The sequence below is a fragment of the Ambystoma mexicanum genome, chromosome 1p (assembly GCF_040938575.1).
Source record: "Ambystoma mexicanum isolate Mex_15411 chromosome 1p, UKY_AmexF1_1, whole genome shotgun sequence".
In the NCBI taxonomy this organism is placed as follows: Eukaryota; Metazoa; Chordata; class Amphibia; order Caudata; family Ambystomatidae; genus Ambystoma; species Ambystoma mexicanum.
The window spans coordinates 6050011-6113398 of record NC_090921.1 but is presented as its reverse complement, the minus strand read 5'-3'; the positions used below and the strand labels follow the sequence as shown (position 1 = coordinate 6113398).

Below are 63388 nucleotides of genomic sequence, written 5' to 3'. Positions count from 1 at the left end.
CAAAGCTTACAAAGTTACAGAATGATAAACAGTATACATTGACAAGTGAGATACACAAAGTTAGAGCTCAGAATGTGTCGTTACAACATTTTAGCCAAATTATTTACATTGGGTTGTCGATAGTAAAGGGTAGAGAAGGGGAAAGAGGCAAGAGGTGCTATATAGGTCTATTAGGAAATGTGAGCGTAAGGAGACACGCGCTATGGGGCACTCAATATAAGGTGGGGAACAGCAGCTGTATTACTTTCTTTTCCTTCCACCATGTCCCGCTTCCTTTCCCAGTCCCTTCTCCCCCTACCCACTGGTTTGGTTTGTCCCTCTGTGATGTCACTTCCCCCCAGGGGCCCCTGTCCCATAAAGGCGCAACAGAAGGCAAATGTGTTATGTTGGTTGGCGGTATAGTGCCATTACCTCCACGTCCCGCTTCCTTGTCTCAGTACTTACCTTTGAGAGGATCTCCCTCTGCCCAGAGCCCTTTCTAAGCTCTTCTTTGTTGGCTCTGCCCCTTCTCTGGAGGTATAACCGGCCCTTATGCAGGAGGCCTCAGTTTTTCTTCGTACCACCTGGAACATGATGAGCTTCCTGGCCATGCACAGCACAAAGGGTTAAGGTTGGTAGCCCTTTGTTACAAAGTTGCCGGTCGTGCAGATATGAATACCTTCGCCCCCAAGTACCACACAGGCGATTATATGAACACTGCCTGTGCAATCCTTGAGGCCACAGGTGTGGTAGTTCGTCGAGTCTGGAGTCAGGAACTGCCGGAAGGACCCTTTGAGCGCTGTAAGGCAAGGAGGGATTAGTACAAGGCGAAATGCAATTTTACAGAGTATCTAGGAATAGAAACTAAACGTTCTTACCTATGTGTACTGTATGTGTACTGTAGGACCACCCGGAAAGGAAGGAGAGTGATTGGACCTGAGCTCGGGTTCGGATAGGTTTCCACAACCTCTGGTATGATGATGGTAAGCACTGGAGTTTGAAGTGCTTGATCAGGCGAACGCCTAGTGAGAGGTCATAGGCCCAGGTTCCAAAAATCGTGGTTCGTGGAGAAAATCCGTTAATCAGGCCGTGGTCGAGTAAACCAAGAGTTCCAGAGCTAATCAAGGCAAGTTCAGGGTTCAGAGAAAGCAATCCTTTAGGCAGACCGCTGTCGAGTGACCAAAAGTTCCTGGTAAATTCGAAGCGTAGCAATGTCCAAGAGAAAGACCAGCTGTGAAGCAAGGTTTCGGTGTTTCTGAATGCATTTAAACCATTGGAGAAAATCACGTGATGCTCAACAAGGAAACGTTGAGGCGTGGGGGTCGTCACGTGATACCGATTGCGTTTGGTCTCCTCACGTGACGATCAGGTCCACACGAGCAACGGTGATTGCGGCCAAATGGGAACCTCCAATTACATTGCCAACGGAGAGAAGGGCGATAGACACCAAGCCTGCCATGGACCCCCCTGACATGACGAGTGCAATGGTGCCGCCTTGTCTGCGCACCCAGAGGTAAGCATCGGGGGCTACGTAATGTGGGTGTGTCGAAACGTGAGTCTGTGGGAAACATAGGAGTTCGTAAGGTAGAGGACGTGGAAGATGTAACAGAGTCCCCCCTCAAAGGCCCACGACCTTGTGGGCAGGAGGGATGGTCCTTATGGAAGCGCGCAACAAGAAGCGGGGCCTGGACGCCCCGAGATGGAACCCAAGAGCGCTCCTCCGGACCGTAGCCCAACCAGTCCACGAGGTATTGGAGCCGACCTCTGTGCAGACGGGAACCCAAAATGGCACTGACCTCAAAGACATCGGGTGTGGAGACTGAAACAGGAGCAGGTGGAGTATGGACCCGGGTAGGGGCAAGGTATGGTTTAAGGAGGGAAGTATGAAAAACCGGGTGTATACGCCAAGCAGATGGAATAGCAAGGCGCAAGGCTACAGGGTTCAGGACTTTAGCAATTCTGTAGGGGCCGACAAAGTGGGGCAGAAGTTTGCGACAGCCAGGGATGTGTACATGGCGAGTTGACAACCAAACACGGTCCCCTACATGATACACAGGTGCTACTGCTCGTTTCCTGTCTGCCTTCTTCTTCATAGCTGTCTGTGCCTCACGGAGATGGATCATGGTTTGGGCATGAACCTCAGTTAGATCGCGGGCACAAGCAGTAGCAGCAGGGGTGGCAGAAGGAAAGTCCGGAAGTAGAAGGGTGCGTGGGTGTTGGCCATACATGGAATAGAAAGGAGAAAAGCCGGTGGCCGAGTGCCATGCATTATTGTAGGCAAATTCAGCGAGATGGAGCAGATCGAACCAGGAGTCTTGATACTGAAGGGTCAGGCAGCGCAAAAACTGTTCTAGAGCCTGATTCACCCTTTCCGTCTGTCCATTACTTTCCGGGTGATAGGCCGAGGAGAAGCGGGCATCAATACCCAGGAGCTTGGTCAGAGAACGCCAAAAACAGGACGTGAATTGTGCTCCACGGTCTGATATGATGACTTGTGGGAGGCCGAAAAGACAAAAGACAGACCTAAAAAACAAACGGGCCAAGGTCGGGGCTGATGGCACGCCAGTGCAGGGAATGAAACGGGCCATTTTAGTATAAGAATCAACGATGACCCAGATGGTATCATACCCCTTTCTGCGGGGTAAGTCTGTGATAAGGTCCATAGAGACCGTGTGCCATGGTTTGGGGGGAATGGGTAGAGGTTGGAGCAAACCCAAAGGACATCCCCTGCGTGATTTACATTGGGCACAGATCGCACAGGTGTTTACATAGTTCGCTACATCCCTTCCCATTCACGGCCACCAACACCAACGTCGTAATAACTCCAAGGTACGTTGTTGCCCTGGATGTCCGTTGATGGCAGCATCATGAGACCAGGCAAGTGCCTGATTGCATACATCGCTAGTGGGGAGGAATAATTTCCCTTGAATGAATGGCAGTCCCTCCTGAAGTGTAATGTCCCATTCAGTGAGTATGTGCCGGTGTTGGCAGGTCCAATCTTTAATCGTGGTAAGCATGGTTGGGGTCGGTGTACATAGGCAGATGACATGGCCCTTTCCCAATAATGTGTCCGGAAATGTGGAAAGCAATACTCCCCCAGGAGAACGTGAAAGTGCATCCGCTTTACCATGAGCGAATGCTGGCCTATGCTTTACCACAAAATCGAATGCGGCGAAGAATAAATGCCAACGCACCTGCCTACTGTTCACACATTTCAGAGAGGCAAGATCCTGCAGGTTTTTATGATCTGTGTACACCACCGTTTGATGCTTTGCCCCCATTAGATGGTGACGCCAGGTTTGAAGTGCATCCTTAATGGCTAACAGTTCCTTTTCTGTTACGGTATAATGGGACTCGGCTGTCGAGAATTTCCGTGAATGATAAGCTATAGGATGCAAAAGCCCAGTAGCAGAACAAGGTTGAGAAAGTATGGCACCTAACGCGAAAGAGGAGGCATCCGCCTCTACAACAAACGGAATCTCCGGGTAAGGGTGTTGTAGCACAGGGGCAGAAACAAACCTGGACTTGAGTGCCTCTAAGGCCCCTTGGTGGTCAGGTGTCCAGATGAAGGGGACATGAGGGCTGGTGAGGGCGGTCAGGGGAGAAACGATGGCAGAAAAGCCGGCGATGAATCGCCTGTAAAAGTTGGCAAAGCCGAGAAACGATTGGAGTTGTTTGAGTTTGACGGGGGTAGGCCACTCCGTGATTGCACGCACTTTTGTCTGATTCATGGTCAACCCACCGGGTGTAATGTGAAAACCCAGGAACTCTACTTCTTGAGAATGAAACAAACACTTTTCGGGTTTGGCGAACAAGGCGTTTCTTTTGAGGCGAGAGAGGACTTCTCTTACATGCCCGATATGGTCATCCAGAGAGGATGAGAAGATCAAGATATCATCTAAATAGACCACCACGAATACATCAAGAATGTCAGATAATACATCATTGATGAAGCGTTGGAATGTGGCAGGAGCGTTACAGAGCCCAAAGGGCATCACGGTGTACTCAAACAACCCCTGTCGAGAACAAAAGGCCGTTTTCCACTCGTCCCCACGCCGCATGCGGATCAGATTGTACGCCCCTCTCAAGTCCAAACTTGGTAAAGATAGAGGCGGCCGTTAACTTATCTAACAGCGTAGAAATGAGTGGAATAGGATACCTGTTTTTGATGGTGATGGCATTCAACCGTCTATAGTCCACGCACGGGCGTAGATCACCTTCCTTCTTTGGCACAAAGAAAATGGGGCTAGCAGCTGGGGAACAGGAGGGACAGATATGACCTAGACGCAGAGCCTGCTGTATGTAATCCTTCAGGGCTTGTTCCTCGGAAGGTGACAACGAGTAGATCCTCCCCTTTGGTATGGGGGCATCTGGAATGAGATCAATAGGACAATTGTAGGCCCTATGCGGGGGCAAACCCTCCGTGGATGCCTTATCGAAAACCATGTGGAAATCTTGGTATTCAACAGGGATGCTAACCGAGATGGCCCCTACGGTATGTAATGTGGTAGCCTCTGCTGTGTCATCAGTGAGTCGGGAGGAGGCCATGGCGCCAAGAATTGTGGCAGGAGAAACAAGGGAGTCTGGTTCTATCAGGCAAAAATGTTGACATAACTCTGACTCAAACGATACATGTCCTGTTCCCCAATTGATCAAAGGGTTATGTTGCCTCAACCAGGGGATACCTACAATGATACCGAACTGCGGTGTAGTGATGAGATCGAATGACAGGGTCTCTTTATGTGTGCCTTGTATTACCACCTCAAGAGGGGCCGTTTGATGTCTGATCGGGCCAGAAGTCAGGGACGTGCCATTGACTGCTTGTACGGGCTCAGGATGCTCCTTTTTGATTAAGTTAAGACTATGGGCTAAAGCGATGTCCATGAAGCAGCCAGTGGCCCCTGAATCGATCACAGGATAGACAGTGTGTGTGATCTCCCTGGTTGGTTTTAATAAGGCCTGCACTACTATGGGTCTGATTGGACCAAAGGCGGGTTCAGTGGGGGTCAATGAAGGGCTCGCTGGTGCCCCCTCTCTCATGGGCGAGCCTTCTGAAAAAACGGAGTCTTGTTTCTGGGACGTCGAGGGCATTCTTTCACATAGTGCCCGTTGAGTCCGCAATAAAAGCAGGTGTTATCTGTCCTCCGACGTTCCCTTTCAGTCGGTGTTATTGGACTGCGGATCCCGCCTATTTGCATGGGTTCGGGACTGGTAGATGGAGGTGCCGGGGAAGAGTGACTAGCAAATGTCGCTTCTGCCTTCTGCTCGGATCTGCGGGCGTCTAACTGCAGTGTGAGATCAACTAGATCCGAAAAAACAGAAGTCAGAGCAGGAACCACCGACAGAGCATCTTTCATGGCATTGGACAAGCCCCGGTAGAAAACGATCGCCTTTTTTTCCTCTGGCCAGGAAGTTTCTGCGGCCAATTGGTTCAAACGGGTGATATATTCTATCAATGTTTGCCTACCCTGTGTGAGATCAAGTAATTCCAGGTCCCGTGCCTGGGCCTTGTAACGGGTATTGAATACCTTAGCCATTTCTGCGACCAGCAGATCGAAATCGTATAAGGCAGGGTGATCGTTTTCCAACAATGGATTTGCCCAAGTGGCAGCTACCCCGGACAAATGAGACAGAAGGAAAGCGGCCTTAGTGACAGAGTCGGGAAAAGCTTGAGGTTTGCATAAGAAATGTAATTTACACTGATTTATGAAGGTGCGATATTTCCGGGGTTCACCCTGGAAGCGTTCTGGAGCAGCAAGAGGGGGAGTCAACGGGAGCAACACTGGAGTGGGAACGGGGGCTGAAGTCGGGGCAGGCTGGGCTGGAGAGGCAGGACCGGGTTCGTCATCATCACCGGGCAAGGGAAAACGTGTACTCTGGAGGGCATCAAGGCGGTGGTGAATGGCAGTCGTGGCAGTGGCCATGTCGGTCCTAAAGGCCTCTAGGGCCTGCATTAACGCGGTCACAGGGTCCCCGGCGGAGGGATTCATAGTCTGAACGAACCGGGAAGGCTTCACAGTCTGTTACAAAGTTGCCGGTCGTGCAGATATGAATATCTCCGTCCCCTAGTACCACACAGGCGATTATATGTGCTACAAGTGTCGCCTCCCCCCTACCGCCGCGTCCTACCAGTGAGTTGGGAAAGTAGGAACACCTGTGCTTTCAGTTTCCAAATGTATAGCTTAAACGAGACTGTGGGCACTGACGCTACTCTTTTAAGGCATGCATATGAATGGCACTGCTGGTAGTGCAGTGCTCACGATCAGAGAACCACATCTGAGACTGGATTCTTTGTAATTTGAGTGATGAGTCCTAAAGAAGAAATCTGCATAGGTAGCACAGCAGGTTAAGTGACCTTTGCAGCGATGTTATGTGTTAAGAGCTCCGTGTAAATACTGACTTCAGAGCTAAAAACAAAAACATGGATGTGATGTGTTCTTCTTTCGAGTTTTCAACCGTAGAGATATTTCAATTTAGAAAATTTAAGAAAGTATTTTAAAGTTCCACATTTCAGAGCAGCGACTGTTCACGGATGTCAGCTTTGCACAGAAAAGAAAGGCAATTCTTAATGAACTGAGAAAGTAAGTTTTAGAATAATAAATGATAAAAAGAAGGGGACACCCGGATTTGAACAAGGGACCTCTTGATCTGCAGTCAAATGCTCTACCACTGAGCTATATCCCCAGATGACAGAGGTGGGCCTCTGCTTTTTCTTAACCATTGTTTGTGCATGAAGTCAGCACAGGAGATTGTGCAAGAAAGGGCAGCAGCACGAGTATGAGAGTGACCAGAGAGATGCTTTCCCTCCTGATGGTTTTGCACTCTACTGACCAGGGAGAGGGGACTTTGGTTGTTTGTTTATTCAATTTGTAGAGCGCACCTGACCCGAAGGTAGCAGGGCGCAGCAAGGAAATGCAAAGCTTACAAAGTTACAGAATGATAAACAGTATACATTGACAAATGAGATACACAAAGTTAGAGCTCAGAATGTGTCGTTACAACATTTTAGCCAAATTATTTACATTGGGTTGTCGATAGTAAAGGGTAGAGAAGGGGAAAGAGGCAAGAGGTGCTATATAGGTCTATTAGGAAATGTGAGCGTAAGGAGACACGCGCTATGGGGCACTCAATATAAGGTGGGGAACAGCAGCTGTATTACTTTCTTTTCCTTCCACCATGTCCCGCTTCCTTTCCCAGTCCCTTCTCCCCCTACCCACTGGTTTGGTTTGTCCCTCTGTGATGTCACTTCCCCCCAGGGGCCCCTGTCCCATAAAGGCGCAACAGAAGGCAAATGTGTTATGTTGGTTGGCGGTATAGTGCCATTACCTCCACGTCCCGCTTCCTTGTCTCAGTACTTACCTTTGAGAGGATCTCCCTCTGCCCAGAGCCCTTTCTAAGCTCTTCTTTGTTGGCTCTGCCCCTTCTCTGGAGGTATAACCGGCCCTTATGCAGGAGGCCTCAGTTTTTCTTCGTACCACCTGGAACATGATGAGCTTCCTGGCCATTCACAGCACAAAGGGTTAAGGTTGGTAGCCCTTTGTTACAAAGTTGCCGGTCGTGCAGATATGAATACCTTCGCCCCCAAGTACCACACAGGCGATTATATGAACACTGCCTGTGCAATCCTTGAGGCCACAGGTGTGGTAGTTCGTCGAGTCTGGAGTCAGGAACTGCCGGAAGGACCCTTTGAGCGCTGTAAGGCAAGGAGGGATTAGTACAAGGCGAAATGCAATTTTACAGAGTATCTAGGAATAGAAACTAAACGTTCTTACCTATGTGTACTGTATGTGTACTGTAGGACCACCCGGAAAGGAAGGAGAGTGATTGGACCTGAGCTCGGGTTCGGATAGGTTTCCACAACCTCTGGTATGATGATGGTAAGCACTGGAGTTTGAAGTGCTTGATCAGGCGAACGCCTAGTGAGAGGTCATAGGCCCAGGTTCCAAAAATCGTGGTTCGTGGAGAAAATCCGTTAATCAGGCCGTGGTCGAGTAAACCAAGAGTTCCAGAGCTAATCAAGGCAAGTTCAGGGTTCAGAGAAAGCAATCCTTTAGGCAGACCGCTGTCGAGTGACCAAAAGTTCCTGGTAAATTCGAAGCGTAGCAATGTCCAAGAGAAAGACCAGCTGTGAAGCAAGGTTTCGGTGTTTCTGAATGCATTTAAACCATTGGAGAAAATCACGTGATGCTCAACAAGGAAACGTTGAGGCGTGGGGGTCGTCACGTGATACCGATTGCGTTTGGTCTCCTCACGTGACGATCAGGTCCACACGAGCAACGGTGATTGCGGCCAAATGGGAACCTCCAATTACATTGCCAACGGAGAGAAGGGCGATAGACACCAAGCCTGCCATGGACCCCCCTGACATGACGAGTGCAATGGTGCCGCCTTGTCTGCGCACCCAGAGGTAAGCATCGGGGGCTATGTAATGTGGGTGTGTCGAAACGTGAGTCTGTGGGAAACATAGGAGTTCGTAAGGTAGAGGACGTGGAAGATGTAACAGAGTCCCCCCTCAAAGGCCCACGACCTTGTGGGCAGGAGGGATGGTCCTTATGGAAGCGCGCAACAAGAAGCGGGGCCTGGACGCCCCGAGATGGAACCCAAGAGCGCTCCTCCGGACCGTAGCCCAACCAGTCCACGAGGTATTGGAGCCGACCTCTGTGCAGACGGGAACCCAAAATGGCACTGACCTCAAAGACATCGGGTGTGGAGACTGAAATAGGAGCAGGTGGAGTATGGACCCGGGTAGGGGCAAGGTATGGTTTAAGGAGGGAAGTATGAAAAACCGGGTGTATACGCCAAGCAGATGGAATAGCAAGGCGCAAGGCTACAGGGTTCAGGACTTTAGCAATTCTGTAGGGGCCGACAAAGCGGGGCAGAAGTTTGCGACAGCCAGGGATGTGTACATGGCGAGTTGACAACCAAACACGGTCCCCTACATGATACACAGGTGCTACTGCTCGTTTCCTGTCTGCCTTCTTCTTCATAGCTGTCTGTGCCTCACAGAGATGGATCATGGTTTGGGCATGAACCTCAGTTAGATCGCGGGCACAAGCAGTAGCAGCAGGGGTGGCAGAAGGAAAGTCCGGAAGTAGAAGGGTGCGTGGGTGTTGGCCATACATGGAATAGAAAGGAGAAAAGCCGGTGGCCGAGTGCCATGCATTATTGTAGGCAAATTCAGCGAGATGGAGCAGATCGAACCAGGAGTCTTGATACTGAAGGGTCAGGCAGCGCAAAAACTGTTCTAGAGCCTGATTCACCCTTTCCGTCTGTCCATTACTTTCCGGGTGATAGGCCGAGGAGAAGCGGGCATCAATACCCAGGAGCTTGGTCAGAGAACGCCAAAAACAGGACGTGAATTGTGCTCCACGGTCTGATATGATGACTTGTGGGAGGCCGAAAAGACAAAAGACAGACCTAAAAAACAAACGGGCCAAGGTCGGGGCTGATGGCACGCCAGTGCAGGGAATGAAACGGGCCATTTTAGTATAAGAATCAACGATGACCCAGATGGTATCATACCCCTGTCTGCGGGGGAAGTCTGTGATAAGGTCCATAGAGACCGTGTGCCATGGTTTGGGAGGAATGGGTAGAGGTTGGAGCAAACCCAAAGGACGTCCCCTGCGTGATTTACATTGGGCACAGATCGCACAGGTGTTTACATAGTTCGCTACATCCCTTCCCATTGACGGCCACCAACACCAACGTCGTAATAACTCCAAGGTACGTTGTTGCCCTGGATGTCCGTTGATGGCAGCATCATGAGACCAGGCAAGTGCCTGATTGCATACATCGCTAGTGGGGAGGAATAATTTCCCTTGAATGAATGGCAGTCCCTCCTGAAGTGTAATGTCCCATTCAGTGAGTATGTGCCGGTGTTGGCAGGTCCAATCTTTAATCGTGGTAAGCATGGTTGGGGTCGGTGTACATAGGCAGATGACATGGCCCTTTCCCAATAATGTGTCCGGAAATGTGGAAAGCAATACTCCCCCAGGAGAACGTGAAAGTGCATCCGCTTTACCATGAGCGAATGCTGGCCTATGCTTTACCACAAAATCGAATGCGGCGAAGAATAAATGCCAACGCACTGGCCTACTGTTCACACATTTCAGAGAGGCAAGATCCTGCAGGTTTTTATGATCTGTGTACACCACCGTTTGATGCTTTGCCCCCATTAGATGGTGACGCCAGGTTTGAAGTGCATCCTTAATGGCTAACAGTTCCTTTTCTGTTACGGTATAATGGGACTCGGCTGTCGAGAATTTCCGTGAATGATAAGCTATAGGATGCAAAAGCCCAGTAGCAGAACAAGGTTGAGAAAGTATGGCACCTAACGCGAAAGAGGAGGCATCCGCCTCTACAACAAACGGAATCTCCGGGTAAGGGTGTTGTAGCACAGGGGCAGAAACAAACCTGGACTTGAGTGCCTCTAAGGCCCCTTGGTGGTCAGGTGTCCAGATGAAGGGGACATGAGGGCTGGTGAGGGCGGTCAGGGGAGAAACGATGGCAGAAAAGCCGGCGATGAATCGCCTGTAAAAGTTGGCAAAGCCGAGAAACGATTGGAGTTGTTTGAGTTTGACGGAGGTAGGCCACTCCGTGATTGCACGCACTTTTGTCTGATTCATGGTCAACCCACCGGGTGTAATGTGAAAACCCAGGAACTCTACTTCTTGAGAATGAAACAAACACTTTTCGGGTTTGGCGAACAAGGCGTTTCTTTTGAGGCGAGAGAGGACTTCTCTTACATGCCCGATATGGTCATCCAGAGAGGATGAGAAGATCAAGATATCATCTAAATAGACCACCACGAATACATCAAGAATGTCAGATAATACATCATTGATGAAGCGTTGGAATGTGGCAGGAGCGTTACAGAGCCCAAAGGGCATCACGGTGTACTCAAACAACCCCTGTCGAGAACAAAAGGCCGTTTTCCACTCGTCCCCACGCCGCATGCGGATCAGATTGTACGCCCCTCTCAAGTCCAAACTTGGTAAAGATAGAGGCGGCCGTTAACTTATCTAACAGCGTAGAAATGAGTGGAATAGGATACCTGTTTTTGATGGTGATGGCATTCAACCGTCTATAGTCCACGCACGGGCGTAGATCACCTTCCTTCTTTGGCACAAAGAAAATGGGGCTAGCAGCTGGGGAACAGGAGGGACAGATATGACCTAGACGCAGAGCCTGCTGTATGTAATCCTTCAGGGCTTGTTCCTCGGAAGGTGACAACGAGTAGATCCTCCCCTTTGGTATGGGGGCATCTGGAATGAGATCAATAGGACAATTGTAGGCCCTATGCGGGGGCAAACCCTCCGTGGATGCCTTATCGAAAACCATGTGGAAATCTTGGTATTCAACAGGGATGCTAACCGAGATGGCCCCTACGGTATGTAATGTGGTAGCCTCTGCTGTGTCATCAGTGAGTCGGGAGGAGGCCATGGCGCCAAGAATTGTGGCAGGAGAAACAAGGGAGTCTGGTTCTATCAGGCAAAAATGTTGACATAACTCTGACTCAAACGATACATGTCCTGTTCCCCAATTGATCAAAGGGTTATGTTGCCTCAACCAGGGGATACCTACAATGATACCGAACTGCGGTGTAGTGATGAGATCGAATGACAGGGTCTCTTTATGTGTGCCTTGTATTACCACCTCAAGAGGGGCCGTTTGATGTCTGATCGGGCCAGAAGTCAGGGACGTGCCATTGACTGCTTGTACGGGCTCAGGATGCTCCTTTTTGATTAAGTTAAGACTATGGGCTAAAGCGATGTCCATGAAGCAGCCAGTGGCCCCTGAATCGATCACAGGATAGACAGTGTGTGTGATCTCCCTGGTTGGTTTTAATAAGGCCTGCACTACTATGGGTCTGATTGGACCAAAGGCGGGTTCAGTGGGGGTCAATGAAGGGCTCGCTGGTGCCCCCTCTCTCATGGGCGAGCCTTCTGAAAAAACGGAGTCTTGTTTCTGGGACGTCGAGGGCATTCTTTCACATAGTGCCCGTTGAGTCCGCAATAAAAGCAGGTGTTATCTGTCCTCCGACGTTCCCTTTCAGTCGGTGTTATTGGACTGCGGATCCCGCCTATTTGCATGGGTTCGGGACTGGTAGATGGAGGTGCCGGGGAAGAGTGACTAGCAAATGTCGCTTCTGCCTTCTGCTCGGATCTGCGGGCGTCTAACTGCAGTGTGAGATCAACTAGATCCGAAAAAACAGAAGTCAGAGCAGGAACCACCGACAGAGCATCTTTCATGGCATTGGACAAGCCCCGGTAGAAAACGATCGCCTTTTTTTCCTCTGGCCAGGAAGTTTCTGCGGCCAATTGGTTCAAACGGGTGATATATTCTATCAATGTTTGCCTACCCTGTGTGAGATCAAGTAATTCCAGGTCCCGTGCCTGGGCCTTGTAACGGGTATTGAATACCTTAGCCATTTCTGCGACCAGCAGATCGAAATCGTATAAGGCAGGGTGATCGTTTTCCAACAATGGATTTGCCCAAGTGGCAGCTACCCCGGACAAATGAGACAGAAGGAAAGCGGCCTTAGTGACAGAGTCGGGAAAAGCTTGAGGTTTGCATAAGAAATGTAATTTACACTGATTTATGAAGGTGCGATATTTCCGGGGTTCACCCTGGAAGCGTTCTGGAGCAGCAAGAGGGGGAGTCAACGGGAGCAACACTGGAGTGGGAACGGGGGCTGAAGTCGGGGCAGGCTGGGCTGGAGAGGCAGGACCGGGTTCGTCATCATCACCGGGCAAGGGAAAACGTGTACTCTGGAGGGCATCAAGGCGGTGGTGAATGGCAGTCGTGGCAGTGGCCATGTCGGTCCTAAAGGCCTCTAGGGCCTGCATTAACGCGGTCACAGGGTCCCCGGCGGAGGGATTCATAGTCTGAACGAACCGGGAAGGCTTCACAGTCTGTTACAAAGTTGCCGGTCGTGCAGATATGAATATCTCCGTCCCCTAGTACCACACAGGCGATTATATGTGCTACAAGTGTCGCCTCCCCCCTACCGCCGCGTCCTACCAGTGAGTTGGGAAAGTAGGAACACCTGTGCTTTCAGTTTCCAAATGTATAGCTTAAACGAGACTGTGGGCACTGACGCTACTCTTTTAAGGCATGCATATGAATGGCACTGCTGGTAGTGCAGTGCTCACGATCAGAGAACCACATCTGAGACTGGATTCTTTGTAATTTGAGTGATGAGTCCTAAAGAAGAAATCTGCATAGGTAGCACAGCAGGTTAAGTGACCTTTGCAGCGATGTTATGTGTTAAGAGCTCCGTGTAAATACTGACTTCAGAGCTAAAAACAAAAACATGGATGTGATGTGTTCTTCTTTCGAGTTTTCAACCGTAGAGATATTTCAATTTAGAAAATTTAAGAAAGTATTTTAAAGTTCCACATTTCAGAGCAGCGACTGTTCACGGATGTCAGCTTTGCACAGAAAAGAAAGGCAATTCTTAATGAACTGAGAAAGTAAGTTTTAGAATAATAAATGATAAAAAGAAGGGGACACCCGGATTTGAACAAGGGACCTCTTGATCTGCAGTCAAATGCTCTACCACTGAGCTATATCCCCAGATGACAGAGGTGGGCCTCTGCTTTTTCTTAACCATTGTTTGTGCATGAAGTCAGCACAGGAGATTGTGCAAGAAAGGGCAGCAGCACGAGTATGAGAGTGACCAGAGAGATGCTTTCCCTCCTGATGGTTTTGCACTCTACTGACCAGGGAGAGGGGACTTTGGTTGTTTGTTTATTCAATTTGTAGAGCGCACCTGACCCGAAGGTAGCAGGGCGCAGCAAGGAAATGCAAAGCTTACAAAGTTACAGAATGATAAACAGTATACATTGACAAATGAGATACACAAAGTTAGAGCTCAGAATGTGTCGTTACAACATTTTAGCCAAATTATTTACATTGGGTTGTCGATAGTAAAGGGTAGAGAAGGGGAAAGAGGCAAGAGGTGCTATATAGGTCTATTAGGAAATGTGAGCGTAAGGAGACACGCGCTATGGGGCACTCAATATAAGGTGGGGAACAGCAGCTGTATTACTTTCTTTTCCTTCCACCATGTCCCGCTTCCTTTCCCAGTCCCTTCTCCCCCTACCCACTGGTTTGGTTTGTCCCTCTGTGATGTCACTTCCCCCCAGGGGCCCCTGTCCCATAAAGGCGCAACAGAAGGCAAATGTGTTATGTTGGTTGGCGGTATAGTGCCATTACCTCCACGTCCCGCTTCCTTGTCTCAGTACTTACCTTTGAGAGGATCTCCCTCTGCCCAGAGCCCTTTCTAAGCTCTTCTTTGTTGGCTCTGCCCCTTCTCTGGAGGTATAACCGGCCCTTATGCAGGAGGCCTCAGTTTTTCTTCGTACCACCTGGAACATGATGAGCTTCCTGGCCATGCACAGCACAAAGGGTTAAGGTTGGTAGCCCTTTGTTACAAAGTTGCCGGTCGTGCAGATATGAATACCTTCGCCCCCAAGTACCACACAGGCGATTATATGAACACTGCCTGTGCAATCCTTGAGGCCACAGGTGTGGTAGTTCGTCGAGTCTGGAGTCAGGAACTGCCGGAAGGACCCTTTGAGCGCTGTAAGGCAAGGAGGGATTAGTACAAGGCGAAATGCAATTTTACAGAGTATCTAGGAATAGAAACTAAACGTTCTTACCTATGTGTACTGTATGTGTACTGTAGGACCACCCGGAAAGGAAGGAGAGTGATTGGACCTGAGCTCGGGTTCGGATAGGTTTCCACAACCTCTGGTATGATGATGGTAAGCACTGGAGTTTGAAGTGCTTGATCAGGCGAACGCCTAGTGAGAGGTCATAGGCCCAGGTTCCAAAAATCGTGGTTCGTGGAGAAAATCCGTTAATCAGGCCGTGGTCGAGTAAACCAAGAGTTCCAGAGCTAATCAAGGCAAGTTCAGGGTTCAGAGAAAGCAATCCTTTAGGCAGACCGCTGTCGAGTGACCAAAAGTTCCTGGTAAATTTGAAGCGTAGCAATGTCCAAGAGAAAGACCAGCTGTGAAGCAAGGTTTCGGTGTTTCTGAATGCATTTAAACCATTGGAGAAAATCACGTGATGCTCAACAAGGAAACGTTGAGGCGTGGGGGTCGTCACGTGATACCGATTGCGTTTGGTCTCCTCACGTGACGATCAGGTCCACACGAGCAACGGTGATTGCGGCCAAATGGGAACCTCCAATTACATTGCCAACGGAGAGAAGGGCGATAGACACCAAGCCTGCCATGGACCCCCCTGACATGACGAGTGCAATGGTGCCGCCTTGTCTGCGCACCCAGAGGTAAGCATCGGGGGCTATGTAATGTGGGTGTGTCGAAACGTGAGTCTGTGGGAAACATAGGAGTTCGTAAGGTAGAGGACGTGGAAGATGTAACAGAGTCCCCCCTCAAAGGCCCACGACCTTGTGGGCAGGAGGGATGGTCCTTATGGAAGCGCGCAACAAGAAGCGGGGCCTGGACGCCCCGAGATGGAACCCAAGAGCGCTCCTCCGGACCGTAGCCCAACCAGTCCACGAGGTATTGGAGCCGACCTCTGTGCAGACGGGAACCCAAAATGGCACTGACCTCAAAGACATCGGGTGTGGAGACTGAAATAGGAGCAGGTGGAGTATGGACCCGGGTAGGGGCAAGGTATGGTTTAAGGAGGGAAGTATGAAAAACCGGGTGTATACGCCAAGCAGATGGAATAGCAAGGCGCAAGGCTACAGGGTTCAGGACTTTAGCAATTCTGTAGGGGCCGACAAAGCGGGGCAGAAGTTTGCGACAGCCAGGGATGTGTACATGGCGAGTTGACAACCAAACACGGTCCCCTACATGATACACAGGTGCTACTGCTCGTTTCCTGTCTGCCTTCTTCTTCATAGCTGTCTGTGCCTCACAGAGATGGATCATGGTTTGGGCATGAACCTCAGTTAGATCGCGGGCACAAGCAGTAGCAGCAGGGGTGGCAGAAGGAAAGTCCGGAAGTAGAAGGGTGCGTGGGTGTTGGCCATACATGGAATAGAAAGGAGAAAAGCCGGTGGCCGAGTGCCATGCATTATTGTAGGCAAATTCAGCGAGATGGAGCAGATCGAACCAGGAGTCTTGATACTGAAGGGTCAGGCAGCGCAAAAACTGTTCTAGAGCCTGATTCACCCTTTCCGTCTGTCCATTACTTTCCGGGTGATAGGCCGAGGAGAAGCGGGCATCAATACCCAGGAGCTTGGTCAGAGAACGCCAAAAACAGGACGTGAATTGTGCTCCACGGTCTGATATGATGACTTGTGGGAGGCCGAAAAGACAAAAGACAGACCTAAAAAACAAACGGGCCAAGGTCGGGGCTGATGGCACGCCAGTGCAGGGAATGAAACGGGCCATTTTAGTATAAGAATCAACGATGACCCAGATGGTATCATACCCCTGTCTGCGGGGGAAGTCTGTGATAAGGTCCATAGAGACCGTGTGCCATGGTTTGGGAGGAATGGGTAGAGGTTGGAGCAAACCCAAAGGACGTCCCCTGCGTGATTTACATTGGGCACAGATCGCACAGGTGTTTACATAGTTCGCTACATCCCTTCCCATTGACGGCCACCAACACCAACGTCGTAATAACTCCAAGGTACGTTGTTGCCCTGGATGTCCGTTGATGGCAGCATCATGAGACCAGGCAAGTGCCTGATTGCATACATCGCTAGTGGGGAGGAATAATTTCCCTTGAATGAATGGCAGTCCCTCCTGAAGTGTAATGTCCCATTCAGTGAGTATGTGCCGGTGTTGGCAGGTCCAATCTTTAATCGTGGTAAGCATGGTTGGGGTCGGTGTACATAGGCAGATGACATGGCCCTTTCCCAATAATGTGTCCGGAAATGTGGAAAGCAATACTCCCCCAGGAGAACGTGAAAGTGCATCCGCTTTACCATGAGCGAATGCTGGCCTATGCTTTACCACAAAATCGAATGCGGCGAAGAATAAATGCCAACGCACTGGCCTACTGTTCACACATTTCAGAGAGGCAAGATCCTGCAGGTTTTTATGATCTGTGTACACCACCGTTTGATGCTTTGCCCCCATTAGATGGTGACGCCAGGTTTGAAGTGCATCCTTAATGGCTAACAGTTCCTTTTCTGTTACGGTATAATGGGACTCGGCTGTCGAGAATTTCCGTGAATGATAAGCTATAGGATGCAAAAGCCCAGTAGCAGAACAAGGTTGAGAAAGTATGGCACCTAACGCGAAAGAGGAGGCATCCGCCTCTACAACAAACGGAATCTCCGGGTAAGGGTGTTGTAGCACAGGGGCAGAAACAAACCTGGACTTGAGTGCCTCTAAGGCCCCTTGGTGGTCAGGTGTCCAGATGAAGGGGACATGAGGGCTGGTGAGGGCGGTCAGGGGAGAAACGATGGCAGAAAAGCCGGCGATGAATCGCCTGTAAAAGTTGGCAAAGCCGAGAAACGATTGGAGTTGTTTGAGTTTGACGGAGGTAGGCCACTCCGTGATTGCACGCACTTTTGTCTGATTCATGGTCAACCCACCGGGTGTAATGTGAAAACCCAGGAACTCTACTTCTTGAGAATGAAACAAACACTTTTCGGGTTTGGCGAACAAGGCGTTTCTTTTGAGGCGAGAGAGGACTTCTCTTACATGCCCGATATGGTCATCCAGAGAGGATGAGAAGATCAAGATATCATCTAAATAGACCACCACGAATACATCAAGAATGTCAGATAATACATCATTGATGAAGCGTTGGAATGTGGCAGGAGCGTTACAGAGCCCAAAGGGCATCACGGTGTACTCAAACAACCCCTGTCGAGAACAAAAGGCCGTTTTCCACTCGTCCCCACGCCGCATGCGGATCAGATTGTACGCCCCTCTCAAGTCCAAACTTGGTAAAGATAGAGGCGGCCGTTAACTTATCTAACAGCGTAGAAATGAGTGGAATAGGATACCTGTTTTTGATGGTGATGGCATTCAACCGTCTATAGTCCACGCACGGGCGTAGATCACCTTCCTTCTTTGGCACAAAGAAAATGGGGCTAGCAGCTGGGGAACAGGAGGGACAGATATGACCTAGACGCAGAGCCTGCTGTATGTAATCCTTCAGGGCTTGTTCCTCGGAAGGTGACAACGAGTAGATCCTCCCCTTTGGTATGGGGGCATCTGGAATGAGATCAATAGGACAATTGTAGGCCCTATGCGGGGGCAAACCCTCCGTGGATGCCTTATCGAAAACCATGTGGAAATCTTGGTATTCAACAGGGATGCTAACCGAGATGGCCCCTACGGTATGTAATGTGGTAGCCTCTGCTGTGTCATCAGTGAGTCGGGAGGAGGCCATGGCGCCAAGAATTGTGACAGGAGAAACAAGGGAGTCTGGTTCTATCAGGCAAAAATGTTGACATAACTCTGACTCAAACGATACATGTCCTGTTCCCCAATTGATCAAAGGGTTATGTTGCCTCAACCAGGGGATACCTACAACGATACCGAACTGCGGTGTAGTGATGAGATCGAATGACAGGGTCTCTTTATGTGTGCCTTGTATTACCACCTCAAGAGGGGCCGTTTGATGTCTGATCGGGCCAGAAGTCAGGGACGTGCCATTGACTGCTTGTACGGGCTCAGGATGCTCCTTTTTGATTAAGTTAAGACTATGGGCTAAAGCGATGTCCATGAAGCAGCCAGTGGCCCCTGAATCGATCACAGGATAGACAGTGTGTGTGATCTCCCTGGTTGGTTTTAATAAGGCCTGCACTACTATGGGTCTGATTGGACCAAAGGCGGGTTCAGTGGGGGTCAATGAAGGGCTCGCTGGTGCCCCCTCTCTCATGGGCGAGCCTTCTGAAAAAACGGAGTCTTGTTTCTGGGACGTCGAGGGCATTCTTTCACATAGTGCCCGTTGAGTCCGCAATAAAAGCAGGTGTTATCTGTCCTCCGACGTTCCCTTTCAGTCGGTGTTATTGGACTGCGGATCCCGCCTATTTGCATGGGTTCGGGACTGGTAGATGGAGGTGCCGGGGAAGAGTGACTAGCAAATGTCGCTTCTGCCTTCTGCTCGGATCTGCGGGCGTCTAACTGCAGTGTGAGATCAACTAGATCCGAAAAAACAGAAGTCAGAGCAGGAACCACCGACAGAGCATCTTTCATGGCATTGGACAAGCCCCGGTAGAAAACGATCGCCTTTTTTTCCTCTGGCCAGGAAGTTTCTGCGGCCAATTGGTTAAAACGGGTGATATATTCTGTCAATGTTTGCCTACCCTGTGTGAGATCAAGTAATTCCAGGTCCCGTGCCTGGGCCTTGTAACGGGTATTGAATACCTTTGCCATTTCTGCGACCAGCAGATCGAAATCGTATAAGGCAGGGTGATCGTTTTCCAACAATGGATTTGCCCAAGTGGCAGCTACCCCGGACAAATGAGACAGAAGGAAAGCGGCCTTAGTGACAGAGTCGGGAAAAGCTTGAGGTTTGCATAAGAAATGTAATTTACACTGATTTATGAAGGTGCGATATTTCCGGGGTTCACCCTGGAAGCGTTCTGGAGCAGCAAGAGGGGGAGTCAATGGGAGCAACACTGGAGTGGGAACGGGGGCTGAAGTCGGGGCAGGCTGGGCTGGAGAGGCAGGACCGGGTTCGTCATCATCACCGGGCAAGGGAAAACGTGTACTCTGGAGGGCATCAAGGCGGTGGTGAATGGCAGTCGTGGCAGTGGCCATGTCGGTCCTAAGGGCCTCTAGGGCCTGCATTAACGCGGTCACAGGGTCCCCGGCGGAGGGATTCATAGTCTGAACGAACCGGGAAGGCTTCACAGTCTGTTACAAAGTTGCCGGTCGTGCAGATATGAATATCTCCGTCCCCTAGTACCACACAGGCGATTATATGTGCTACAAGTGTCGCCTCCCCCCTACCGCCACGTCCTACCAGTGAGTTGGGAAAGTAGGAACACCTGTGCTTTCAGTTTCCAAATGTATAGCTTAAACGAGACTGTGGGCACTGACGCTACTCTTTTAAGGCATGCATATGAATGGCACTGCTGGTAGTGCAGTGCTCACGATCAGAGAACCACATCTGAGACTGGATTCTTTGTAATTTGAGTGATGAGTCCTAAAGAAGAAATCTGCATAGGTAGCACAGCAGGTTAAGTGACCTTTGCAGCGATGTTATGTGTTAAGAGCTCCGTGTAAATACTGACTTCAGAGCTAAAAACAAAAACATGGATGTGATGTGTTCTTCTTTCGAGTTTTCAACCGTAGAGATATTTCAATTTAGAAAATTTAAGAAAGTATTTTAAAGTTCCACATTTCAGAGCAGCGACTGTTCACGGATGTCAGCTTTGCACAGAAAAGAAAGGCAATTCTTAATGAACTGAGAAAGTAAGTTTTAGAATAATAAATGATAAAAAGAAGGGGACACCCGGATTTGAACCGGGGACTTCTTGATCTGCAGTCAAATGCTCTACCACTGAGCTATATCCCCAGATGACAGAGGTGGGCCTCTGCTTTTTCTTAACCATTGTTTGTGCATGAAGTCAGCACAGGAGATTGTGCAAGAAAGGGCAGCAGCACGAGTATGAGAGTGACCAGAGAGATGCTTTCCCTCCTGATGGTTTTGCACTCTACTGACCAGGGAGAGGGGGCTTTGGTTGTTTGTTTATTCAATTTGTAGAGCGCACCTGACCCGAAGGTAGCAGGGCGCAGCAAGGAAATGCAAAGCTTACAAAGTTACATAATGGTAAACAGTATACATTGACAAATGAGATACACAAAGTTAGAGCTCAGAATGTGTCGTTACAACATTTTAGCCAAATTATTTACATTGGGTTGTCGATAGTAAAGGGTAGAGAAGGGGAAAGAGGCAAGAGGTGCTATATAGGTCTATTAGGAAATGTGAGCGTAAGGAGACACGCGCTATGGGGCACTCAATATAAGGTGGGGAACAGCAGCTGTATTACTTTCTTTTCCTTCCACCATGTCCCGCTTCCTTTCCCAGTCCCTTCTCCCCCTACCCACTGGTTTGGTTTGTCCCTCTGTGATGTCACTTCCCCCCAGGGGCCCCTGTCCCATAAAGGCGCAACAGAAGGCAAATGTGTTATGTTGGTTGGCGGTATAGTGCCATTACCTCCACTTCCCGCTTCCTTGTCTCAGTACTTACCTTTGAGAGGATCTCCTTCTGCCCAGAGCCCTTTCTAAGCTCTTCTTTGTTGGCTCTGCCCCTTCTCTGGAGGTATAACCGGCCCTTATGCAGGAGGCCTCAGTTTTTCTTCGTACCACCTGGAACATGATGAGCTTCCTGGCCATGCACAGCACAAAGGGTTAAGGTTGGTAGCCCTTTGTTACAAAGTTGCCGGTCGTGCAGATATGAATACCTCCGCCCCCAAGTACCACACAGGCGATTATATGAACACTGCCTGTGCAATCCTTGAGGCCACAGGTGTGGTAGTTCGTCGAGTCTGGAGTCAGGAACTGCCGGAAGGACCCTTTGAGCGCTGTAAGGCAAGGAGGGATTAGTACAAGGCGAAATGCAATTTTACAGAGTATCTAGGAATAGAAACTAAACGTTCTTACCTATGTGTACTGTGTGTGTACTGTAGGACCACCCGGAAAGGAAGGAGAGTGATTGGACCTGAGCTCGGGTTCGGATAGGTTTCCACAACCTCTGGTATGATGATGGTAAGCACTGGAGTTTGAAGTGCTTGATCAGGCGAACGCCTAGTGAGAGGTCATAGGCCCAGGTTCCAAAAATCGTGGTTCGTGGAGAAAATCCGTTAATCAGGCCGTGGTCGAGTAAACCAAGAGTTCCAGAGCTAATCAAGGCAAGTTCAGGGTTCAGAGAAAGCAATCCTTTAGGCAGACCGCTGTCGAGTGACCAAAAGTTCCTGGTAAATTCGAAGCGTAGCAATGTCCAAGAGAAAGACCAGCTGTGAAGCAAGGTTTCGGTGTTTCTGAATGCATTTAAACCATTGGAGAAAATCACGTGATGCTCAACAAGGAAACGTTGAGGCGTGGGGGTCGTCACGTGATACCGATTGCGTTTGGTCTCCTCATGTGACGATCAGGTCCACACGAGCAACGGTGATTGCGGCCAAATGGGAACCTCCAATTACATTGCCAACGGAGAGAAGGGCGATAGACACCAAGCCTGCCATGGACCCCCCTGACATGACGAGTGCAATGGTGCCGCCTTGTCTGCGCACCCAGAGGTAAGCATCGGGGGCTACGTAATGTGGGTGTGTCGAAACGTGAGTCTGTGGGAAACATAGGAGTTCGTAAGGTAGAGGACGTGGAAGATGTAACAGAGTCCCCCCTCAAAGGCCCACGACCTTGTGGGCAGGAGGGATGGTCCTTATGGAAGCGCGCAACAAGAAACAAGAAGCGGGGCCTGGACGCCCCGAGATGGAACCCAAGAGCGCTCCTCCGGACCGTAGCCCAACCAGTCCACGAGGTATTGGAGCCGACCTCTGTGCAGACGGGAACCCAAAATGGCACTGACCTCAAAGACATCGGGTGTGGAGACTGAAACAGGAGCAGGTGGAGTATGGACCCGGGTAGGGGCAAGGTATGGTTTAAGGAGGGAAGTATGAAAAACCGGGTGTATACGCCAAGCAGATGGAATAGCAAGGCGCAAGGCTACAGGGTTCAGGACTTTAGCAATTCTGTAGGGGCCGACAAAGCGGGGCAGAAGTTTGCGACAGCCAGGGATGTGTACATGGCGAGTTGACAACCAAACACGGTCCCCTACATGATACACAGGTGCTACTGCTCGTTTCCTGTCTGCCTTCTTCTTCATAGCTGTCTGTGCCTCACAGAGATGGATCATGGTTTGGGCATGAACCTCAGTTAGATCGCGGGCACAAGCAGTAGCAGCAGGGGTGGCAGAAGGAAAGTCCGGAAGTAGAAGGGTGCGTGGGTGTTGGCCATACATGGAATAGAAAGGAGAAAAGCCGGTGGCCGAGTGCCATGCATTATTGTAGGCAAATTCAGCGAGATGGAGCAGATCGAACCAGGAGTCTTGATACTGAAGGGTCAGGCAGCGCAAAAACTGTTCTAGAGCCTGATTCACCCTTTCCGTCTGTCCATTACTTTCCGGGTGATAGGCCGAGGAGAAGCGGGCATCAATAACCAGGAGCTTGGTCAGAGAACGCCAAAAACAGGACGTGAATTGTGCTCCACGGTCTGATATGATGACTTGTGGGAGGCCGAAAAGACAAAAGACAGACCTAAAAAACAAACGGGCCAAGGTCGGGGCTGATGGCACGCCAGTGCAGGGAATGAAACGGGCCATTTTAGTATAAGAATCAACGATGACCCAGATGGTATCATACCCCTGTCTGCGGGGTAAGTCTGTGATAAGGTCCATAGAGACCGTGTGCCATGGTTTGGGGGGAATGGGTAGAGGTTGGAGCAAACCCAAAGGACGTCCCCTGCGTGATTTACATTGGGCACAGATCGCACAGGTGTTTACATAGTTCGCTACATCCCTTCCCATTGACGGCCACCAACACCAACGTCGTAATAACTCCAAGGTACGTTGTTGCCCTGGATGTCCGTTGATGGCAGCATCATGAGACCAGGCAAGTGCCTGATTGCATACATCGCTAGTGGGGAGGAATAATTTCCCTTGAATGAATGGCAGTCCCTCCTGAAGTGTAATGTCCCATTCAGTGAGTATGTGCCGGTGTTGGCAGGTCCAATCTTTAATCGTGGTAAGCATGGTTGGGGTCGGTGTACATAGGCAGATGACATGGCCCTTTCCCAATAATGTGTCCGGAAATGTGGAAAGCAATACTCCCCCAGGAGAACGTGAAAGTGCATCCGCTTTACCATGAGCGAATGCTGGCCTATGCTTTACCACAAAATCGAATGCGGCCAAGAATAAATGCCAACGCACCTGCCTACTGTTCACACATTTCAGAGAGGCAAGATCCTGCAGGTTTTTATGATCTGTGTACACCACCGTTTGATGCTTTGCCCCCATTAGATGGTGACGCCAGGTTTGAAGTGCATCCTTAATGGCTAACAGTTCCTTTTCTGTTACGGTATAATGGGACTCGGCTGTCGAGAATTTCCGTGAATGATAAGCTATAGGATGCAAAAGCCCAGTAGCAGAACAAGGTTGAGAAAGTATGGCACCTAACGCGAAAGAGGAGGCATCCGCCTCTACAACAAACGGAATCTCCGGGTAAGGGTGTTGTAGCACAGGGGCAGAAACAAACCTGGACTTGAGTGCCTCTAAGGCCCCTTGGTGGTCAGGTGTCCAGATGAAGGGGACATGAGGGCTGGTGAGGGCGGTCAGGGGAGAAACGATGGCAGAAAAGCCGGCGATGAATCGCCTGTAAAAGTTGGCAAAGCCGAGAAACGATTGGAGTTGTTTGAGTTTGACGGGGGTAGGCCACTCCGTGATTGCACGCACTTTTGTCTGATTCATAGTCAACCCACCGGGTGTAATGTGAAAACCCAGGAACTCTACTTCTTGAGAATGAAACAAACACTTTTCGGGTTTGGCGAACAAGGCGTTTCTTTTGAGGCGAGAGAGGACTTCTCTTACATGCCCGATATGGTCATCCAGAGAGGATGAGAAGATCAAGATATCATCTAAATAGACCACCACGAATACATCAAGAATGTCAGATAATACATCATTGATGAAGCGTTGGAATGTGGCAGGAGCGTTACAGAGCCCAAAGGGCATCACGGTGTACTCAAACAACCCCTGTCGAGAACAAAAGGCCGTTTTCCACTCGTCCCCACGCCGCATGCGGATCAGATTGTACGCCCCTCTCAAGTCCAAACTTGGTAAAGATAGAGGCGGCCGTTAACTTATCTAACAGCGTAGAAATGAGTGGAATAGGATACCTGTTTTTGATGGTGATGGCATTCAACCGTCTATAGTCCACGCACGGGCGTAGATCACCTTCCTTCTTTGGCACAAAGAAAATGGGGCTAGCAGCTGGGGAACAGGAGGGACAGATATGACCTAGACGCAGAGCCTGCTGTATGTAATCCTTCAGGGCTTGTTCCTCGGAAGGTGACAACGAGTAGATCCTCCCCTTTGGTATGGGGGCATCTGGAATGAGATCAATAGGACAATTGTAGGCCCTATGCGGGGGCAAACCCTCCGTGGATGCCTTATCGAAAACCATGTGGAAATCTTGGTATTCAACAGGGATGCTAACCGAGATGGCCCCTACGGTATGTAATGTGGTAGCCTCTGCTGTGTCATCAGTGAGTCGGGAGGAGGCCATGGCGCCAAGAATTGTGGCAGGAGAAACAAGGGAGTCTGGTTCTATCAGGCAAAAATGTTGACATAACTCTGACTCAAACGATACATGTCCTGTTCCCCAATTGATCAAAGGGTTATGTTGCCTCAACCAGGGGATACCTACAATGATACCGAACTGCGGTGTAGTGATGAGATCGAATGACAGGGTCTCTTTATGTGTGCCTTGTATTACCACCTCAAGAGGGGCCGTTTGATGTCTGATCGGGCCAGAAGTCAGGGACGTGCCATTGACTGCTTGTACGGGCTCAGGATGCTCCTTTTTGATTAAGTTAAGACTATGGGCTAAAGCGATGTCCATGAAGCAGCCAGTGGCCCCTGAATCGATCACAGGATAGACAGTGTGTGTGATCTCCCTGGTTGGTTTTAATAAGGCCTGCACTACTATGGGTCTGATTGGACCAAAGGCGGGTTCAGTGGGGGTCAATGAAGGGCTCGCTGGTGCCCCCTCTCTCATGGGCGAGCCTTCTGAAAAAACGGAGTCTTGTTTCTGGGACGTCGAGGGCATTCTTTCACATAGTGCCCGTTGAGTCCGCAATAAAAGCAGGTGTTATCTGTCCTCCGACGTTCCCTTTCAGTCGGTGTTATTGGACTGCGGATCCCGCCTATTTGCATTGGTTCGGGACTGGTAGATGGAGGTGCCGGGGAAGAGTGACTAGCAAATGTCGCTTCTGCCTTCTGCTCGGATCTGCGGGCGTCTAACTGCAGTGTGAGATCAACTAGATCCGAAAAAACACAAGTCAGAGCAGGAACCACCGACAGAGCATCTTTCATGGCATTGGACAAGCCCCGGTAGAAAACGATCGCCTTTTTTTCCTCTGGCCAGGAAGTTTCTGCGGCCAATTGGTTAAAACGGGTGATATATTCTATCAATGTTTGCCTACCCTGTGTGAGATCAAGTAATTCCAGGTCCCGTGCCTGGGCCTTGTAACGGGTATTGAATACCTTTGCCATTTCTGCGACCAGCAGATCGAAATCGTATAAGGCAGGGTGATCGTTTTCCAACAATGGATTTGCCCAAGTGGCAGCTACCCCGGACAAATGAGACAGAAGGAAAGCGGCCTTAGTGACAGAGTCGGGAAAAGCCTGAGGTTTGCATAAGAAATGTAATTTACACTGATTTATGAAGGTGCGATATTTCCGGGGTTCACCCTGGAAGCGTTCTGGAGCAGCAAGAGGGGGAGTCAACGGGAGCAACACTGGAGTGGGAACGGGGGCTGAAGTCGGGGCAGGCTGGGCTGGAGAGGCAGGACCGGGTTCGTCATCATCACCGGGCAAGGGAAAACGTGTACTCTGGAGGGCATCAAGGCGGTGGTGAATGGCAGTCGTGGCAGTGGCCATGTCGGTCCTAAGGGCCTCTAGGGCCTGCATTAACGCGGTCACAGGGTCCCCGGCGGAGGGATTCATAGTCTGAACGAACCGGGAAGGCTTCACAGTCTGTCACAAAGTTGCCGGTCGTGCAGATATGAATATCTCCGTCCCCTAGTACCACACAGGCGATTATATGTGCTACAAGTGTCGCCTCCCCCCTACCGCCGCGTCCTACCAGTGAGTTGGGAAAGTAGGAACACCTGTGCTTTCAGTTTCCAAATGTATAGCTTAAACGAGACTGTGGGCACTGACGCTACTCTTTTAAGGCATGCATATGAATGGCACTGCTGGTAGTGCAGTGCTCACGATCAGAGAACCACATCTGAGACTGGATTCTTTGTAATTTGAGTGATGAGTCCTAAAGAAGAAATCTGCATAGGTAGCACAGCAGGTTAAGTGACCTTTGCAGCGATGTTATGTGTTAAGAGCTCGGTGTAAATACTGACTTCAGAGCTAAAAACAAAAACATGGATGTGATGTGTTCTTCTTTCGAGTTTTCAACCGTAGAGATATTTCAATTTAGAAAATTTAAGAAAGTATTTTAAAGTTCCACATTTCAGAGCAGCGACTGTTCACGGATGTCAGCTTTGCACAGAAAAGAAAGGCAATTCTTAATGAACTGAGAAAGTAAGTTTTAGAATAATAAATGATAAAAAGAAGGGGACACCCGGATTTGAACCGGGGACCTCTTGATCTGCAGTCAAATGCTCTACCACCGAGCTATATCCCCAGATGACAGAGATACGCCTCTGCTTCTTCTTAACCATTGTTTGTGCATGAAGTCAGCACAGGAGATTGTGCAAGAAAGGGCAGCAGCACGAGTATGAGAGTGACCAGAGAGATGCTTTCCCTCCTGATGGTTTTGCACTCTACTGACCAGGGAGAGGGGGCTTTGTTTGTTTGTTTATTCAATTTGTAGAGCACACCTGACTGCAAAGCTTACAAAGTTACAGAATGGTAAACAGTATACATTGACAAATGAGATACACAAAGTTAGAGCTCAGAATGTGTCGTTACAACATTTTAGCCAAATTATTTACATTGGGTTGTCGATAGTAAAGGGTAGAGAAGGGGAAAGTGGCAAGAGGTGCTATATAGGTCTATTAGGAAATGTGAGCGTAAGGAGACACGCGCTATGGGGCACTCAATATAAGGTGGGGAACAGCAGCTGTATTACTTTCTTTTCCTTCCACCATGTCCCGCTTCCTTTCCCAGTCCCTTCTCTCCCTACCCACTGGTTTGGTTTGTCCCTCTGTGATGTCACTTCCCCCCAGGGGCCCCTGTCCCATAAAGGTGCAACAGAAGGCAAATGTGTTATGTTGGTTGGCGGTATAGTGCCATTACCTCCACGTCCCGCTTCCTTGTCTCAGTACTTACCTTTGAGAGGATCTCCCTCTGCCCAGAGCCCTTTCTAAGCTCTTCTTTGTTGGCTCTGCCCCTTCTCTGGAGGTATAACCGGCCCTTATGCAGGAGGCCTCAGTTTTTCTTCGTACCACCTGGAACATGATGAGCTTCCTGGCCATGCACAGCACAAAGGGTTAAGGTTGGTAGCCCTTTGTTACAAAGTTGCCGGTCGTGCAGATATGAATACCTCCGCCCCCAAGTACCACACAGGCGATTATATGAACACTACCTGTGCAATCCTTGAGGCCACAGGTGTGGTAGTTCGTCGAGTCTGGAGTCAGGAACTGCCGGAAGGACCCTTTGAGCGCTGTAAGGCAAGGAGGGATTAGTACAAGGCGAAATGCAATTTTACAGAGTATCTAGGAATAGAAACTAAACGTTCTTACCTATGTGTACTGTATGTGTACTGTAGGACCACCCGGAAAGGAAGGAGAGTGATTGGACCTGAGCTCGGGTTCGGATAGGTTTCCACAACCTCTGGTATGATGATAGTAAGCACTGGAGTTTGAAGTGCTTGATCAGGCGAACGCCTAGTGAGAGGTCATAGGCCCAGGTTCCAAAAATCGTGGTTCGTGGAGAAAATCCGTTAATCAGGCCGTGGTCGAGTAAACCAAGAGTTCCAGAGCTAATCAAGGCAAGTTCAGGGTTCAGAGAAAGCAATCCTTTAGGCAGACCGCTGTCGAGTGACCAAAAGTTCCTGGTAAATTCGAAGCGTAGCAATGTCCAAGAGAAAGACCAGCTGTGAAGCAAGGTTTCGGTGTTTCTGAATGCATTTAAACCATTGGAGAAAATCACGTGATGCTCAACAAGGAAACGTTGAGGCGTGGGGGTCGTCACGTGATACCGATTGCGTTTGGTCTCCTCACGTGACGATCAGGTCCACACGAGCAACGGTGATTGCGGCCAAATGGGAACCTCCAATTACATTGCCAACGGAGAGAAGGGCGATAGACACCAAGCCTGCCATGGACCCCCCTGACATGACGAGTGCAATGGTGCCGCCTTGTCTGCGCACCCAGAGGTAAGCATCGGGGGCTACGTAATGTGGGTGTGTCGAAACGTGAGTCTGTGGGAAACATAGGAGTTCGTAAGGTAGAGGACGTGGAAGATGTAACAGAGTCCCCCCTCAAAGGCCCACGACCTTGTGGGCAGGAGGGATGGTCCTTATGGAAGCGCGCAACAAGAAGCGGGGCCTGGACGCCCCGAGATGGAACCCAAGAGCGCTCCTCCGGACCGTAGCCCAACCAGTCCACGAGGTATTGGAGCCGACCTCTGTGCAGACGGGAACCCAAAATGGCACTGACCTCAAAGACATCGGGTGTGGAGACTGAAACAGGAGCAGGTGGAGTATGGACCCGGGTAGGGGCAAGGTATGGTTTAAGGAGGAAAGTATGAAAAACCGGGTGTATACGCCAAGCAGATGGAATAGCAAGGCGCAAGGCTACAGGGTTCAGGACTTTAGCAATTCTGTAGGGGCCGACAAAGCGGGGCAGAAGTTTGCGACAGCCAGGGATGTGTACATGGCGAGTTGACAACCAAACACGGTCCCCTACATGATACACAGGTGCTACTGCTCGTTTCCTGTCTGCCTTCTTCTTCATAGCTGTCTGTGCCTCACGGAGATGGATCATGGTTTGGGCATGAACCTCAGTTAGATCGCGGGCACAAGCAGTAGCAGCAGGGGTGGCAGAAGGAAAGTCCAGAAGTAGAAGGGTGCGTGGGTGTTGGCCATACATGGAATAGAAAGGAGAAAAGCCGGTGGCCGAGTGCCATGCATTATTGTAGGCAAATTCAGCGAGATGGAGCAGATCGAACCAGGAGTCTTGATACTGAAGGGTCAGGCAGCGCAAAAACTGTTCTAGAGCCTGATTCACCCTTTCCGTCTGTCCATTACTTTCCGGGTGATAGGCCGAGGAGAAGCGGGCATCAATACCCAGGAGCTTGGTCAGAGAACGCCAAAAACAGGACGTGAATTGTGCTCCACGGTCTGATATGATGACTTGTGGGAGGCCGAAAAGACAAAAGACAGACCTAAAAAACAAACGGGCCAAGGTCGGGGCTGATGGCACGCCAGTGCAGGGAATGAAACGGGCCATTTTAGTATAAGAATCAACGATGACCCAGATGGTATCATACCCCTGTCTGCGGGGTAAGTCTGTGATAAGGTCCATAGAGACCGTGTGCCATGGTTTGGGGGGAATGGGTAGAGGTTGGAGCAAACCCAAAGGACGTCCCCTGCGTGATTTACATTGGGCACAGATCGCACAGGTGTTTATATAGTTCGCTACATCCCTTCCCATTGACGGCCACCAACACCAACGTCGTAATAACTCCAAGGTACGTTGTTGCCCTGGATGTCCGTTGATGGCAGCATCATGAGACCAGGCAAGTGCCTGATTGCATACATCGCTAGTGGGGAGGAATAATTTCCCTTGAATGAATGGCAGTCCCTCCTGAAGTGTAATGTCCCATTCAGTGAGTATGTGCCGGTGTTGGCAGGTCCAATCTTTAATCGTGGTAAGCATGGTTGGGGTCGTGTACATAGGCAGATGACATGGCCCTTTCCCAATAATGTGTCCGGAAATGTGGAAAGCAATACTCCCCCAGGAGAACGTGAAAGTGCATCCGCTTTACCATGAGCGAATGCTGGCCTATGCTTTACCACAAAATCGAATGCGGCGAAGAATAAATGCCAACGCACCTGCCTACTGTTCACACATTTCAGAGAGGCAAGATCCTGCAGGTTTTTATGATCTGTGTACACCACCGTTTGATGCTTTGCCCCCATTAGATGGTGACGCCAGGTTTGAAGTGCATCCTTAATGGCTAACAGTTCCTTTTCTGTTACGGTATAATGGGACTCGGCTGTCGAGAATTTCCGTGAATGATAAGCTATAGGATGCAAAAGCCCAGTAGCAGAACAAGGTTGAGAAAGTATGGCACCTAACGCGAAAGAGGAGGCATCCGCCTCTACAACAAACGGAATCTCCGGGTAAGGGTGTTGTAGCACAGGGGCAGAAACAAACCTGGACTTGAGTGCCTCTAAGGCCCCTTGGTGGTCAGGTGTCCAGATGAAGGGGACATGAGGGCTGGTGAGGGCGGTCAGGGGAGAAACGATGGCAGAAAAGCCGGCGATGAATCGCCTGTAAAAGTTGGCAAAGCCGAGAAACGATTGGAGTTGTTTGAGTTTGACGGGGGTAGGCCACTCCGTGATTGCACGCACTTTTGTCTGATTCATGGTCAACCCACCGGGTGTAATGTGAAAACCCAGGAACTCTACTTCTTGAGAATGAAACAAACACTTTTCGGGTTTGGCGAACAAGGCGTTTCTTTTGAGGCGAGAGAGGACTTCTCTTACATGCCCGATATGGTCATCCAGAGAGGATGAGAAGATCAAGATATCATCTAAATAGACCACCACGAATACATCAAGAATGTCAGATAATACATCATTGATGAAGCGTTGGAATGTGGCAGGAGCGTTACAGAGCCCAAAGGGCATCACGGTGTACTCAAACAACCCCTGTCGAGAACAAAAGGCTGTTTTCCACTCGTCCCCACGCCGCATGCGGATCAGATTGTACGCCCCTCTCAAGTCCAAACTTGGTAAAGATAAAGGCGGCCGTTAACTTATCTAACAGCGTAGAAATGAGTGGAATAGGATACCTGTTTTTGATGGTGATGGCATTCAACCGTCTATAGACCACGCACGGGCGTAGATCACCTTCCTTCTTTGGCACAAAGAAAATGGGGCTAGCAGCTGGGGAACAGGAGGGACAGATATGACCTAGACGCAGAGCCTGCTGTATGTAATCCTTCAGGGCTTGTTCCTCGGAAGGTGACAACGAGTAGATCCTCCCCTTTGGTATGGGGGCATCTGGAATGAGATCAATAGGACAATTGTAGGCCCTATGCGGGGGCAAACCCTCCGTGGATGCCTTATCGAAAACCATGTGGAAATCTTGGGATTCAACAGGGATGCTAACCGAGATGGCCCCTACGGTATGTAATGTGGTAGCCTCTGCTGTGTCATCAGTGAGTCGGGAGGAGGCCATGGCGCCAAGAATTGTGGCAGGAGAAACAAGGGAGTCTGGTTCTATCCGGCAAAAATGTTGACATAACTCTGACTCAAACGATACGTGTCCTGTTCCCCAATTGATCAAAGGGTTATGTTGCCTCAACCAGGGGATACCTACAACGATACCGAACTGCGGTGTAGTGATGAGATCGAATGACAGGGTCTCTTTATGTGTGCCTTGTATTACCACCTCAAGAGGGGCCGTTTGATGTCTGATCGGGCCAGAAGTCAGGGACGTGCCATTGACTGCTTGTACGGGCTCAGGATGCTCCTTTTTGATTAAGTTAAGACTATGGGCTAAAGCGATGTCCATGAAGCAGCCAGTGGCCCCTGAATCGATCACAGGATAGACAGTGTGTGTGATCTCCCTGGTTGGTTTTAATAAGGCCTGCACTACTATGGGTCTGATTGGACCAAAGGCGGGTTCAGTGGGGGTCAATGAAGGGCTCGCTGGTGCCCCCTCTCTCATGGGCAAGCCTTCTGAAAAAACGGAGTCTTGTTTCTGGGACGTCGAGGGCATTCTTTCACATAGTGCCCGTTGAGTCCGCAATAAAAGCAGGTGTTATCTGTCCTCCGACGTTCCCTTTCAGTCGGTGTTATTGGACTGCGGATCCCGCCTATTTGCATGGGTTCGGGACTGGTAGATGGAGGTGCCGGGGAAGAGTGAATAGCAAATGTCGCTTCTAGCTTCTGCTCGGATCTGCGGGCGTCTAACTGCAGTGTGAGATCAACTAGATCCGAAAAAACAGAAGTCAGAGCAGGAACCACCGACAGAGCATCTTTCATGGCATTGGACAAGCCCCGGTAGAAAACGATCGCCTTTTTTTCCTCTGGCCAGGAAGTTTCTGCGGCCAATTGGTTAAAACGGGTGATATATTCTATCAATGTTTGCCTACCCTGTGTGAGATCAAGTAATTCCAGGTCCCGTGCCTGGGCCTTGTAACGGGTATTGAATACCTTTGCCATTTCTGCGACCAGCAGATCGAAATCGTATAAGGCAGGGTGATCGTTTTCCAACAATGGATTTGCCCAAGTGGCAGCTACCCCGGACAAATGAGACAGAAGGAAAGTGGCCTTAGTGACAGAGTCGGGAAAAGCTTGAGGTTTGCATAAGAAATGTAATTTACACTGATTTATGAAGGTGCGATATTTCCGGGGTTCACCCTGGAAGCGTTCTGGAGCAGCAAGAGGGGGAGTCAACGGGAGCAACATTGGAGTGGGAACGGGGGCTGAAGTCGGGGCAGGCTGGGCTGGAGAGGCAGGACCGGGTTCGTCATCATCACCGGGCAAGGGAAAACGTGTACTCTGGAGGGCATCAAGGCGGTGGTGAATGGCAGTCGTGGCAGTGGCCATGTCGGTCCTAAGGGCCTCTAGGGCCTGCATTAACGCGGTCACAGGGTCCCCGGCGGAGGGATTCATAGTCTGAACGAACCGGGAAGGCTTCACAGTCTGTTACAAAGTTGCCGGTCGTGCAGATATGAATATCTCCGTCCCCTAGTACCACACAGGCGATTATATGTGCTACAAGTGTCGCCTCCCCCCTACCGCCGCGTCCTACCAGTGAGTTGGGAAAGTAGGAACACCTGTGCTTTCAGTTTCCAAATGTATAGCTTAAACGAGACTGTGGGCACTGACGCTACTCTTTTAAGGCATGCATATGAATGGCACTGCTGGTAGTGCAGTGCTCACGATCAGAGAACCACATCTGAGACTGGATTCTTTATAATTTGAGTGATGAGTCCTAAAGAAGAAATCTGCATAGGTAGCACAGCAGGTTAAGTGACCTTTGCAGCGATGTTATGTGTTAAGAGCTCCGTGTAAATACTGACTTCAGAGCTAAAAACAAAAACATGGATGTGATGTGTTCTTCTTTCGAGTTTTCAACCGTAGAGATATTTCAATTTAGAAAATTTAAGAAAGTATTTTAAAGTTCCACATTTCAGAGCAGCGACTGTTCACGGATGTCAGCTTTGCACAGAAAAGAAAGGCAATTCTTAATGAACTGAGAAAGTAAGTTTTAGAATAATAAATGATAAAAAGAAGGGGACACCCGGATTTGAACCGGGGACCTCTTGATCTGCAGTCAAATGCTCTACCACTGAGCTATATCCCCAGATGACAAAGATGCGCCTCTGCTTCTTCTTTACCATTGTTTGTGCATGAAGTCAGCACAGGAGATTGTGCAAGAAAGGGCAGTAGCACGAGTATGAGAGTGACCAGAGAGATGCTTTCCCTCCTGATGGTTTTGCACTCTACTGACCAGGGAGAGGGGGCTTTGTTTGTTTGTTTATTCAATTTGTAGAGCGCACCTGACCCGAAGGTAGCAGGGCGCAGCAAGGAAATGCAAAGCTTACAAAGTTACAGAATGGTAAACAGTATACATTGACAAATGAGATAAACAAAGTTAGAGCTCAGAATGTGTCGTTACAACATTTTAGCCAAATTATTTACATTGGGTTGTCGATAGTAAAGGGTAGAGAAGGGGAAAGAGGCAAGAGGTGCTATATAGGTCTATTAGGAAATGTGAGCGTAAGGAGACACGCGCTATGGGGCACTCAATATAAGGTGGGGAACAGCAGCTGTATTACTTTCTTTTCCTTCCACCATGTCCCGCTTCCTTTCCCAGTCCCATCTCTCCCTACCCACTGGTTTGGTTTGTCCCTCTGTGATGTCACTTCCCCCCAGGGGCCCCTGTCCCATAAAGGTGCAACAGAAGGCAAATGTGTTATGTTGGTTGGCGGTATAGTGCCATTACCTCCACGTCCCGCTTCCTTGTCTCAGTACTTACCTTTGAGAGGATCTCCCTCTGCCCAGAGCCCTTTCTAAGCTCTTCTTTGTTGGCTCTGCCCCTTCTCTGGAGGTATAACCGGCCCTTATGCAGGAGGCCTCAGTTTTTCTTCGTACCACCTGGAACATGATGAGCTTCCTGGCCATGCACAGCACAAAGGGTTAAGGTTGGTAGCCCTTTGTTACAAAGTTGCCGGTCGTGCAGATATGAATACCTCCGCCCCCAAGTACCACACAGGCGATTATATGAACACTACCTGTGCAATCCTTGAGGCCACAGGTGTGGTAGTTCGTCGAGTCTGGAGTCAGGAACTGCCGGAAGGACCCTTTGAGCGCTGTAAGGCAAGGAGGGATTAGTACAAGGCGAAATGCAATTTTACAGAGTATCTAGGAATAGAAACTAAACGTTCTTACCTATGTGTACTGTATGTGTACTGTAGGACCACCCGGAAAGGAAGGAGAGTGATTGGACCTGAGCTCGGGTTCGGATAGGTTTCCACAACCTCTGGTATGATGATAGTAAGCACTGGAGTTTGAAGTGCTTGATCAGGCGAACGCCTAGTGAGAGGTCATAGGCCCAGGTTCCAAAAATCGTGGTTCGTGGAGAAAATCCGTTAATCAGGCCGTGGTCGAGTAAACCAAGAGTTCCAGAGCTAATCAAGGCAAGTTCAGGGTTCAGAGAAAGCAATCCTTTAGGCAGACCGCTGTCGAGTGACCAAAAGTTCCTGGTAAATTCGAAGCGTAGCAATGTCCAAGAGAAAGACCAGCTGTGAAGCAAGGTTTCGGTGTTTCTGAATGCATTTAAACCATTGGAGAAAATCACGTGATGCTCAACAAGGAAACGTTGAGGTGTGGGGGTCGTCACGTGATACCGATTGCGTTTGGTCTCCTCACGTGACGATCAGGTCCACACGAGCAACGGTGATTGCGGCCAAATGGGAACCTCCAATTACATTGCCAACGGAGAGAAGGGCGATAGACACCAAGCCTGCCATGGACCCCCCTGACATGACGAGTGCAATGGTGCCGCCTTGTCTGCGCACCCAGAGGTAAGCATCGGGAGCTACGTAATGTGGGTGTGTCGAAACGTGAGTCTGTGGGAAACATAGGAGTTCGTAAGGTAGAGGACGTGGAAGATGTAACAGAGTCCCCCCTCAAAGGCCCACGACCTTGTGGGCAGGAGGGATGGTCCTTATGGAAGCGCGCAACAAGAAGCGGGGCCTGGACGCCCCGAGATGGAACCCAAGAGCACTCCTCCGGACCGTAGCCCAACCAGTCCACGAGGTATTGGAGCCGACCTCTGTGCAGACGGGAACCCAAAATGGCACTGACCTCAAAGACATCGGGTGTGGAGACTGAAACAGGAGCAGGTGGAGTATGGACCCGGGTAGGGGCAAGGTATGGTTTAAGGAGGAAAGTATGAAAAACCGGGTGTATACGCCAAGCAGATGGAATAGCAAGGCGCAAGGCTACAGGGTTCAGGACTTTAGCAATTCTGTAGGGGCCGACAAAGCGGGGCAGAAGTTTGCGACAGCCAGGGATGTGTACATGGTGAGTTGACAACCAAACACGGTCCCCTACATGATACACAGGTGCTACTGCTCGTTTCCTGTCTGCCTTCTTCTTCATAGCTGTCTGTGCCTCACGGAGATGGATCATGGTTTGGGCATGAACCTCAGTTAGATCGCGGGCACAAGCAGTAGCAGCAGGGGTGGCAGAAGGAAAGTCCAGAAGTAGAAGGGTGCGTGGGTGTTGGCCATACATGGAATAGAAAGGAGAAAAGCCGGTGGCCGAGTGCCATGCATTATTGTAGGCAAATTCAGCGAGATGGAGCAGATCGAACCAGGAGTCTTGATACTGAAGGGTCAGGCAGCGCAAAAACTGTTCTAGAGCCTGATTCACCCTTTCCGTCTGTCCATTACTTTCCGGGTGATAGGCCGAGGAGAAGCGGGCATCAATACCCAGGAGCTTGGTCAGAGAACGCCAAAAACAGGACGTGAATTGTGCTCCACGGTCTGATATGATGACTTGTGGGAGGCCGAAAAGACAAAAGACAGACCTAAAAAACAAACGGGCCAAGGTCGGGGCTGATGGCACGCCAGTGCAGGGAATGAAACGGGCCATTTTAGTATAAGAATCAACGATGACCCAGATGGTATCATACCCCTGTCTGCGGGGTAAGTCTGTGATAAGGTCCATAGAGACCGTGTGCCATGGTTTGGGGGGAATGGGTAGAGGTTGGAGCAAACCCAAAGGACGTCCCCTGCGTGATTTACATTGGGCACAGATCGCACAGGTGTTTATATAGTTCGCTACATCCCTTCCCATTGACGGCCACCAACACCAACGTCGTAATAACTCCAAGGTACGTTGTTGCCCTGGATGTCCGTTGATGGCAGCATCATGAGACCAGGCAAGTGCCTGATTGCATACATCGCTAGTGGGGAGGAATAATTTCCCTTGAATGAATGGCAGTCCCTCCTGAAGTGTAATGTCCCATTCAGTGAGTATGTGCCGGTGTTGGCAGGTCCAATCTTTAATCGTGGTAAGCATGGTTGGGGTCGTGTACATAGGCAGATGACATGGCCCTTTCCCAATAATGTGTCCGGAAATGTGGAAAGCAATACTCCCCCAGGAGAACGTGAAAGTGCATCCGCTTTACCATGAGCGAATGCTGGCCTATGCTTTACCACAAAATCGAATGCGGCGAAGAATAAATGCCAACGCACCTGCCTACTGTTCACACATTTCAGAGAGGCAAGATCCTGCAGGTTTTTATGATCTGTGTACACCACCGTTTGATGCTTTGCCCCCATTAGATGGTGACGCCAGGTTTGAAGTGCATCCTTAATGGCTAACAGTTCCTTTTCTGTTACGGTATAATGGGACTCGGCTGTCGAGAATTTCCGTGAATGATAAGCTATAGGATGCAAAAGCCCAGTAGCAGAACAAGGTTGAGAAAGTATGGCACCTAACGCGAAAGAGGAGGCATCCGCCTCTACAACAAACGGAATCTCCGGGTAAGGGTGTTGTAGCACAGGGGCAGAAACAAACCTGGACTTGAGTGCCTCTAAGGCCCCTTGGTGGTCAGGTGTCCAGATGAAGGGGACATGAGGGCTGGTGAGGGCGGTCAGGGGAGAAACGATGGCAGAAAAGCCGGCGATGAATCGCCTGTAAAAGTTGGCAAAGCCGAGAAACGATTGGAGTTGTTTGAGTTTGACGGGGGTAGGCCACTCCGTGATTGCACGCACTTTTGTCTGATTCATGGTCAACCCACCGGGTGTAATGTGAAAACCCAGGAACTCTACTTCTTGAGAATGAAACAAACACTTTTCGGGTTTGGCGAACAAGGCGTTTCTTTTGAGGCGAGAGAGGACTTCTCTTACATGCCCGATATGGTCATCCAGAGAGGATGAGAAGATCAAGATATCATCTAAATAGACCACCACGAATACATCAAGAATGTCAGATAATACATCATTGATGAAGCGTTGGAATGTGGCAGGAGCGTTACAGAGCCCAAAGGGCATCACGGTGTACTCAAACAACCCCTGTCGAGAACAAAAGGCCGTTTTCCACTCGTCCCCACGCCGCATGCGGATCAGATTGTACGCCCCTCTCAAGTCCAAACTTGGTAAAGATAGAGGCGGCCGTTAACTTATCTAACAGCGTAGAAATGAGTGGAATAGGATACCTGTTTTTGATGGTGATGGCATTCAACCGTCTATAGTCCACGCACGGGCGTAGATCACCTTCCTTCTTTGGCACAAAGAAAATGGGGCTAGCAGCTGGGGAACAGGAGGGACAGATATGACCTAGACGCAGAGCCTGCTGTATGTAATCCTTCAGGGCTTGTTCCTCGGAAGGTGACAACGAGTAGATCCTCCCCTTTGGTATGGGGGCATCTGGAATGAGATCAATAGGACAATTGTAGGCCCTATGCGGGGGCAAACCTCCGTGGATGCCTTATCGAAAACCATGTGGAAATCTTGGTATTCAACAGGGATGCTAACCGAGATGGCCCCTACGGTATGTAATGTGGTAGCCTCTGCTGTGTCATCAGTGAGTCGGGAGGAGGCCATGGCGCCAAGAATTGTGGCAGGAGAAACAAGGGAGTCTGGTTCTATCAGGCAAAAATGTTGACATAACTCTGACTCAAACGATACATGTCCTGTTCCCCAATTGATCAAAGGGTTATGTTGCCTCAACCAGGGGATACCTAAAACGATACCGAACTGCGGTGTAGTGATGAGATCGAATGACAGGGTCTCTTTATGTGTGCCTTGTATTACCACCTCAAGAGGGGCCGTTTGATGTCTGATCGGGCCAGAAGTCAGGGACGTGCCATTGACTGCTTGTACGGGCTCAGGATGCTCCTTTTTGATTAAGTTAAGACTATGGGCTAAAGCGATGTCCATGAAGCAGCCAGTGGCCCCTGAATCGATCACAGGATAGACAGTGTGTGTGATCTCCCTGGTTGGTTTTAATAAGGCCTGCACTACTATGGGTCTGATTGGACCAAAGGCGGGTTCAGTGGGGGTCAATGAAGGGCTCGCTGGTGCCCCCTCTCTCATGGGCGAGCCTTCTGAAAAAACGGAGTCTTGTTTCTGGGACGTCGAGGGCATTCTTTCACATAGTGCCCGTTGAGTCCGCAATAAAAGCAGGTGTTATCTGTCCTCCGACGTTCCCTTTCAGTCGGTGTTATTGGACTGCGGATCCCGCCTATTTGCATGGGTTCGGGACTGGTAGATGGAGGTGCCGGGGAAGAGTGACTAGCAAATGTCGCTTCTGCCTTCTGCTCGGATCTGCGGGCGTCTAACTGCAGTGTGAGATCAACTAGATCCGAAAAAACAGAAGTCAGAGCAGGAACCACCGACAGAGCATCTTTCATGGCATTGGACAAGCCCCGGTAGAAAACGATCGCCTTTTTTTCCTCTGGCCAGGAAGTTTCTGCGGCCAATTGGTTAAAACGGGTGATATATTCTATCAATGTTTGCCTACCCTGTGTGAGATCAAGTAATTCCAGGTCCCGTGCCTGGGCCTTGTAACGGGTATTGAATACCTTTGCCATTTCTGCGACCAGCAGATCGAAATCGTATAAGGCAGGGTGATCGTTTTCCAACAATGGATTTGCCCAAGTGGCAGCTACCCCGGACAAATGAGACAGAAGGAAAGCGGCCTTAGTGACAGAGTCGGGAAAAGCTTGAGGTTTGCGTAAGAAATGTAATTTACACTGATTTATGAAGGTGCGATATTTCCGGGGTTCACCCTGGAAGCGTTCTGGAGCAGCAAGAGGGGGAGTCAACGGGAGCAACACTGGAGTGGGAATGGGGGCTGAAGTCGGGGCAGGCTGGGCTGGAGAGGCAGGACCGGGTTCGTCATCATCACTGGGCAAGGGAAAACGTGTACTCTGGAGGGCATCAAGGCGGTGGTGAATGGCAGTCGTGGCAGTGGCCATGTCGGTCCTAAAGGCCTCTAGGGCCTGCATTAACGCGGTCACAGGGTCCCCGGCGGAGGGATTCATAGTCTGAACGAACCGGGAAGGCTTCACAGTCTGTTACAAAGTTGCCGGTCGTGCAGATATGAATATCTCCGTCCCCTAGTACCACACAGGCGATTATATGTGCTACAAGTGTCGCCTCCCCCCTACCGCCGCGTCCTACCAGTGAGTTGGGAAAGTAGGAACACCTGTGCTTTCAGTTTCCAAATGTATAGCTTAAACGAGACTGTGGGCACTGACGCTACTCTTTTAAGGCATGCATATGAATGGCACTGCTGGTAGTGCAGTGCTCACGATCAGAGAACCACATCTGAGACTGGATTCTTTATAATTTGAGTGATGAGTCCTAAAGAAGAAATCTGCATAGGTAGCACAGCAGGTTAAGTGACCTTTGCAGCGATGTTATGTGTTAAGAGCTCCGTGTAAATACTGACTTCAGAGCTAAAAACAAAAACATGGATGTGATGTGTTCTTCTTTCGAGTTTTCAACCGTAGAGATATTTCAATTTAGAAAATTTAAGAAAGTATTTTAAAGTTCCACATTTCAGAGCAGCGACTGTTCACCGATGTCAGCTTTGCACAGAAAAGAAAGGCAATTCTTAATGAACTGAGAAAGTAAGTTTTAGAATAATAAATGATAAAAAGAAGGGGACACCCGGATTTGAACCGGGGACCTCTTGATCTGCAGTCAAATGCTCTACCACTGAGCTATATCCCCAGATGACAAAGGTGCGCCTCTGCTTCTTCTTTACCATTGTTTGTGCATGAAGTCAGCACAGGAGATTGTGCAAGAAAGGGCAGTAGGACGAGTATCAGAGTGACCAGAGAGATGCTTTCCCTCCTGATGGTTTTGCACTCTACTGACCAGGGAGAGGGGGCTTTGTTTGTTTGTTTATTCAATTTGTAGAGCGCACCTGACCCGAAGGTAGCAGGGCGCAGCAAGGAAATGCAAAGCTTACAAAGTTACAGAATGGTAAACAGTATACATTGACAAATGAGATAAACAAAGTTAGAGCTCAGAATGTGTCGTTACAACATTTTAGCCAAATTATTTACATTGGGTTGTCGATAGTAAAGGGTAGAGAAGGGGAAAGAGGCAAGAGGTGCTATATAGGTCTATTAGGAAATGTGAGCGTAAGGAGACACGCGCTATGGGGCACTCAATATAAGGTGGGGAACAGCAGCTGTATTACTTTCTTTTCCTTCCACCATGTCCCGCTTCCTTTCCCAGTCCCTTCTCTCCCTACCCACTGGTTTGGTTTGTCCCTCTGTGATGTCACTTCCCCCCAGGGGCCCCTGTCCCATAAAGGCGCAACAGAAGGCAAATGTGTTATGTTGGTTGGCGGTATAGTGCCATTACCTCCACGTCCCGCTTCCTTGTCTCAGTACTTACCTTTGAGAGGATCTCCCTCTGCCCAGAGCCCTTTCTAAGCTCTTCTTTGTTGGCTCTGCCCCTTCTCTGGAGGTATAACCGGCCCTTATGCAGGAGGCCTCAGTTTTTCTTCGTACCACCTGGAACATGATGAGCTTCCTGGCCATGCACAGCACAAAGGGTTAAGGTTGGTAGCCCTTTGTTACAAAGTTGCCGGTCGTGCAGATATGAATACCTCCGCCCCCAAGTACCACACAGGCGATTATATGAACACTACCTGTGCAATCCTTGAGGCCACAGGTGTGGTAGTTCGTCGAGTCTGGAGTCAGGAACTGCCGGAAGGACCCTTTGAGCGCTGTAAGGCAAGGAGGGATTAGTACAAGGCGAAATGCAATTTTACAGAGTATCTAGGAATAGAAACTAAACGTTCTTACCTATGTGTACTGTATGTGTACTGTAGGACCACCCGGAAAGGAAGGAGAGTGATTGGACCTGAGCTCGGGTTCGGATAGGTTTCCACAACCTCTGGTATGATGATAGTAAGCACTGGAGTTTGAAGTGCTTGATCAGGCGAACGCCTAGTGAGAGGTCATAGGCCCAGGTTCCAAAAATCGTGGTTCGTGGAGAAAATCCGTTAATCAGGCCGTGGTCGAGTAAACCAAGAGTTCCAGAGCTAATCAAGGCAAGTTCAGGGTTCAGAGAAAGCAATCCTTTAGGCAGACCGCTGTCGAGTGACCAAAAGTTCCTGGTAAATTCGAAGCGTAGCAATGTCCAAGAGAAAGACCAGCTGTGAAGCAAGGTTTCGGTGTTTCTGAATGCATTTAAACCATTGGAGAAAATCACGTGATGCTCAACAAGGAAACGTTGAGGCGTGGGGGTCGTCACGTGATACCGATTGCGTTTGGTCTCCTCACGTGACGATCAGGTCCACACGAGCAACGGTGATTGCGGCCAAATGGGAACCTCCAATTACATTGCCAACGGAGAGAAGGGCGATAGACACCAAGCCTGCCATGGACCCCCCTGACATGACGAGTGCAATGGTGCCGCCTTGTCTGCGCACCCAGAGGTAAGCATCGGGGGCTACGTAATGTGGGTGTGTCGAAACGTGAGTCTGTGGGAAACATAGGAGTTCGTAAGGTAGAGGACGTGGAAGATGTAACAGAGTCCCCCCTCAAAGGCCCACGACCTTGTGGGCAGGAGGGATGGTCCTTATGGAAGCGCGCAACAAGAAGCGGGGCCTGGACGCCCCGAGATGGAACCCAAGAGCGCTCCTCCGGACCGTAGCCCAACCAGTCCACGAGGTATTGGAGCCGACCTCTGTGCAGACGGGAACCCAAAATGGCACTGACCTCAAAGACATCGGGTGTGGAGACTGAAACAGGAGCAGGTGGAGTATGGACCCGGGTAGGGGCAAGGTATGGTTTAAGGAGGGAAGTATGAAAAACCGGGTGTATACGCCAAGCAGATGGAATAGCAAGGCGCAAGGCTACAGGGTTCAGGACTTTAGCAATTCTGTAGGGGCCGACAAAGCGGGGCAGAAGTTTGCGACAGCCAGGGATGTGTACATGGCGAGTTGACAACCAAACACGGTCCCCTACATGATACACAGGTGCTACTGCTCGTTTCCTGTCTGCCTTCTTCTTCATAGCTGTCTGTGCCTCACGGAGATGGATCATGGTTTGGGCATGAACCTCAGTTAGATCGCGGGCACAAGCAGTAGCAGCAGGGGTGGCAGAAGGAAAGTCCGGAAGTAGAAGGGTGCGTGGGTGTTGGCCATACATGGAATAGAAAGGAGAAAAGCCGGTGGCCGAGTGCCATGCATTATTGTAGGCAAATTCAGCGAGATGGAGCAGATCGAACCAGGAGTCTTAATACTGAAGGGTCAGGCAGCGCAAAAACTGTTCTAGAGCCTGATTCACCCTTTCCGTCTGTCCATTACTTTCCGGGTGATAGGCCGAGGAGAAGCGGGCATCAATACCCAGGAGCTTGGTCAGAGAACGCCAAAAACAAGACGTGAATTGTGCTCCACGGTCTGATATGATGACTTGTGGGAGGCCGAAAAGACAAAAGACAGACCTAAAAAACAAACGGGCCAAGGTCGGGGCTGATGGCACGCCAGTGCAGGGAATGAAACGGGCCATTTTAGTATAAGAATCAACGATGACCCAGATGGTATCATACCCCTGTCTGCGGGGTAAGTCTGTGATAAGGTCCATAGAGACCGTGTGCCATGGTTTGGGGGGAATGGGTAGAGGTTGGAGCAAACCCAAAGGACGTCCCCTGCGTGATTTACATTGGGCACAGATCGCACAGGTGTTTACATAGTTCGCTACATCCCTTCCCATTGACGGCCACCAACACCAACGTCGTAATAACTACAAGGTACGTTGTTGCCCTGGATGTCCGTTGATGGCAGCATCATGAGACCAGGCAAGTGCCTGATTGCATACATCGCTAGTGGGGAGGAATAATTTCCCTTGAATGAATGGCAGTCCCTCCTGAAGTGTAATGTCCCATTCAGTGAGTATGTGCCGGTGTTGGCAGGTCCAATCTTTAATCGTGGTAAGCATGGTTGGGGTCGGTGTACATAGGCAGATGACATGGCCCTTTCCCAATAATGTGTCCGGAAATGTGGAAAGCAATACTCCCCCAGGAGAACGTGAAAGTGCATCCGCTTTACCATGAGCGAATGCTGGCCTATGCTTTACCACAAAATCGAATGCGGCGAAGAATAAATGCCAACGCACCTGCCTACTGTTCACACATTTCAGAGAGGCAAGATCCTGCAGGTTTTTATGATCTGTGTACACCACCGTTTGATGCTTTGCCCCCATTAGATGGTGACGCCAGGTTTGAAGTGCATCCTTAATGGCTAACAGTTCCTTTTCTGTTACGGTATAATGGGACTCGGCTGTCGAGAATTTCCGTGAATGATAAGCTATAGGATGCAAAAGCCCAGTAGCAGAACAAGGTTGAGAAAGTATGGCACCTAACGCGAAAGAGGAGGCATCTGCCTCTACAACAAACGGAATCTCCGGGTAAGGGTGTTGTAGCACAGGGGCAGAAACAAACCTGGACTTGAGTGCCTCTAAGGCCCCTTGGTGGTCAGGTGTCCAGATGAAGGGGACATGAGGGCTGGTGAGGGCGGTCAGGGGAGAAACGATGGCAGAAAAGCCGGCGATGAATCGCCTGTAAAAGTTGGCAAAGCCGAGAAACGATTGGAGTTGTTTGAGTTTGACGGGGGTAGGCCACTCCGTGATTGCACGCACTTTTGTCTGATTCATGGTCAACCCACCGGGTGTAATGTGAAAACCCAGGAACTCTACTTCTTGAGAATGAAACAAACACTTTTCGGGTTTGGCGAACAAGGCGTTTCTTTTGAGGCGAGAGAGGACTTCTCTTACATGCCCGATATGGTCATCCAGAGAGGATGAGAAGATCAAGATATCATCTAAATAGACCACCACGAATACATCAAGAATGTCAGATAATACATCATTGATGAAGCGTTGGAATGTGGCAGGAGCGTTACAGAGCCCAAAGGGCATCACGGTGTACTCAAACAACCCCTGTCGAGAACAAAAGGCCGTTTTCCACTCGTCCCCACGCCGCATGCGGATCAGATTGTACGCCCCTCTCAAGTCCAAACTTGGTAAAGATAGAGGCGGCCGTTAACTTATCTAACAGCGTAGAAATGAGTGGAATAGGATACCTGTTTTTGATGGTGATGGCATTCAACCGTCTATAGTCCACGCACGGGCGTAGATCACCTTCCTTCTTTGGCACAAAGAAAATGGGGCTAGCAGCTGGGGAACAGGAGGGACAGATATGACCTAGACGCAGAGCCTGCTGTATGTAATCCTTCAGGGCTTGTTCCTCGGAAGGTGACAACGAGTAGATCCTCCCCTTTGGTATGGGGGCATCTGGAATGAGATCAATAGGACAATTGTAGGCCCTATGCGGGGGCAAACCTCCGTGGATGCCTTATCGAAAACCATGTGGAAATCTTGGTATTCAACAGGGATGCTAACCGAGATGGCCCCTACGGTATGTAATGTGGTAGCCTCTGCTGTGTCATCAGTGAGTCGGGAGGAGGCCATGGCGCCAAGAATTGTGGCAGGAGAAACAAGGGAGTCTGGTTCTATCAGGCAAAAATGTTGACATAACTCTGACTCAAACGATACATGTCCTGTTCCCCAATTGATCAAAGGGTTATGTTGCCTCAACCAGGGGATACCTACAACGATACCGAACTGCGGTGTAGTGATGAGATCGAATGACAGGGTCTCTTTATGTGTGCCTTGTATTACCACCTCAAGAGGGGCCGTTTGATGTCTGATCGGGCCAGAAGTCAGGGACGTGCCATTGACTGCTTGTACGGGCTCAGGATGCTCCTTTTTGATTAAGTTAAGACTATGGGCTAAAGCGATGTCCATGAAGCAGCCAGTGGCCCCTGAATCGATCACAGGATAGACAGTGTGTGTGATCTCCCTGGTTGGTTTTAATAAGGCCTGCACTACTATGGGTCTGATTGGACCAAAGGCGGGTTCAGTGGGGGTCAATGAAGGGCTCGCTGGTGCCCCCTCTCTCATGGGCGAGCCTTCTGAAAAAACGGAGTCTTGTTTCTGGGACGTCGAGGGCATTCTTTCACATAGTGCCCGTTGAGTCCGCAATAAAAGCAGGTGTTATCTGTCCTCCGACGTTCCCTTTCAGTCGGTGTTATTGGACTGCGGATCCCGCCTATTTGCATGGGTTCGGGACTGGTAGATGGAGGTGCCAGGGAAGAGTGACTAGCAAATGTCGCTTCTGCCTTCTGCTCGGATCTGCGGGCGTCTAACTGCAGTGTGAGATCAACTAGATCCGAAAAAACAGAAGTCAGAGCAGGAACCACCGACAGAGCATCTTTCATGGCATTGGACAAGCCCCGGTAGAAAACGATCGCCTTTTTTTCCTCTGGCCAGGAAGTTTCTGCGGCCAATTGGTTAAAACGGGTGATATATTCTATCAATGTTTGCCTACCCTGTGTGAGATCAAGTAATTCCAGGTCCCGTGCCTGGGCCTTGTAACGGGTATTGAATACCTTTGCCATTTCTGCGACCAGCAGATCGAAATCGTATAAGGCAGGGTGATCGTTTTCCAACAATGGATTTGCCCAAGTGGCAGCTACCCCGGACAAATGAGACAGAAGGAAAGCGGCCTTAGTGACAGAGTCGGGAAAAGCTTGAGGTTTGCATAAGAAATGTAATTTACACTGATTTATGAAGGTGCGATATTTCCGGGGTTCACCCTGGAAGCGTTCTGGAGCAGCAAGAGGGGGAGTCAACGGGAGCAACACTGGAGTGGGAATGGGGGCTGAAGTCGGGGCAGGCTGGGCTGGAGAGGCAGGACCGGGTTCGTCATCATCACCGGGCAAGGGAAAACGTGTACTCTGGAGGGCATCAAGGCGGTGGTGAATGGCAGTCGTGGCAGTGGCCATGTCGGTCCTAAAGGCCTCTAGGGCCTGCATTAACGCGGTCACAGGGTCCCCGGCGGAGGGATTCATAGTCTGAACGAACCGGGAAGGCTTCACAGTCTGTTACAAAGTTGCCGGTCGTGCAGATATGAATATCTCCGTCCCCTAGTACCACACAGGCGATTATATGTGCTACAAGTGTCGCCTCCCCCCTACCGCCGCGTCCTACCAGTGAGTTGGGAAAGTAGGAACACCTGTGCTTTCAGTTTCCAAATGTATAGCTTAAACGAGACTGTGGGCACTGACGCTACTCTTTTAAGGCATGCATATGAATGGCACTGCTGGTAGTGCAGTGCTCACGATCAGAGAACCACATCTGAGACTGGATTCTTTGTAATTTGAGTGATGAGTCCTAAAGAAGAAATCTGCATAGGTAGCACAGCAGGTTAAGTGACCTTTGCAGTGATGTTATGTGTTAAGAGCTCCGTGTAAATACTGACTTCAGAGCTAAAAACAAAAGCATGGATGTGATGTGTTCTTCTTTCGAGTTTTCAACCGTAGAGATATTTCAATTTAGAAAATTTAAGAAAGTATTTTAAAGTTCCACATTTCAGAGCAGCGACTGTTCACGGATGTCAGCTTTGCACAGAAAAGAAAGGCAATTCTTAATGAACTGAGAAAGTAAGTTTTAGAATAATAAATGATAAAAAGAAGGGGACACCCGGATTTGAACCGGGGACCTCTTGATCTGCAGTCAAATGCTCTACCACTGAGCTATATCCCCAGGTGACAGAGGTGCGCCTCTGCTTCTTCTTAACCATTGTTTGTGCATGAAGTCAGCACAGGAGATTGTGCAAGAAAGGGCAGCAGCACGAGTATGAGATTGACCAGAGAGATGCTTTCCCTCCTGATGGTTTTGCACTCTACTGACCAGGGAGAGGGGGCTTTGTTTGTTTGTTTATTCAATTTGTAGAGCGCACCTGACCCGAAGGTAGCAGGCCACAGCAAGGAAATGCAAAGCTTACAAAGTTACATAATGGTAAACAGTATACATTGACAAATGAGATACACAAAGTTAGACCTCAGAATGTGTCGTTACAACATTTTAGCCAAAATATTTACATTGGGTTGTCGATAGTAAAGGGTAGAGAAGGGGAAAGAGGCAAGAGGTGCTAAATAGGTCTATTAGGAAATGTGAGCGTAAGGAGACACGCGCTATGGGGCACTCAATATAAGGTGGGGAACAGCAGCTGTATTACTTTCTTTTCCTTCCACCATGTCCCGCTTCCTTTCCCAGTCCCTTCTCCCCCTACCCACTGGTTTGGTTTGTCCCTCTGTGATGTCACTTCCCCCCAGGGGCCCCTGTCCCATAAAGGCGCAACAGAAGGCAAATGTGTTATGTTGGTTGGCGGTATAGTGCCATTACCTCCACGTCCCGCTTCCTTGTCTCAGTACTTACCTTTGAGAGGATCTCCCTCTGCCCAGAGCCCTTTCTAAGCTCTTCTTTGTTGGCTCTGCCCCTTCTCTGGAGGTATAACCGGCCCTTATGCAGGAGGCCTCAGTTTTTCTTCGTACCACCTGGAACATGATGAGCTTCCTGGCCATGCACAGCACAAAGGGTTAAGGTTGGTAGCCCTTTGTTACAAAGTTGCCGGTCGTGCAGATATGAATACCTCCGCCCCCAAGTACCACACAGGCGATTATATGAACACTGCCTGTGCAATCCTTGAGGCCACAGGTGTGGTAGTTCGTCGAGTCTGGAGTCAGGAACTGCCGGAAGGACCCTTTGAGCGCTGTAAGGCAAGGAGGGATTAGTACAAGGCGAAATGCAATTTTACAGAGTATCTAGGAATAGAAACTAAACGTTCTTACCTATGTGTACTGTATGTGTACTGTAGGACCACCCGGAAAGGAAGGAGAGTGATTGGACCTGAGCTCGGGTTCGGATAGGTTTCCACAACCTCTGGTATGATGATGGTAAGCACTGGAGTTTGAAGTGCTTGATCAGGCGAACGCCTAGTGAGAGGTCATAGGCCCAGGTTCCAAAAATCGTGGTTCGTGGAGAAAATCCGTTAATCAGGCCGTGGTCGAGTAAACCAAGAGTTCCAGAGCTAATCAAGGCAAGTTCAGGGTTCAGAGAAAGCAATCCTTTAGGCAGACCGCTGTCGAGTGACCAAAAGTTCCTGGTAAATTCGAAGCGTAGCAATGTCCAAGAGAAAGACCAGCTGTGAAGCAAGGTTTCGGTGTTTCTGAATGCATTTAAACCATTGGAGAAAATCACGTGATGCTCAACAAGGAAACGTTGAGGCGTGGGGGTCGTCACGTGATACCGATTGCGTTTGGTCTCCTCATGTGACGATCAGGTCCACACGAGCAACGGTGATTGCGGCCAAATGGGAACCTCCAATTACATTGCCAACGGAGAGAAGGGCGATAGACACCAAGCCTGCCATGGACCCCCCTGACATGACGAGTGCAATGGTGCCGCCTTGTCTGCGCACCCAGAGGTAAGCATCGGGGGCTACGTAATGTGGGTTTGTCGAAACGTGAGTCTGTGGGAAACATAGGAGTTCGTAAGGTAGAGGACGTGGAAGATGTAACAGAGTCCCCCCTCAAAGGCCCACGACCTTGTGGGCAGGAGGGATGGTCCTTATGGAAGCGCGCAACAAGAAGCGGGGCCTGGACGCCCCGAGATGGAACCCAAGAGCGCTCCTCCGGACCGTAGCCCAACCAGTCCACGAGGTATTGGAGCCGACCTCTGTGCAGACGGGAACCCAAAATGGCACTGACCTCAAAGACATCGGGTGTGGAGACTGAAACAGGAGCAGGTGGAGTATGGACCCGGGTAGGGGCAAGGTATGGTTTAAGGAGGGAAGTATGAAAAACCGGGTGTATACGCCAAGCAGATGGAATAGCAAGGCGCAAGGCTACAGGGTTCAGGACTTTAGCAATTCTGTAGGGGCCGACAAAGCGGGGCAGAAGTTTGCGACAGCCCGGGAAGTGTAAATGGCGAGTTGACAACCAAACACGGTCCCCTACATGATACACAGGTGCTACTGCTCATTTCCTGTACGCCTTCCTCTTCATAGCTGTCTGTGCCTCACGGAGATGGATCATGGTTTGGGCATGAACCTCAGTTAGATCGCGGGCACAAGCAGTAGCAGCAGGGGTGGCAGAAGGAAAGTCCGGAAGTGGAAGGGTGCGTGGGTGTTGGCCATACATGGAATAGAAAGGAAAAAAGCCGGTGGCCGAGTGCCATGCATTATTGTAGGCAAATTCAGCGAGATGGAGCAGATCGAACCAGGAGTCTTGATACTGAAGGGTCAGGCAGCGCAAAAACTGTTCTAGAGCCTGATTCACCCTTTCCGTCTGTCCATTACTTTCCGGGTGATAGGCCGAGGAGAAGCGGGCATCAATACCCAGGAGCTTGGTCAGAGAACGCCAAAAACAGGACGTGAATTGTGCTCCACGGTCTGATATGATGACTTGTGGGAGGCCGAAAAGACAAAAGACAGACCTAAAAAACAAACGGGCCAAGGTCGGGGCTGATGGCACGCCAGTGCAGGGAATGAAACGGGCCATTTTAGTATAAGAATCAACGATGACCCAGATGGTATCATACCCCTGTCTGCGGGGTAAGTCTGTGATAAGGTCCATAGAGACCGTGTGCCATGGTTTGGGGGGAATGGGTAGAGGTTGGAGCAAACCCAAAGGACGTCCCCTGCCTGATTTACATTGGGCACAGATCGCACAGGTGTTTACATAGTTCGCTACATCCCTTCCCATTGACGGCCACCAACACCAACGTCGTAATAACTCCAAGGTACGTTGTTGCCCTGGATGTCCGTTGATGGCAGCATCATGAGACCAGGCAAGTGCCTGATTGCATACATCGCTAGTGGGGAGGAATAATTTCCCTTGAATGAATGGCAGTCCCTCCTGAAGTGTAATGTCCCATTCAGTGAGTATGTGCCGGTGTTGGCAGGTCCAATCTTTAATCGTGGTAAGCATGGTTGGGGTCGGTGTACATAGGCAGATGACATGGCCCTTTCCCAATAATGTGTCCGGAAATGTGGAAAGCAATACTCCCCCAGGAGAACGTGAAAGTGCATCCGCTTTACCATGAGCGAATGCTGGCCTATGCTTTACCACAAAATCGAATGCGGCGAAGAATAAATGCCAACGCACCTGCCTACTGTTCACACATTTCAGAGAGGCAAGATCCTGCAGGTTTTTATGATCTGTGTACACCACCGTTTGATGCTTTGCCCCCATTAGATGGTGACGCCAGGTTTGAAGTGCATCCTTAATGGCTAACAGTTCCTTTTCTGTTACGGTATAATGGGACTCGGCTGTCGAGAATTTCCGTGAATGATAAGCTATAGGATGCAAAAGCCCAGTAGCAGAACAAGGTTGAGAAAGTATGGCACCTAACGCGAAAGAGGAGGCATCCGCCTCTACAACAAACGGAATCTCCGGGTAAGGGTGTTGTAGCACAAGGGCAGAAACAAACCTGGACTTGAGTGCCTCTAAGGCCCCTTGGTGGTCAGGTGTCCAGATGAAGGGGACATGAGGGCTGGTGAGGGCGGTCAGGGGAGAAACGATGGCAGAAAAGCCGGCGATGAATCGCCTGTAAAAGTTGGCAAAGCCGAGAAACGATTGGAGTTGTTTGAGTTTGACGGGGGTAGGCCACTCCGTGATTGCACGCACTTTTGTCTGATTCATGGTCAACCCACCGGGTGTAATGTGAAAACCCAGGAACTCTACTTCTTGAGAATGAAACAAACACTTTTCGGGTTTGGCGAACAAGGCGTTTCTTTTGAGGCGAGAGAGGACTTCTCTTACATGCCCGATATGGTCATCCAGAGAGGATGAGAAGATCAAGATATCATCTAAATAGACCACCACGAATACATCAAGAATGTCAGATAATACATCATTGATGAAGCGTTGGAATGTGGCAGGAGCGTTACAGAGCCCAAAGGGCATCACGGTGTACTCAAACAACCCCTGTCGAGAACAAAAGGCCGTTTTCCACTCGTCCCCACGCCGCATGCGGATCAGATTGTACGCCCCTCTCAAGTCCAAACTTGGTAAAGATAGAGGCGGCCGTTAACTTATCTAACAGCGTAGAAATGAGTGGAATAGGTTACCTGTTTTTGATGGTGATGGCATTCAACCGTCTATAGTCCACGCACGGGCGTAGATCACCTTCCTTCTTTGGCACAAAGAAAATGGGGCTAGCAGCTGGGGAACAGGAGGAACAGATATGACCTAGACGCAGAGCCTGCTGTATGTAATCCTTCAGGGCTTGTTCCTCGGAAGGTGACAACGAGTAGATCCTCCCCTTTGGTATGGGGGCATCTGGAATGAGATCAATAGGACAATTGTAGGCCCTATGCGGGGGCAAACCTCCGTGGATGCCTTATCGAAAACCATGTGGAAATCTTGGTATTCAACAGGGATGCTAACCGAGATGGCCCCTACGGTATGTAATGTGGTAACCTCTGCTGTGTCATCAGTGAGTCGGGAGGAGGCCATGGCGCCAAGAATTGTGGCAGGAGAAACAAGGGAGTCTGGTTCTATCAGGCAAAAATGTTGACATAACTCTGACTCAAACGATACATGTCCTGTTCCCCAATTGATCAAAGGGTTATGTTGCCTCAACCAGGGGATACCTACAACGATACCGAACTGCGGTGTAGTGATGAGATCGAATGACAGGGTCTCTTTATGTGTGCCTTGTATTACCACCTCAAGAGGGGCCGTTTGATGTCTGATCGGGCCAGAAGTCAGGGACGTGCCATTGACTGCTTGTACGGGCTCAGGATGCTCCTTTTTGATTAAGTTAAGACTATGGGCTAAAGCGATGTCCATGAAGCAGCCAGTGGCCCCTGAATCGATCACAGGATAGACAGTGTGTGTGATCTCCCTGGTTGGTTTTAATAAGGCCTGCACTACTATGGGTCTGATTGGACCAAAGGCGGGTTCAGTGGGGGTCAATGAAGGGCTCGCTGGTGCCCCCTCTCTCATGGGCGAGCCTTCTGAAAAAACGGAGTCTTGTTTCTGGGACGTCGAGGGCATTCTTTCACATAGTGCCCGTTGAGTCCGCAATAAAAGCAGGTGTTATCTGTCCTCCGACGTTCCCTTTCAGTCGGTGTTATTGGACTGCGGATCCCGCCTATTTGCATGGGTTCGGGACTGGTAGATGGAGGTGCCGGGGAAGAGTGACTAGCAAATGTCGCTTCTGCCTTCTGCTCGGATCTGCGGGCGTCTAACTGCAGTGTGAGATCAACTAGATCCGAAAAAACAGAAGTCAGAGCAGGAACCACCGACAGAGCATCTTTCATGGCATTGGACAAGCCCCGGTAGAAAACGATCGCCTTTTTTTCCTCTGGCCAGGAAGTTTCTGCGGCCAATTGGTTAAAACGGGTGATATAGTCTATCAATGTTTGCCTACCCTGTGTGAGATCAAGTAATTCCAGGTCCCGTGCCTGGGCCTTGTAACGGGTATTGAATACCTTAGCCATTTCTGCGACCAGCAGATCGAAATCGTATAAGGCAGGGTGATCGTTTTCCAACAATGGATTTGCCCAAGTGGCAGCTACCCCGGACAAATGAGACAGAAGGAAAGCGGCCTTAGTGACAGAGTCGGGAAAAGCCTGAGGTTTGCATAAGAAATGTAATTTACACTGATTTATGAAGGTGCGATATTTCCAGGGTTCACCCTGGAAGCGTTCTGGAGCAGCAAGAGGGGGAGTCAACGGGAGCAACACTGGAGTGGGAACGGGGGCTGAAGTCGGGGCAGGCTGGGCTGGAGAGGCAGGACCGGGTTCGTCATCATCACCGGGCAAGGGAAAACGTGTACTCTGGAGGGCATCAAGGCGGTGGTGAATGGCAGTCGTGGCAGTGGCCATGTCGGTCCTAAGGGCCTCTAGGGCCTGCATTAACACGGTCACAGGGTCCCCGGCGGAGGGATTCATAGTCTGAACGAACCGGGAAGGCTTCACAGTCTGTCACAAAGTTGCCGGTCGTGCAGATATGAATATCTCCGTCCCCTAGTACCACACAGGCGATTATATGTGCTACAAGTGTCGCCTCCCCCCTACCGCCGCGTCCTACCAGTGAGTTGGGAAAGTAGGAACACCTGTGCTTTCAGTTTCCAAATGTATAGCTTAAACGAGACTGTGGGCACTGACGCTACTCTTTTAAGGCATGCATATGAATGGCACTGCTGGTAGTGCAGTGCTCACGATCAGAGAACCACATCTGAGACTGGATTCTTTGTAATTTGAGTGATGAGTCCTAAAGAAGAAATCTGCATAGGTAGCACAGCAGGTTAAGTGACCTTTGCAGCGATGTTATGTGTTAAGAGCTCCGTGTAAATACTGACTTCAGAGCTAAAAACAAAAACATGGATGTGATGTGTTCTTCTTTCGAGTTTTCAACCGTAGAGATATTTCAATTTAGAAAATTTAAGAAAGTATTTTAAAGTTCCACATTTCAGAGCAGCGACTGTTCACGGATGTCAGCTTTGCACAGAAAAGAAAGGCAATTCTTAATGAACTGAGAAAGTAAGTTTTAGAATAATAAATGATAAAAAGAAGGGGACACCCGGATTTGAACCGGGGACCTCTTGATATGCAGTCAAATGCTCTACCACTGAGCTATATCCCCAGATGACAGAGGTGCGCCTCTGCTTCTTCTTTACCATTGTTTGTGCATGAAGTCAGCACAGGAGATTGTGCAAGAAAGGGCAGCAGCACGACCATGAGAGTGACCAGAGAGATGCTTTCCCTCCTGATGGTTTTGCACTCTACTGACCAGGGAGAGGGGGCTTTGTTTGTTTGTTTATTCAATTTGTAGAGCGCACCTGACCCGAAGGTAGCAGGGCGCAGCAAGGAAATGCAAAGCTTACAAAGTTACAGAATGGTAAACAGTATACATTGACAAATGAGATAAACAAAGTTAGAGCTCAGAATGTGTCGTTACAACATTTTAGCCAAATTATTTACATTGGGTTGTCGATAGTAAAGGGTAGAGAAGGGGAAAGAGGCAAGAGGTGCTATATAGGTCTATTAGGAAATGTGAGCGTAAGGAGACACGCGCTATGGGGCACTCAATATAAGGTGGGGAACAGCAGCTGTATTACTTTCTTTTCCTTCCACCATGTCCCGCTTCCTTTCCCAGTCCCTTCTCTCCCTACCCACTGGTTTGGTTTGTCCCTCTGTGATTTCACTTCCCCCCAGGGGCCCCTGTCCCATAAAGGCGCAACAGAAGGCAAATGTGTTATGTTGGTTGGCGGTATAGTGCCATTACCTCCACGTCCCGCTTCCTTGTCTCAGTACTTAACTTTGAGAGGATCTCCCTCTGCCCAGAGCCCTTTCTAAGCTCTTCTTTGTTGGCTCTGCCCCTTCTCTGGAGGTATAACCGGCCCTTATGCAGGAGGCCTCAGTTTTTCTTCGTACCACCTGGAACATGATGAGCTTCCTGGCCATGCACAGCACAAAGGGTTAAGGTTGGTAGCCCTTTGTTACAAAGTTGCCGGTCGTGCAGATATGAATACCTCCGCCCCCAAGTACCACACAGGCGATTATATGAACACTACCTGTGCAATCCTTGAGGCCACAGGTGTGGTAGTTCGTCGAGTCTGGAGTCAGGAACTGCCGGAAGGACCCTTTGAGCGCTGTAAGGCAAGGAGGGATTAGTACAAGGCGAAATGCAATTTTACAGAGTATCTAGGAATAGAAACTAAACGTTCTTACCTATGTGTACTGTATGTGTACTGTAGGACCACCCGGAAAGGAAGGAGAGTGATTGGACCTGAGCTTGGGTTCGGATAGGTTTCCACAACCTCTGGTATGATGATAGTAAGCACTGGAGTTTGAAGTGCTTGATCAGGCGAACGCCTAGTGAGAGGTCATAGGCCCAGGTTCCAAAAATCGTGGTTCGTGGAGAAAATCTGTTAATCAGGCCGTGGTCGAGTAAACCAAGAGTTCCAGAGCTAATCAAGGCAAGTTCAGGGTTCAGAGAAAGCAATCCTTTAGGCAGACCGCTGTCGAGTGACCAAAAGTTCCTGGTAAATTCGAAGCATAGCAATGTCCAAGAGAAAGACCAGCTGTGAAGCAAGGTTTCGGTGTTTCTGAATGCATTTAAACCATTGGAGAAAATCACGTGATGCTCAACAAGGAAACGTTGAGGCGTGGGGGTCGTCACGTGATACCGATTGCGTTTGGTCTCCTCACGTGACGATCAGGTCCACACGAGCAACGGTGATTGCGGCCAAATGGGAACCTCCAATTACATTGCCAACGGAGAGAAGGGCGATAGACACCAAGCCTGCCATGGACCCCCCTGACATGACGAGTGCAATGGTGCCGCCTTGTCTGCGCACCCAGAGGTAAGCATCGGGGGCTACGTAATGTGGGTGTGTCGAAACGTGAGTCTGTGGGAAACATAGGAGTTCGTAAGGTAGAGGACGTGGAAGATGTAACAGAGTCCCCCCTCAAAGGCCCACGACCTTGTGGGCAGGAGGGATGGTCCTTATGGAAGCGCGCAACAAGAAGCGGGGCCTGGACGCCCCGAGATGGAACCCAAGAGCGCTCCTCCGGACCGTAGCCCAACCAGTCCACGAGGTATTGGAGCCGACCTCTGTGCAGACGGGAACCCAAAATGGCACTGACCTCAAAGACATCGGGTGTGGAGACTGAAACAGGAGCAGGTGGAGTATGGACCCGGATAGGGGCAAGGTATGGTTTAAGGAGGGAAGTATGAAAAACCGGGTGTATACGCCAAGCAGATGGAATAGCAAGGCGCAAGGCTACAGGGTTCAGGACTTTAGCAATTCTGTAGGGGCCGACAAAGCGGGGCAGAAGTTTGCGACAGCCAGGGATGTGTACATGGCGAGTTGTCAACCAAACACGGTCCCCTACATGATACACAGGTGCTACTGCTCGTTTCCTGTCTGCCTTCTTCTTCATAGCTGTCTGTGCCTCACGGAGATGGATCATGGTTTGGGCATGAACCTCAGTTAGATCGTGGGCACAAGCAGTAGCAGCAGGGGTGGCAGAAGGAAAGTCCGGAAGTAGAAGGGTGCGTGGGTGTTGGCCATACATGGAATAGAAAGGAGAAAAGCCGGTGGCCGAGTGCCATGCATTATTGTAGGCAAATTCAGCGAGATGGAGCAGATCGAACCAGGAGTCTTGATACTGAAGGGTCAGGCAGCGCAAAAACTGTTCTAGAGCCTGATTCACCCTTTCCGTCTGTCCATTACTTTCCGGGTGATAGGCCGAGGAGAAGCGGGCATCAATACCCAGGAGCTTGGTCAGAGAACGCCAAAAACAGGACGTGAATTGTGCTCCACGGTCTGATATGATGACTTGTGGGAGGCCGAAAAGACAAAAGACAGACCTAAAAAACAAACGGGCCAAGGTCGGGGCTGATGGCACGCCAGTGCAGGGAATGAAACGGGCCATTTTAGTATAAGAATCAACGATGACCCAGATGGTATCATACCCCTGTCTGCGGGGTAAGTCTGTGATAAGGTCCATAGAGACCGTGTGCCATGGTTTGGGGGGAATGGGTAGAGGTTGGAGCAAACCCAAAGGACGTCCCCTGCGTGATTTACATTGGGCACAGATCGCACAGGTGTTTACATAGTTCGCTACATCCCTTCCCATTGACGGCCACCAACACCAACGTCGTAATAACTCCAAGGTACGTTGTTGCCCTGGATGTCCGTTGATGGCAGCATCATGAGACCAGGCAAGTGCCTGATTGCATACATCGCTAGTGGGGAGGAATAATTTCCCTTGAATGAATGGCAGTCCCTCCTGAAGTGTAATGTCCCATTCAGTGAGTATGTGCCGGTGTTGGCAGGTCCAATCTTTAATCGTGGTAAGCATGGTTGGGGTCGGTGTACATAGGCAGATGACATGGCCCTTTCCCAATAATGTGTCCGGAAATGTGGAAAGCAATACTCCCCCAGGAGAACGTGAAAGTGCATCCGCTTTACCATGAGCGAATGCTGGCCTATGCTTTACCACAAAATCGAATGCGGCGAAGAATAAATGCCAACGCACCTGTCTACTGTTCACACATTTCAGAGAGGCAAGATCCTGCAGGTTTTTATGATCTGTGTACACCACCGTTTGATGCTTTGCCCCCATTAGATGGTGACGCCAGGTTTGAAGTGCATCCTTAATGGCTAACAGTTCCTTTTCTGTTACGGTATAATGGGACTCGGCTGTCGAGAATTTCCGTGAATGATAAGCTATAGGATGCAAAAGCCCAGTAGCAGAACAAGGTTGAGAAAGTATGGCACCTAACGCGAAAGAGGAGGCATCCGCCTCTACAACAAACGGAATCTCCGGGTAAGGGTGTTGTAGCACAGGGGCAGAAACAAACCTGGACTTGAGTGCCTCTAAGGCCCCTTGGTGGTCAGGTGTCCAGATGAAGGGGACATGAGGGCTGGTGAGGGCGGTCAGGGGAGAAACGATGGCAGAAAAGCCGGCGATGAATCGCCTGTAAAAGTTGGCAAAGCCGAGAAACGATTGGAGTTGTTTGAGTTTGACGGGGGTAGGCCACTCCGTGATTGCACGCACTTTTGTCTGATTCATGGTCAACCCACCGGGTGTAATGTGAAAACCCAGGAACTCTACTTCTTGAGAATGAAACAAACACTTTTCGGGTTTGGCGAACAAGGCGTTTCTTTTGAGGCGAGAGAGGACTTCTCTTACATGCCCGATATGGTCATCCAGAGAGGATGAGAAGATCAAGATATCATCTAAATAGACCACCACGAATACATCAAGAATGTCAGATAATACATCATTGATGAAGCGTTGGAATGTGGCAGGAGCGTTACAGAGCCCAAAGGGCATCACGGTGTACTCAAACAACCCCTGTCGAGAACAAAAGGCCGTTTTCCACTCGTCCCCACGCCGCATGCGGATCAGATTGTACGCCCCTCTCAAGTCCAAACTTGGTAAAGATAGAGGCGGCCGTTAACTTATCTAACAGCGTAGAAATGAGTGGAATAGGATACCTGTTTTTGATGGTGATGGCATTCAACCGTCTATAGTCCACGCACGGGCGTAGATCACCTTCCTTCTTTGGCACAAAGAAAATGGGGCTAGCAGCTGGGGAACAGGAGGGACAGATATGACCTAGACGCAGAGCCTGCTGTATGTAATCCTTCAGGGCTTGTTCCTCGGAAGGTGACAACGAGTAGATCCTCCCCTTTGGTATGGGGGCATCTGGAATGAGATCAATAGGACAATTGTAGACCCTATGCGGGGGCAAACCTCCGTGGATGCCTTATCGAAAACCATGTGGAAATCTTGGTATTCAACAGGGATGCTAACCGAGATGGCCCCTACGGTATGTAATGTGGTAGCCTCTGCTGTGTCATCAGTGAGTCGGGAGGAGGCCATGGCGCCAAGAATTGTGGCAGGAGAAACAAGGGAGTCTGGTTCTATCAGGCAAAAATGTTGACATAACTCTGACTCAAACGATACGTGTCCTGTTCCCCAATTGATCAAAGGGTTATGTTGCCTCAACCAGGGGATACCTAAAACGATACCGAACTGCGGTGTAGTGATGAGATCGAATGACAGGGTCTCTTTATGTGTGCCTTGTATTACCACCTCAAGAGGGGCCGTTTGATGTCTGATCGGGCCAGAAGTCAGGGACATGCCATTGAGTGCTTATACGGGCTCAGGATGCTCCTTTTTGATTAAGTTAAGACTATTGGCTAAAGCGATGTCCATGAAGCAGCCAGTGGCCCCTGAATCGATCACAGGATAGACAGTGTGTGTGATCTCCCTGGTTGGTTTTAATAAGGCCTGCACTACTATGGGTCTGATTGGACCAAAGGCGGGTTCAGTGGGGGTCAATGAAGGGCTCGCTGGTGCCCCCTCTCTCATGGGCGAGCCTTCTGAAAAAACGGAGTCTTGTTTCTGGGACGTCGAGGGCATTCTTTCACATAGTGCCCGTTGAGTCCGCAATAAAAGCAGGTGTTATCTGTCCTCCGACGTTCCCTTTCAGTCGGTGTTATTGGACTGCGGATCCCGCCTATTTGCATGGGTTCGGGACTGGTAGATGGAGGTGCCGGGGAAGAGTGACTAGCAAATGTCGCTTCTGCCTTCTGCTCGGATCTGCGGGCGTCTAACTGCAGTGTGAGATCAACTAGATCCGAAAAAACAGAAGTCAGAGCAGGAACCACCGACAGAGCATCTTTCATGGCATTGGACAAGCCCCAGTAGAAAACGATCGCCCTTTTTTCCTCTGGCCAGGAAGTTTCTGCGGCCAATTGGTTAAAACGGGTGATATATTCTATCAATGTTTGCCTACCCTGTGTGAGATCAAGTAATTCCAGGTCCCGTGCCTGGGCCTTGTAACGGGTATTGAATACCTTTGCCATTTCTGCGACCAGCAGATCGAAATCGTATAAGGCAGGGTGATCGTTTTCCAACAATGGATTTGCCCAAGTGGCAGCTACCCCGGACAAATGAGACAGAAGGAAAGCGGCCTTAGTGACAGAGTCGGGAAAAGCTTGAGGTTTGCATAAGAAATGTAATTTACACTGATTTATGAAGGTGCGATATTTCCGGGGTTCACCCTGGAAGCGTTCTGGAGCAGCAAGAGGGGGAGTCAACGGGAGCAACACTGGAGTGGGAATGGGGGCTGAAGTCGGGGCAGGCTGGGCTGGAGAGGCAGGACCGGGTTCGTCATCATCACCGGGCAAGGGAAAACGTGTACTCTGGAGGGCATCAAGGCGGTGGTGAATGGCAGTCGTGGCAGTGGCCATGTCGGTCCTAAAGGCCTCTAGGGCCTGCATTAACGCGGTCACAGGGTCCCCGGCGGAGGGATTCACAGTCTGAACGAACCGGGAAGGCTTCACAGTCTGTTACAAAGTTGCCGGTCGTGCAGATATGAATATCTCCGTCCCCTAGTACCACACAGGCGATTTATGTGCTACAAGTGTCGCCTCCCCCCTACCGCCGCGTCCTACCAGTGAGTTGGGAAAGTAGGAACACCTGTGCTTTCAGTTTCCAAATGTATAGCTTAAACGAGACTGTGGGCACTGACGCTACTCTTTTAAGGCATGCATATGAATGGCACTGCTGGTAGTGCAGTGCTCACGATCAGAGAACCACATCTGAGACTGGATTCTTTGTAATTTGAGTGATGAGTCCTAAAGAAGAAATCTGCATAGGTAGCACAGCAGGTTAAGTGACCTTTGCTGCGATGTTATGTGTTAAGAGCTCCGTGTAAATACTGACTTCAGAGCTAAAAACAAAAACATGGATGTGATGTGTTCTTCTTTCGAGTTTTCAACCGTAGAGATATTTCAATTTAGAAAACTTAAGAAAGTATTTTAAAGTTCCACATTTCAGAGCAGCGACTGTTCACGATGTCAGCTTTGCACAGAAAAGAAAGGCAATTCTTAATGAACTGAGAAAGTAAGTTTTATAATAATAAATCATAAAAAGAAGGGGACACCCGGATTTGAACCGGGACCTCTTGATCTGCAGTCAAATGCTCTACCACTGAGCTATATCCCCAGATGATGGAGGCGAGCCTCTGCCTTTTCCTAACCTTTGTTTGTGCACGAAGTTAGCACAGGAGATTGTGCAAGAAAGGACAGCAGCACGACTATGAGAGTGACCAGAGAGATGCTTTCCCTCCTGATGGTTTTGCACTCTACTGACCAGGGAGAGGGGGCTTTGTTTGTTTGTTTATTCAATTTGTAGAGCGCACCTGACCCGAAGGTAGCAGGCCACAGCAAGGAAATGCAAAGCTCACAAAGTTACAGAATGGTAAACAGTATACATTGACAAATGAGATACACAAAGTTAGACCTCAGAATGTGTCGTTACAACATTTTAGCCAAATTATTTACATTGGGTTGTCGATAGTAAAGGGTAGAGAAGGGGAAAGAGGCAAGAGGTGCTATATAGGTCTATTAGGAAATGTGAGCGTAAGGAGACACGCGCTATGGGGCACTCAATATAAGGTGGGGAACAGCAGCTGTATTACTTTCTTTTCCTTCCACCATGTCCCGCTTCCTTTCCCAGTCCCTTCTCCCCCTACCCACTGGTTTGGTTTGTCCCTCTGTGATGTCACTTCCCCCAGGGGCCCCTGTCCCATAAAGGCGCAACAGAAGGCAAATGTGTTATGTTGGTTGGCGGTATAGTGCCATTACCTCCACGTCCCGCTTCCTTGTCTCAGTACTTACCTTTGAGAGGATCTCCCTCTGCCCAGAGCCCTTTCTAAGCTCTTCTTTGTTGGCTCTGCCCCTTCTCTGGAGGTATAACCGGCCCTTATGCAGGAGGCCTCAGTTTTTCTTCGTACCACCTGGAACATGATGAGCTTCCTGGCCATGCACAGCACAAAGGGTTAAGGTTGGTAGCCCTCTGTTACAAAGTTGCCGGTCGTGCAGATATGAATAACTCCGCCCCCCAAGTACCACACAGGCGATTATATGAACACTGCCTGTGCAATCCTTGAGGCCACAGGTGTGGTAGTTCGTCGAGTCTGGAGTCAGGAACTGCCGGAAGGACCCTTTGAGCGCTGTAATGCAAGGAGGGATTAGTACAAGGCGAAATGCAATTTTACAGAGTATCTAGGAATAGAAACTAAACGTTCTTACCTATGTGTACTGTATGTGTACTGTAGGACCACCCGGAAAGGAAGGAGAGTGATTAGACCTGAGCTCGGGTTCGGATAGGTTTCCACAACCTCTGGTATTATGATGGTAAGCACTGGAGTTTGAAGTGCTTGATCAGGCGAACGCCTAGTGAGAGGTCATAGGCCCAGGTTCCAAAAATCGTGGTTCGTGGAGAAAATCAGTTAATCAGGCCGTGGTCGAGTAAACCAAGAGTTCCAGAGCTAATCAAGGCAAGTTCAGGGTTCAGAGAAAGCAATCCTTTAGGCAGACCTCTGTCGAGTGACCAAAAGTTCCTGGTAAATTCGAAGCGTAGCAATGTCCAAGAGAAAGACCAGCTGTGAAGCAACGTTTCGGTGTTTCTGAATGCATTTAAACCATTGGAGAAAATCATGTGATGCTCAACAAGGAAACGTTGAGGCGTGGGGGTCGTCACGTGATACCGATTGCGTTTGGTCTCCTCACGTGACGATCAGGTCCACACGAGCAACGGTGATTTC

At 49.8% G+C, this 63388-nt stretch overlaps 9 non-coding genes across 9 annotated transcripts; all 9 read right to left on the bottom strand.

Moving 5' to 3' along the window:
- Positions 1–6591: 6591 nt before the first annotated feature.
- TRNAC-GCA (transfer RNA cysteine (anticodon GCA)) lies at positions 6592–6663 on the bottom strand. Its single transcript has one exon. It is a non-coding gene; the product is annotated as a tRNA-Cys (tRNA).
- Positions 6664–13485: 6822 nt separating this feature from the next.
- TRNAC-GCA (transfer RNA cysteine (anticodon GCA)) lies at positions 13486–13557 on the bottom strand. Its single transcript has one exon. It is a non-coding gene; the product is annotated as a tRNA-Cys (tRNA).
- Positions 13558–20379: 6822 nt separating this feature from the next.
- TRNAC-GCA (transfer RNA cysteine (anticodon GCA)) lies at positions 20380–20451 on the bottom strand. The gene has a single exon. It is a non-coding gene; the product is annotated as a tRNA-Cys (tRNA).
- A 6829-nt stretch (positions 20452–27280) lies between these two features.
- On the bottom strand, positions 27281–27352 carry TRNAC-GCA (transfer RNA cysteine (anticodon GCA)). The gene has a single exon. It is a non-coding gene; the product is annotated as a tRNA-Cys (tRNA).
- Positions 27353–34145: 6793 nt separating this feature from the next.
- TRNAC-GCA (transfer RNA cysteine (anticodon GCA)) lies at positions 34146–34217 on the bottom strand. Its single transcript has one exon. It is a non-coding gene; the product is annotated as a tRNA-Cys (tRNA).
- A 6820-nt stretch (positions 34218–41037) lies between these two features.
- TRNAC-GCA (transfer RNA cysteine (anticodon GCA)) lies at positions 41038–41109 on the bottom strand. Its single transcript has one exon. It is a non-coding gene; the product is annotated as a tRNA-Cys (tRNA).
- A 6821-nt stretch (positions 41110–47930) lies between these two features.
- Positions 47931–48002, bottom strand: TRNAC-GCA (transfer RNA cysteine (anticodon GCA)). The gene has a single exon. It is a non-coding gene; the product is annotated as a tRNA-Cys (tRNA).
- A 6821-nt stretch (positions 48003–54823) lies between these two features.
- Positions 54824–54895, bottom strand: TRNAC-GCA (transfer RNA cysteine (anticodon GCA)). Its single transcript has one exon. It is a non-coding gene; the product is annotated as a tRNA-Cys (tRNA).
- A 6819-nt stretch (positions 54896–61714) lies between these two features.
- Positions 61715–61785, bottom strand: TRNAC-GCA (transfer RNA cysteine (anticodon GCA)). Its single transcript has one exon. It is a non-coding gene; the product is annotated as a tRNA-Cys (tRNA).
- Between the last annotated feature and the right edge of the window lie 1603 nt (positions 61786–63388).